We start from the raw sequence: 57,923 nt of genomic DNA, 5'->3' as shown, positions 1-57,923 counted from the left end.
GTATGTGGGTGGGGGCACGATTTTGTTTCCCACTTTGAAGCTTAATAACTTCCGTGCCTTTTATCGATAACTTCTGAAATATGGCATGGTGGCTAGTGTATAAGGGATGTCGTTGCTGTTAAATTTTGGTGGTTAAAGGTCGAGGGGGTGGGGAGATGGAGGGAGTTGTGTGTTGTATCTCGAATGGGAACGGACTTAATGAAGATTTTATTCATTATTGGGATGCAATTTGAACAAATTGTCGACCTATAAATTTCCACTGTCGTCCGTCCGTCTGTCCTTCCTTAATCTCAAGAACGGTGTTAGATAGATGAAAGTCGAGACCGGATATAAACCTAAACTGAATTACATAAATGACCGGAGTGACTCTTGTTATCAGGAGAAGTATGATGCACAAGAGTAAGACACCGGTAATTTGAGGAGGAGATGCTGGGCTGCAATTTTTAACCATATTTTTAATTTATTTAATTTAAAATATATGTTCTCCACCTGAAATTAGTAGTGGCTTGCCCCTGTACATCATACTTTTCCTTTAACAATAGAGTCGTGCAGGTCATCTTTCTAACTCCTCTCGAGGGGAGGATTTTTGAATTAAAATAACGTGACTTTCAGTTTATATCGGACGTTTCTATATAGTTAATTGGGGTCTTCTGTCTCTAAGGTTTCCATATCTAGTTTCATATTTTATCTATCTAACTCCGTTCTCGAGATTAAGGAAAGACAGACTGGCGGACGGATGACAGTGAGAATTATGTCTACAATTTTTTCAAATTGCAGCCCGAAAAATATGTTTACAATTTTTGCATATTTTAAAAATATACACACGAATGCATTGTTTTACTATTTTAAGTTATTTACATAATAATTATAGCCTTATTTATCTTATCAATTCATTGCAGAATTACTCGCTCGTTATATTATTAACAATTCATTACAACTAAGCAAAATTACAAACATAAACAGATTAATAAATTCTGTCTATTAATTATTACTTTCTTTTATTCTTTGTTATTACGTATTACAGTTTTCAATTATACTAAAATGATATTTTATTTAATGTTATACTTCAATAATCCTAATAAATCTATGTTTTATGTTATTCTTTATATTAATTATCCTTACATTCTTCATGTATTTTTTGGACTGCAATTTGAAAAAATTGTAGACCTATAAATTCCCACTGTCGTTTGTCTGTCTGTCCTTCCTTAATCGCGAAAACAAAGTTAGATAGATAAAATTTGAGACAGGAGACCTGATTAATTATATATATAAACTTCAGATTTGCACTGGAAGTTACGTTATTTCACTTCAAAACTTCCCCCGAAAGGTGTTAGATAGATGACCGGCACGACTCTACTGTTAAAGAGAAAGTATGATATGAGGGTAAGCAAGGGGCAAGTCACTACTAACTTGAGATAGAAAGAATATATATTAAATTAAATAAATAAATAATGTCACAATAAGTAATTGCTTGTTACATTTAGCTTCTTATACAAGGCTTACCAGTGGCCGAGTGGATAAGACAACACTGAACACTATCTTATCTACTTATACCAGGATTCAGAGTTCAGTCGCGTGTTCATGCCCGATCCGTAGAGTTTTCCAGGTTTTCTTCACGTGTTTAACACCTAAACAGGAGCCAATTCCCTATCGAAAGTCCTCCTTGGAGTCTCCTCGCCTGGGTTGCCTTATCCCACAATCAAATCCATCCTTTGCAAAATGTTAAGAATTAGTAACTTATTAAGCAATATTTCCTTAAATATTTATATGATGTTGGTTCGTATCTTTCTTGGCGTAATATTTTATTGTAAAGTACAGTACATTATACGGTAATGATTTCCCTGTTTATCGAGATATTCTAGAAAGGGCAAAACGATGAAACATCGTTTCTTATCTGATAATTCTTTACACCATAATTTGCAATTTGTTGTAGCAGCTAATTCGATGTAATATACTTAATCGGTTATCTCTTAAGTAAGCAAGACTTAGTTGATGTTTGGTAGAAATATGTAAAACATAAATAAACATCAAGTTACACACACAAATAAGTTAGATAGCTTGTATAAATGCCCACCAGCTGCTTGATGGATTAAACTACTGTACTAATAAACACCGGTAGTTTGTGGTAGCTTAGTGCCTTGCAAACAGGCTGGTCACGTGGAGTTTTCCCGGTTTTATTCTCATTTGTAACACCTATATAAGACCAGTTTCTCATAGAAAGTCCACACGGTTCTCCCATTGAATTCATTCCTACTTTTACATGGACCAATAAGGCCATTGGGGATGGTATCTGATACAGAATCCCAAACTTCATTATATATATGAAAATTACGCCTATTTAAGTGTTAGACACGTGAAAACTCCATGTGACCACCCCATTGGCTCGAACCCACGATAAGTTATCACTTTTCATTGGTAGTTTGTCGTAGGTTCGAGCCAACATATTAAACATTTTAATTGAATTGACGTATTTTAATTTTAATAATAATAATAATAGTAATAAAATAAGAAGTCGAAATTTTTATGAATAAAATATAAAATAAAAATAAATAAACCCTGGTTTCGATTATAACAAGATTTATTTTTATAACAGCATTGAATCAATGAAGTCTTCTAAGAATTTTTGACATCAATCTTTAATTTATATAAATTTAATCTTAATTATAATTACGTTAATATAAATTAAACTCATTAAGAGATATTTTAAAAATATTCCATTTTTTCTCCGAAAATTTCGTCACTTTATCTCAAAGTTCGTCCCTGAAATGTATGATAATTATTTATTGAATCTCATCTACTTTGTCCAGGGCAATTATATAATATATCATTACAGATTAATTATTAATATAATTTTTTATCATTTTAAAATTCTGAAATTATTCATTGGTAATTTTATTATTACGTAAGACCTTACGAAATCTTAAAATTGCGAGGTTTCAGTTATTTAAGTTTATAATCTAAATCCCCGAGGTTAGATTTATACTTGTGTGAACGTAAGTTATAACTTATAACAGGCCCCTTTCTTCCACAAAATAATGATACATGTCAAAATGTGAGGTTCCCTAAGATGTAGATTCATAAAGCGAGGCCCTAAGGTGCAGCTTTGTTTAGTTTATGTGCAAATCCTAGGATTCTGCTTAGCACTGGACAGGATGAGTTTTAACAAGTAACATTCGTACATGTGTGAGGTCTCTAAAAGTGCGAGATCCTAGGCTGTTGCGTGTTTGAGGGTCTAAATATAAAAGACCCTGCTACGTCTGTACGTGTATGAGGCCTCTAAAAGTGAGAAATCCTAGGCTGTTGCGTGTTTGAGGGTCTAAATAAGAAAGACCTACTACGTCTGTACGTGTATGAGGCCTCTAAAAGTGCGAAATCCTAGGCTGTTGCGTGTTTGAGGGTCTAAATAAGAAAGACCTACTACGTCTGTACGTGTATGAGACCTACAAAAGCGCTATTGAATTTGTTATATTAATACAAATGGAAGCTTTATGTATTAATTTTTTAGATTGTCATTAACGCTTATTAATTATATTTTTTCTACATTTATTATTTCATTAAGCTGTATTAATAGCATAAAATTCAAATGATAATATAATATATATTTTTTCCAAATTTATATAGGCCTATGAAATGTTTCTGATATTTGGAAATAATATCAAATATTTGCAAGAATATATTAAGAAATTTCAAGAAATTACATAATAACCATTTCCTGTATTTATTAATACGTATTTAGTGATATAAATAGTAATTCCTTAATCCTTCCAGCAAGATCCAGCACTCCTAGAACCAAATTTACTTTAAAAAACCAAATTTAAAGGTAATTATTAATTTACTTTATTTTTGAAATTTTTAAAATAAATAATCATCTGGGATTTATTTTATTGAATTTATACTAGAATTTTGTATCTGCATTCTGAGGTTTCAGCCTTATCTCGCCCGAAGTAGCGCGTTATCCTATGGGCAAAAAGGGCAATTGCCTGGAGCCCCAAATCAATCTTTTATAAATTCATTAACTCATTACTGTAGTGAGAATATCGACATTTAACTTTGAGCCATATCTGGGGACCCTAGATTGCTTGTGTGGCACAGGCGGAGGGTGCAGTTGGCACATTGCAGAACTTAACGTGCTAAAGGTCACGATAAAAAACGAACAAGGATACATGGAGATTCCCCCAAAGTAAAATATTTGAATCAACACTGTACACAGGGACCCTAATTCAAATTTGTTGCCGGGCCCCCACGAAGCTATAACGTGCCATTGCTGTAAATGGTTGCTAATTTAAAAAAAAAGAAGAAGTAATGCAGATAAACAGTGGATAAATTAACATTTTAAAGTGATTGATGAAAGCCGATCACTTCACGATGATTATATAAATAGATAAAATATACTTTAATTGTGTGTGTACTTGTACAACAGGCGGTGGACATTGTAGTTTATAGAATTGATGGACTGTAAGATTATAATTATCTTTCAAACTTTTTCAAAATTTAATAATTTGTTTTGATTTCAAATTATTATCAATGTTATACTTCAACCTTCGAATCGTAAATTTGTTTTTGGAATGAGCCAATGTTTGAACCAAAGTCGACTAACAGAGATAAAGATCTTCCTGTATATTAATAGAAAGTGTAGATGATGTGACATTTAAATTCAAGAATTTCCCTCTTAAATTATGCATGGAGGTAAAAATAGGGATTTTTTTTGTTGCATTTTTATACCTTGTTTTGAATGGTTATGTATAATGTTGTAGTGTGATGTGATGTATGGTATGATGTAGTATGGAAGTAAAAAATAGGGCATGTTTATGCCAGTTTTAAATGGTTAGTATGAGTAACTGCTATATCTTTATTTTTATTAAGTAGTATGATGCAGACCGTTGTGAAATTTGATATAAATAATGTAAATTAGTTGAATCTTAAATCTTCACTAGACCCTCTTCAGCCTCAATTACATAAATACTGTATATAGATAAATATTGGCAATGTTTAACTTAATAGTTAAAGGTTACGTCGGTATACACTGCTAACCGTACATACATCCACCTGGTTAAGTTTTTATGAATCTAAACAGACAATTCCTCATGTAACACTATCCAGTGTCACGTGGGAAATTGTCTATTTGAACCCACATAACATAAGGTTTACGTGGGTTAAAGGTCGAGGGAGTTGGAAGATAATTTATGAAGTCGTGTGTATCTCCAGTAGGGTCGGACTTAATGACAATTTTTACTCGTTATTAGCATCTACCAAATTTGCAGAGAATCCATCGAACACTCCATAGATTCGCGTGTAAAATCTTCGAAAAAATCGAGAAATATCAAAAAATTTAAATAATTTTTGCATATATTTTGTAATTAATAATTTAATTTAAATTAAATTGTATTTATTATTCTTTAAAAAAGGGAGATAAATACAATTGAATACATTTATAGGTCTAGAATAAAATTTCAAATTGCAGCCCAATAATTCTTAATCTTAGTTCTGTTAAGATGATTTCTTTGGTTTCAATGGAGTAAGTTGATTCTGATCTACTGATTCTGTGTTAAAAAAGAGCCTGTTTAAAACGGAAACTTGCCAAAGCGGAGAAAGTATTCGGTACCATGCAAATCCGGCTTACGCAGGTTTTACTGTATAATACACTGTAATCAAACAGCAATTTTCTTCTGTCGTTTCCAAATGTTACTTGAAACGTTTTAACTTTCTTGATCGTTTCTTCATTTTTATTAATATTTCTAAAAGTAAATCCCAAAGTTCTGATAAATAAATACGTTGGGCTATACAATCTTATCTTCATTTTATCCAATATGAAGATAAGAATGTGTAACATTCAAGTCCAAAACTACTTTATGATCTTTTGACTAATAAATCACAATAGTTCATTGTCTCCGAAAGCCTCTCCAAATTACCAAAATTTTACGATAAAGGGCATTCGTATTATCATGGTAACAATATTCCAAACGTAGACGGAACAGCTTAATGAAGAGCAAGAAGAATTGTAGTAGGAAATTTCACAAACAACACGAGAAAGGGAGAAGTTTCACTGTTATGTATTTTTGGATTTGGATTAAGTGGGTATGAGGATGGCAAGAAGGGCAATTTACAGCATCATATAAAGGATGGAAAGTGGTTTAGAAAGTTATTTTTAAGGAAACGATTGACTGTTCAGTGTTTTTTTATTAAATAATAAATTGATTTGACAGCATTACTTAGTATTTAGAACGAGGGCCCTCCAATGGCTTGATCCGCCATTGTTACAGACCTCTCCTTATGCTTCATCGTCAAATTTTGATAATTTTTATGTAAATTAGCCTTTTTATTCTTATACAGACGATGGATCTAGTCTAAACCGTAATTTAGATCCAAGCTTTGTTTTTATAATTGGTCCTAGGTGTTTGGCACACAATATAAAGGCTATTAAAACTTACAATAAGAAGTTAATTATATATATTCTAAAGTAATTTAGGCCCAGTTAGTTCGTTAAATCGAGGGTCTATTGTACTAAGTTACGTCAGACCTAATTGCAGGCTGGTCCTAGCTCAATGGGGTCACTAAAATAGCTTAATTTCCGGTTATATTTGTAGAAAAACAAATGTAGTGGGGACGTCACGTGGTTCTATTTGTTTCAGTGAATGAATTCACTGAATGCGTTAGCATCACGTGATACTAACGCATTCGAGTTATTACTCGAAATTAAATATCTTGAATGGATGAAGAACAGAAAGGTCATCCTACTCGTGAAAAAACGTGTAATTTAAATATATATTTTGGCATATTATCAATAAATTAATTTCTTTACTTTTACAAACGTGGGCATTCGTAGAGGGAGACAAACGGGGCACTTCGGGATCGAGTAAAAAATTCCGTAAATTAGTAAAAGTGATTGAGATACGTAACCTTACACCCTGGACCATAGGGCGCATTCTACTTGTAAAAAAACCCCCAAAAAGTTAATTTATTGATGTTACTATACAGTAAAAAACCTGTTCAAAACGAAGAACTTAGTAAAACGGAGACCTGCCTGAAAGGGAGGAAAATTCTTCGAAACGCTGCGATTCTCTGTGTTAAAAAAAAGCCTGTTCAAAACGGAAAAAATATTCGGTACCGTGCGAGTCCGGTTTACACAGGTTTTACTGTAATTATTTGTCTCCATATCCCACCACCAATGTTGAGTGGATAAAATCACTCAACAGTAATTGGGTTCGGGCCTGGCACGTGGAGTTTTCCGTGATTTCTTCACATTAGTAACACCTAAATAGGGGCCAGTATCCCATAAAAGACTTCCCCCACTGTGTTGCCGTATACCAACAAAAAAAATCAAACCAAATTATTTGTCTGTAAGTTTTGCTCCCCAGAAAATTTTCTGTGGGCGTCCATGTTTACATAATTGCTGAATTAATTAATAGTAAAGTGCTTTCAAAAACAACATTAATCCTACATCAGGCAAACAAGATTTAAAAATTTTAATTGGGAGGTTTCTCTTACAGAAAAGCTAATCTAATCCCGAAAAAACAATGCAAAAACACAGTAAATTACTTAATTATTGGGACAGATACAAAAATATTAATTAATAAAGTAATTATTAAGTGCAATTTTCAGTACAGTAAAACCTGTCGCACGGTACCGAATATTTTTTCCGTTTTAAACAAGTTTTTTTTTAACACAGAAAATCTCTGCGTTTCGAAGAATTTTCCCCATTTAGACAGGTTTCCGCTTTGAACAGGTTTTACTGTATTTATAAATTTAATTGTTATGTAATTAGAATTATTTAGTGTAAAATGTACAAAAATATATACATAGTGATATACAGCAGGGGAGGCCAACTTTTGTGTACATAAGATCTACTTTTTATCTTAAAAATGTGTCGCGATCGACTTGTTGTCGTAGGCATAGTCTAAGTGGCGAGGGGGGTGTGAAATACATACTATGTTTATACACTGTGCTTCAGTACGAGGTACACTCCCGCGAGCTATGGGTAGATAAGGAAAATATATGTTCAAAACTATTTTTTATTTTTTAAATCACTTATTAAGTTTTCAAGATATAAGCTCATAAAGAAAATAAATTTCCAGACCCAACTTTTGATATTTGCAATTACGAGTTCATTCCGTACAGGCAGCACCTAAAATAAATCGATTTTTCGACACTTTCAAGATAGATTTTTATTAACTTAAAATATAATTTAATTTTTTTTATCAATTACAATGTATAAATTGCGGTACTATTTGTTCGTAAACTTGAAAAAGTTGTTATAAAACTGCACAGTACGGCTGATAATTTGATTATAAGATTTTACTTTCGCGATTTTTTTTGGGGGCGAGGAAAATTTATCATGGAAGAATGATATAAGATTTTTAGACTTATTTTTTGCTAATCTATCAATAGTTCGCGGGAGTACTCTTTGTACTGAAACACCCTGTATATCTACCTACGTAAAAAACAACGTAATTATTTAACGGGCCAAAAAACTCACGTCCAGGGGAATTAAAACAACATGAGTAATTATTAACAATGTTTATTAATTCAGATTAGCTACTGATAAAGACAGATTTGGAATTTATTTTATTACGTTACATTAATGGGAGGACTGAGTTTGCACGTCTCTTACCAAGGAAACATAATTAGGTGTATATCCTGACAAAGATAATAATAATGATTCTTCAGTATGGGAATCAGTCAGGACAGAATGTTTAGTCTTCGTTAAGTTTAAGTATGAAAATGCCAATTCACACAGGTATGTAGTTCCGAAACAAGAATAAATATATTTACTATATTTGGTGATACTGGGATATTTTTTTCAATTGACGTATTTCCAAAAATCCAAAAATATAGAGGTCTGTTGCCGAAAACACTCACTTATCAAGTAAATAGATAGGTAAGAAAAGCCATAATTTAATTTAAAACATAAAGAACAGGTACTTACATTTTAAACAAATGAAAAATTGAAACTCGACGTTGTCACCGTGGATAAATAATATTGATTAATAATAATAATATTGTTAATACTAAAGAAAAGAAGCTACCGCATGACGGTATCAAATATTCAAGCTAAATGGCTGTGTTTTCTACGAGTCCAGTCATAACTGCATGCATATTGTTGCTTTTGCGCGTTACGTTCACGCGTTGCGTTCAGTTACAAGTGTAACACATTAAGTCAAGACATCGCGAGCGATCGACCAAAATTGGCATCACGGTCGACCGGTCGATCGCGATCGACTTGTTGGCCACCCCTGATATACAGCATAACCTGTTCAGTACGGAACCTAATAAAACGGAAACCTGTCTAAACAGGATTTTCGGTGTTAAAAAAACCTGCCAAACTGGAAAAAATATTGTGAGTCCGGTTTACACAGGTTTTACTGTATATTAATGTATCTGTTTTATATACAGTAAGACCCCGCTTAACGCGGGGGATACGTTCCTAGACGACAAAGCGCTAAACGAAACGAGGTCATTTTAACGTAGAGTAAATAGGGAAAGGGGAACACGCGACCAAAAATAAAACAGATTTTTATATTAATTTGCATAATAATATATGTTAAATAACACATAAACATATTCATGTAGAAGTGTAAAGTTTATTTTTTGTGAGGGCTCTTCTGAAATTCTTTGGGTGCTTCCATTAGCGTAGTCAGGGTTTTGTTATGGGGTGCCTAGTAGAGTTTGTAATTTTCTGGGGAGGGGCACCAGATTAACTGGGGGCCCCGCTGTAATTTTCTGGGGAGGGGCACCAGGTTAACTGGGAGGCCGTGCCCACCCATGCCCCTTCCTGGCTACGCCCATGGGTGCTTCGTTTTCAGAATCACTGTACGAATTCCTTGTTCTGCCAATTCCTGAAGGTAAGATTCACCAGAAACATGCAGTAACTCCTCGATATCCTGCTCATCCACATCTAGTCCTGCTGTATTGATTAAGTTGACAATTTGGTCAACCTAACGATACAGCGATAGGCTCTTCTCGTTGAGAATTCTTGGATACCTCCAGCCATAACTTCTTCCACACTTTGTTCGTGCATTTATCAGTTAATTTTTGCCAGCGAAGTCGATATATTTCTTATAGCATCCATGATGTTATATTTTTCCAAAATTGCACAAAACAAACATAGATTTAAGGGGAGTATAGCACTACGACGAATTTCCGCCTTTTATTTGAATCGGTGTAAATTTTGAGCTTTCTTTTAGGCTTCGAGCAGACCGCGTTATATGTTAAGCGGGGTCTTACTGTATTTATATTTATCAGCATATTTATTATACATATTTTTATATACATCAGCATATAATTATATTTTTAATCATCTTTCACTTTATTTAATAAACTGCCGTATATTCATTCAATAATAATATTGAATTAAACATCAATATTATTATTGACATTAATGTCATGTAACATTAAACCGTGTTTGTACCTTGTTTACACGTATCCCATTTTACTGAGGTTAATCATTATATAATTTTATTATTATTCTTAAGCTCACTAACTAACTGTTAAAGAAAAAAAATTGATGTTTACAGTTCGTTCGCCTGTCTAACCGTATGATTTTTTTCGAAAAATAAGTCGAAATTATACTGACAAAATCGCATCCTTAATCACGCCAACCTCAACATCCTATCACTGTGACGACATAAATGATGTTTCGAATGCGTTATAAATGACGTCAATGACATCATACATTACGTCAGTGAACGCAAATTAGTCAAAAATATGTGCAATTTTGTATTTAAAAACAGTGATTTACTTTCCCAATTTCTTTCTCGTTTAAATAATTAAAAAACATTATGAAATGTTTTTTTTTTTAATTTCGGTTTAATTAAGCTTAAAACTTAAATAACCGCTACAACGTGTAATTTGAGATTTATGTAACTTACGTGTCACGTCTTACAAACATGGCGGACGGTTTCGAAACGAAAGACCGTGCTGTCGTTCGACCTTGCATTATTTTATAAGGTACATCGACCCGCCAAGAAACAAAATCGATGATGAATGTAAAGTTCATTGCTATCAAGAAGTTGTTTTCTCGTTTTGTTTTCTTCTTTTCTTTACTGTCGATCCGGTATTTTCATGACTTAAAGCTGCTGTAATGTTCATAAAGTGTAGCAGATCTGATGTCTCTCAGACATTTCTCTCAATGAATTTTTCAATTAGACTGAAGATCATAAGAAAAATCATAATCCCGTGTACAATTTTATCATTTATTCTTCTGTACGATGTAAGTAGTATATATACAGGCTCAATTTTGCTTTGTATTCATCAGTGGCTATGGGCAAAAAGAACGGCCCCTACGAATCGTTTTAAGAAAATATTTCCCCAAAACATTCTTCCGAAGAAATCTGTCTGAAGGCAATACTGTACGCGTGGCCCCCTAATTCAAATTCGCCTGGGCTTCATTAAGCTATAACGCGTCATTCGTTGTATTCGTTGATTTATATTACCCAAACCACGAGTATTCTAAGGCATGACAAATGAAAGAATGAAGGCATATCCGTCTCCAATAAAGATATGTCAGTCTTGCAGACAATTAACTGAATGGATAAGAGATTCTCATTTAGAAATCTCAATTCGAGAAGTGGAGAGTTATCCTATGGGCAAAAACGGCAATTTCTTGGGGCCTCCACCGACAGGGAACCCCAAACCAATTTTTTATAAGAAAATTTTCCCCTCAAAATATTCTCTCGAAGATAAATGTCTGAAGTCAACACTTTATATGGGAACCCCTAATTCAAATTTGCTTGGGCTCCACGAAGCTATAACGCGCCACTGAATTCGAGTTCAAATCCGATCTTCATATTCGTGCTTATTTATGCTAGTTTAAGGGCATATCTTTCACTCTTTATCTCAGAAACCCACACTTCTTGTCTACACTCATTGATTATATTAAAAGTGGATCAAATAAATGATCAAAGGAGCATCCATGCTGTTACTTCTGGAAGGTTATTTATTGATCCGCCCTTATACCTATTAATCTGTGATCAATTCTAATCAATTCTAACCCATTACTTGCCGATTTTAACCCGTTTCTGATCGATTACAATTCATGAAATTCTCTCTTATTAATGCTTGATCGATTCTAGCCCATTAATTCTTACTTCTTATCAATATTGAATGATACCAGCCTATTAAATTCCACTTATCATCCCTACTTATAGATTCAACCCGTTACTAATGTTGATAGTTTTTAACCTGTTTCCATTACATAAAGCTAGAACTATTTTACATTTAATAATGACAAATGCATATTAACATATTTTAAAGGGAAAAAAACATTAAAAAAGTAGATTTTTGCAGCATAAAAATGTCAAATAATTCTCAGTTGATATTGCTAAGCCCCTTAATTCTTTATCAGATTTTCGTCTCAATAATTGAATTAGAAATACAATAAGCAATAAATTTATATATAAAAAAATTAAAAATAAAATGCTCCAAGCAGCAGCCATTTGCTCTAATTTTTTGCATAACCTTTGCTTGCCATAGAATTTTAATGTAACAGAAAAAATTCTGAAGTTTTTAAACTCCCTCAAAAATTAGAAAAAACATATTAAAGACTTAAAAAATATTTTTTTTAGAGATTTAAAAAATAGCTTTTAAATAAAATTTTCTTAATCTATCTTGTGTCTGGCAGCGATATTTCTCAGGGACAGACATAAAAAATTGTTGTAAAAAGTTGAAATATTTTAAGTACAGTCACTTCAAATATCTACTTTTTGTTAATATTATTCTAATAAAGGGGCCTTTTTTCATATTTATCGCGGGTACCAGGCCTACCTACACTAGGGGTTCCAATAATTCCTAGGGGTTTTCGACCCCTCTGATCATCTAGAGAGGCGCCTTAACTGCTCCCGACTTGTTTATAATTATTTATTAACGTTTTAAATATTTAATAAAACTACAATTATACAAAAATTTATAGTTTATAATACAATTTTTATATTGAAACAATATTAAAGTTTTGTTTCAATCATCTTAATTGCTTTATAGCAATCCACATTTGAACTCCAATCTACCAAATGTTCGATTTTAATTCCAAATTCTGAAGGGTTTGAGAAATTTAAAAGAGAAAATTTCATTTTTAATATGTTAATTTACTAATATTATCGACAATTTTAATCAATTTAAGATATAATTATTCTTGAATTAATATAATTATTGACTCACGAGTCAGCCATTTTTAATAAAGAATAATGCGTTTCAAATAATTTTCCTTTCTAAGTAAAATAATGCTGCAATTTTTAACATTAATAATTTTTAATTAATATTAATTAATTTTTAACATTAGAATTAACTTTTTATATAGATTTAAGTGTTTTGTTTCCATTTAAATATATAAATAATTGAAAAGATACATTGGAAAACCATTAATGAATTCAGGATTAGTGAAGAATTTTAGCAAAATAGCTTAAAAATTTAAAATTTTAATTGATTTTTAATCTTTTAACATATATATTTACAATTTTTTTTTTTAGTATATATATTGTTAACCCTGATGTAGCGCCTTCCTAAATAATACCACCCTCATAAAGTGCCAAATGAATAGATTTTTCCATGAATTTTAAGTAGACATTGTTATCACCAAACTACGTGAACTTTCAAATTGTGTGTACACCTCATTATACAAGCCCACTAAACACTGTTAGTTGAGGTTTCGTGCCTCACAAACGAGCTGGCCACAGAGTTTTCAGGTGTCCAACACCTAAACAGAAGTCAGTTTCTTACAGAATGTTCTCTCGGCAGACATTCTTCCTTGACAGATCGTCCTTGAGATACTTCAGTTTAACGCCACCCTCGATTTAGCATCAGTTTCAGGGGTGAACTAGTAGTAGCACTAAATCGAAATTTGCTTCATTTCTAAAAATAATTCTTAATATGTTTCAGACGTAGTAATTAGCATCTACTTAATCATTTACAGACTATCTTATCTTACATTATATACTGTATTTATCCTCATTAACACATAAATTTTATTTTCTTTTATTTTATAGAATTTATTGCTTTACTTTATTACATAACTTTACAATAATTACACGCTATGCTATGTTATAAAAAAAAATAAAAAAATTAAATTTCACATATTCTAAGAAATAAATATAAATATTTTGTAAGTAAAATGTAAAGTGTATATAATTTTTAAACTAAAAAAAAAAGTTGGCAACGTTATTGCTGGACTTTCCCGACATTCTTTATTTGTTTTTATCCCTATATAACTGCTACCATTACCTTTAAGTCTTCAGATTGGCTCGGGAGATATTAAGGAGGTGGGGCCATATCTCCCGAACCAATGGTCAGATTTTTCTGAAAATTTCCAGAAAAATTCCTTCCTAATATCTAAATATACATGCAAAATTTCAGAAATTTTCGATAAAGAGCACGGGAGTTATTAAGTTTTAAAGTGGGTGGACAAAATCGTGCCCCCATACACACACATTAACTTTCATATAACCCTAAATTTTTTTTTCCATTTCTAGAAGTTTCAAGGTCTTCCGAGTCCAAAAAATGTAAAAATCTGGAAGGGGGGTCATTTTTTGACCGATTTCCATACTTTTCCTCTGTTATACTGTATATAACAGCCGGGAAAGTAATGTATAAAATTTAATTATTAATAAATATATTGAAGATATTTAACGATTTTTTTTCTATACTATTTTTTTTTCTTTCTGTAAATAACAATTATCTTTTCTATTTTATCACTTTATCTTGTTAACAGCGATAAATATTTTAAAAACTTTTATGATAATAATAAATAGGGCAATAACAATAGTAATTAAGTATACTGTACTTGATATTGTAGAATTTAATATTGCAAATATTTAATTATAAAAGATAATTGTACGAAAATAATTTTAAAATGAAATTTATTTGATCCTTGATCTCAAAAGAATTTATTTGTATGCAATGCCAATAACAAAATATAAATTTCAATCATTTGAAGCTTAAAGTATGAAGAAATGTTTTTTATATTTTAAATAAGGTTAAATGTTTGAACATTTATTTTTTCTTTTGTAATTAAAAATGATTGCAATAAAAAATTACAATATTTTTCGTATGAATTGAGACCTGTAACAAACTTGTAATTAAATTTTTCTGCCTTAGAATAATGCATTTGGAATTTCAAATAAATTTTCAAAATATGCAAATTAAAAAAAAAATTCAAAAATTTAAGTTAAAGCATTTTTTTCCTGATTTTTACAACGTTATTTGTTAGATATTACACGAGGAATTCCTGAATGCAAGCAGAAAAACCCCAAGAAAATTCTTGGCGTTTCCACTGATACGCCTTAGTATAGGTGTATTTAAATGTTAAAATGAGAAAAAGAATATCAGAAATGTAGAAATAATAACGCATAACGTTATCCTTGATCTTTATTATGTATAAATTATGCTTTATAATGGTTGCGTAATTTATGACAATCGTAAAAAACTGACCAAGACTGACCTTGAATTCAAAGAAGCATTTAGCTCCATTCAATGCTGTTGACAAGTTTTACAATTTTCTCTTTTTTTTTTCTACGAAAATAAGCGTTAGAAGCCCTTCTTAGAAAAGCAAGGTGAGTTTTCTTGTTGATATTTTTGAGAAGAAAGCAAAAAGAAATTCATTTAAATACATTTTTGCTTAACTACAATTCAAATATTGATAGGTAAAATGCAAATTTCCATTGCAGAAAAGCAGCAAAAGTGTTTACTATAATATAATTTTGAAAATGTAACTGTAAACATAAATATAAAAATAAATAAATAAATAATCTTCCATTATTTATTTACTTCTAAAAATAAAAGTATTATTACCATACTTTTCTAATTAAAAATTAATGTTTCTGAATGAAAATCCAGTAGAAAATATAATTTTAATTATCTTATAAGCTTCATATATGCAGCTAAAAACAGTTTATCTTAAGCTTTAATGCAGAATATTTCATAACAGTTTGCAATTAGAACTGGTTCTGAAACAGATATTAAATTAAATCTACCTCTAGATATATATAATTAATGAATTTATTCACAACTTAAGGTAATTTCAATATATTTTAGAATATTTAATGTAAAACATCAATATAATTCTATCTGACATGTAATTTATCCAGTTACAAAATTTAAAATACTGTAAATATGCCATGAAAAATTAAATTTTATATAACAAAAAAACAGTTTCTTAATCACGATATATGTCTTTGAATAACTCTTAAAAGCTAACCTTATTTTATTTTTTTCTATATAGATTATGTAAGGGGGAAAAATATAACAAGTTTGATTTATTCAATAAATAATTTTAATTAAAAATTTATTTAAAACATAAATTCTACTTTTAAAAATTAAAAAAAAAAAAAAATAAATAAAGATATTTTAAGAAAATGTCCTGTCATTGCTGAATACAAGATGACATTTCAACATAAAGATTTTTTTTTTTTAACTGATTGCTAGAAATAAATAAATAAATATTTAGAAAATAATAATAAATTTCCTTTTTATAATTAAAAATTAAATAATACATCAATAAATATATTTAATAATTAATAATGTTTAGATTAATGTAAGTATTTCTGAGATTTGAACTTTATTTAATAATTGAACATGACCTATCCTCTAACAACTTCTCTGTAACAGAAATAAATTTATAAGTAAAATAATTAATTATTTCTTTATCGAATAAACTTATGATTTTCTTTCATTTATAAACTTTTTAAAGAATATATCAAGCTAATATAATGTTGTAATATTATTTTAGTGGAATTATCTGCTTAATCTATTCCACTAACTTTATGTTTATAGTAATAAAATTTAATTTTGATAAGAGACAAATCTCTGATTAAGTTTAAACATGGATTTAGCTTTTAAAAACAAATTGTTTTCACGTTGAAAAAAAAACTTCAGTATTTGAATAATTTCAAATAATTGATAAATAAATAAATTTATAAATTTATTTTAAATTTTAATTAATTAAATTGTAAAAAAATATTTGTATACGTTAAAAATGTATTTTTATATTTATTTTAAAATTTTTCGACGTTTAATTTTTATAAACAGTTAAATTATTATTTCAAAATTTTGAATTCAAATTCAAAACTCCAACGGTCAACCGTCAAAACTTTTTTTTTTTCCTTTTTAGAAAATTAGTAAAAGTAAATAAATTAATAATATGAATAAACTTAAAAAATGAATTTTTGTAGTATTTAAATATAAAATAAACTTGTTTTTAAGTATTTTCCCCCTTTTGAATATATATAAAGTAGCACCTGTTAGAGGATATATTCCATATGAGATGTTGGAGGTCGAGAGTTTAGTATATAGTCTCGTGACTAATGAGTCTATGATGTCAGAAGACGAGAGCTGAAAAGTTCGTCTGCCAGTTAACAAATTTTCGTCTGCATTCGACGATCGGTGCAATTTTTTTATCAAAAAAACGAGGTCAGTTACGTAAATTTAACTTATAAATCTATTTAAAATGTTTTAATTTTAAGAAACGAAATTACAAAGGCGAGATTCGTAGACGTTTTAGCGGGTTCAAAGTCCAAAATACATTTTAAAGTAGGTAATAACTTCTATATTTATATTTACTACGATCTGTTGACCCTTTTTATAAATAAAATATTCAATTTAATTTAAACAAATTCAAATTTTCATGCTTGTAATATGGTGTGCCATTATTTTCTAGGTTTTTTTTTTCTTTTTGCTGTACTGATGATGGAAACTTCTAGAGTAAATTACTTTGAATTGGAAGTTTAGACCAAGAAATTGCATATTTAGAATTGCGCTACAAGGAAGAAACTGGAAATAAAGCACTTTTTCATGCTTGTATTTCTATGCTTTAATGATAAACATTCAAAGTGTCAAGCTTGATGAATAAGAAGGGCAAGCCATTTTGGTAAGTTTTTTGTTTTTTGTTTTTTTAAAGCTGTAAATAATGAAATATGCTAATAAATTCGAAAATATATAATCTTATCCATTTATATGTTCTCTCGTAGTAATGCATATGAAGTAACCCTTCATATGCATTACTAAAAGAGTTAGTTACTTCATAAATAGAATTTAGAACTAATTTTATGCTTAACTAAGTAACTTGCACAATCATATATACCTACCATGGGCGTCTGCAGAGGGAGACAAACGGGATCGAATAAAAAAAATTCTACATATAATCATTATAGCCTCGTAGGGTCTTGGAAAATTTGAATTATGTGCCCTATGTACAGTGCTAATTTTGGACAGTTTTTTCTTATAAAGAATTGGTTTGGGGATCCAATTGGTGGTAACCCCAGGCAATTTCTCTTTTTTGTCCATAGAATAACGTGCCACTGCCTTACATTCTCGACCAAGGACGCTTTCTGTGTTTTTGTATTGAAACAATACCGTATACTCCAATCTAATTGTGAAAAAACCTCCTCCAAAAATTAAATAATCAAATAAAAATTTATTGATGTAATTATTAGTCTCCAAGTTTTCTCCTCTGGATCAATTTTCTGCTGATGACCATGATACCTGCCATTCATAACTCCAGAATTTAAGTAGCATTTGACAAGTTCTTTAAGTATAAATTTCTGAAAAATAAATATTTAAATTATTATATATTAGAAAACAAATTGTTATAGATCAAGCGTTAAATGTAAACTTACACTTTAGCGATTTATAGTTCTTTTACAATAAAATTTGACTTTAAGCGATGTATTTTGAAGGAAAAAAACATATATACAAAATTTGCAAATGATATTCTGAAAATTCCAATAGAATGGCTATCTATTAAGTAATTTATGCTTAATAGATATGCTTTAATCACTAGTACAGAATATATTAATGTTATTGATGAATATTCTCACTTTATTATTAATTTTATCCACCAATAATTATTTTATTAACATCAATTATATAGAATTACTGTATATAAAATGTATTTACTTCTGTATTTTTTTAATCATAAACGATAAAAATAAATAAAAAATTAAGTTATTTTCAAAGTATCAATTTTGACTCCGTTAATGTCTTAATATATTATTAAATTTCGAAATAAAACGCAATAATTTTTTAAAATTTTATATTATGTCAATGTTAAACATCTTTTCTTCTAATTAAAAATAACAAAAATGTGTAATAATTTTTTTATTGATTTTAATTACAGTTTAGCGTACTTTTATTTTGCGTATAATTTTTCCTATCACATGACTAATTACTATTGTTTTTATACATACGAAAACATAAAATATAGTTGCAAGTATAGGAAAATTATACAACTCACCGTTAAAGTTCAATCATAAAGCTATATGTACGAGCAAGTTTAAATACTTTCCGCGTCTAAATGTGTATTTATTATAAAATATAGTTTCTATTTAGGAATTTAATAGTTTGTAGTCTCACCAGTAGCGGGAATGATTACAAACATTGTGATTATTTCATGCAGAATGGTTAAGATATCTAGTATAAAAAAAAAAAAAAAAAAAAAAAAAATAGTTTCGAAAACTTTCTAGCAACAGGATGATACTGACGATACAAAATTCCTTGAATTAAAACGATCACTCCTATTTTCCTTGCAAGTTAGATACGTAACGTAAATCGAAATTATTACTTTGTTCTATGTTAAAAATAAATAAATGAACAAAAATCTACAACACTTAAATATTCTTTTTATTTAAAAATTACTCTTGAATCATTCAGAGCGAGAAAATGATATTTTGATTTTTTTGTTTTGCTTCAACGCTACGTAAACTATTTTGGCTCCATTTATTTTTTTACGCTTCACTGAATGAGATATATAGAATTCTGCACTCACTCATATTCCTATTGTTTTTTTTTTTACATATATTCACCTAGTTTCAGAATTCATACATATATAAGCATTATTCTTAAAACTGCATAGAAAATGTTTCCTCTTTCAAGTTAATTACGTAATTTTTTTTGTCAGCTTCTGTCAGGAAATAAGATTTTTTTTATTCGTTTATTTAAATTCGTTTCATCCGGTTTATAAGTCAAATTTAGTAAATTAACATGTATACGTTTATCTAACATATAATTATCTGTATATTAAGCTCATTGTATAACGCTTATCCGTAAATTTAAGCTTTATTGCATAACCCTGACTTTTAGATGTAAAACTGGATTTTCTACTTTTCTTTTTCTTGCTTAACGCAATTAAAAATTCCTTTGAAATTTCTACCAGTTTTGATTTATGGCCTACATATTCTTTTTTTAGAAATTTTAGAGAAATATGCAAATAAATTCCATACATTTATTACAGTGTATAAAATGGAAAATGAATTTTTAAATTTATTTGTTGTCATTAAAATACATTTATTTTTTTTGTATATTAACTTATCTACATTTATATATTATCTCATAGTCATATAATTCAGCGCGGGCGTTTATTACGAAACAATTTTCTTATATCATTGTTAAGTCTGTAATAAAGATTAACAATGACATAAGAACTATAATGCATTAAACTTTTTAAATTTTACTGTCAACATTATTTAAACATATATTTTAAAATTTAATTTTTTATCTCAAACATCTGTTTTTTTAATTTTTGAAAAGAAAAATATAAATATAATTAAACATTAGAATATTTAAACAGGTTTTTAAATTTAAGTTTAAGACCCCAATTTAGAGAAAGCGGAAATATTCCGTTACGTAAAAAAAAAAAGTTTAAAGGAGTCATATTTTTACTAACTGGTTATACGTTGATATTCTAGTCACAGTGCTGTAGGACAATAGTTAATGTTTTTCCTTCTAAATGAATCTTTTATTAATTGAAAATTTAATTATGTATTAGAAACCTAAGTTTTATAATTCATTTTTTGATAAAATACAAAAAATTATAATATATACGCCGAAACAATTTCTAATATTTCTTATCTCTTGGTAATTATTGAAATAAGTCGGATAAATTTTTGGTTATTGCGGTTTCGTGTCTAGCAAACAGGATAAGCTTGCATTTTATTTGCGTAAGGCACGATCTAGTTGTTTAAATAACTAAAATTTATTACAAAAGCTACTAGATTCACCATTGCGAAATGTAAGTCCTTATTATCACGGTTGGTTGATTTTCTGAATATTAGATCCTATAGAACTCGTTTTTAAAAAAGTTTCGTTTTCGAGCAATTCTTTGAAACATGGTACTGTACATTGTTAGTTTCATCTATAAGTTACCTTGTACTATTTCTTTTAATAACGGATTTTCCAATTTTCTACGTAATATTATAAATTTCTAAATTGTTGCGAAATAAACTTCTAAGCTACTGTATTTATTTTTCTTTAAATTAAAAAAAAGGTCAGATATTTATAAAGATGAGGATATTTTAAACCCGTTTCTTTTTAGCAGGGTTTTTTTTATTTTATAAATTAGATTTTATGCTTATCGGATTTATATGGAAACATCCATAATTATTTTTCGTTCTGACACTTTATAATGACAACTAGATCTATTTTATTTTCCTTTGTTAACAGCATGGCATTTTTAATGAGGCGTAATGAGGAAAAAAGACAGTTCGTTTGTCTTGTATTTTTTTTAAATTTAAATAATTATCTAATTGTTTTAAAATGTTATTTAATGCTGTATAATTATAAATCTAATTGTATATTATTTTACATATTAATGTTATTGCGTTAATTATTAAAAAAGTACTATTATCATTTCATCATTATTTAAACACTATATGACTGAGTAAAGTGAACTCATACATTTCGTATTTATGTTTAATTCTTATTTTAAAAGCTTTCAAAAATTTAAAAGTATTAGTCTTCGATAGTTTCTAATCGATTATAATTTCAGTTAAAATTGGCCAAACTATAAATTTTATAAAGATTATATTGAGTTTAAATCATACAATGGATATGCATGACACTGATAATCATGTGAAACCATTTAAGTTGTTTAAATATATAAAAAATCTTATTTGAGAAATTATTATAATTTCATATGAAAGCTGAATGTTGTTCAATAAACATACGCATTACACTCTTTTCTGAATGCATATGTACTGTACTGTAGGCTACATATATATAAAATTTTAACTGAACTTTTTAAACTGGCGATTTCATTGTAAATATAATACTGTACAATACTTTCTTTACTGTTAAGCAGTTAAGGAAAACAGGAGTTTTTAAATAGATGTTACTCAGCCTTTGCATGATACTTTCCATAAATTGCATTACGTAAACACGTTTAACTATATAATATAGTAAGTCGTGTCACACGCTGTATAATCAATAAAACTAATTTCTATTTCCTGTTGCTGGAAATTAATGGATGCCATGACATGACGTATCAAAATCTTTTGATATTATCACAGCTGTTTTTGAAATATCATATCTTTATAATTGTCATACACCGAAACGTTTTGTCTAGAAAATCAAGCGGAAACGGTTTCGAAGATGGATGCCATTATAAATAAATATTTTTTCCTTGATTATTTAGATAATTTTTTTTTAAGTATTTATTTGAAATTGGCCTAATAATATAATGGATTATCAAATGTCAAATTTGTAAGTAAAAATAGAAGAATGCAATTATCTTTCATCTTAGCAATTGTTTCTGTATATTAAGTGATATGAAAGGAATATTATATTAAATGTCTGACCTTTCAGTTTCTTTTCTTGGAATATATAATTTTTACATTTTTTTAAAAATTTTAATTGAAATTATAAACATTTTATAAAAAGTATACCGGTATTAAATTTTAAAATCAATCAGAATATTTTATAAAATGTATGCCATTAGTGAGAAAACGTGTATGATATTTAATAGGGAAAAAATTATACTGAAATATCTCATAAAGTGGAATTGATGTAGGCTATTTCATCAATCTATCGTAAATTTTTACGGTGATGCTTCGCAATTCCTATAACTTGTATGACAATCAAACTTGCATTATTTTTAGGCATGGTCATAATCAGTTTTATGTAATTTTGAATATTGTTGTATTGTCTCGTCATCCACAAAATAAGTTTTGATACTTAGTAAAAAGAAAAATGCAGATATTATATCAAAATACTGAAATTTTATTCAAATATTGGTATCAACACTAGCTTTTTCATTAAAAAGAAATGTTTCCCTTAGTAAAATATATAATAGTAAAATAAAAAATGAAAACAAGTATTTAAACTTTTATATATATACATATATAAAATTATTCTCCCAATTTTATTATTATTTTTTCAAATGAAACTGTGTCAATAATAATTGTTGAGAATTAAAAAAATTAATTAAATTCTACAATTTAAATCAAAATCATACTTAACAAAAACAAGAGAAATTCTTTCAATAGACGCTTTAGAAATGAAATGCATTGTAAGGCTAAACACATATCGAAGCGAGATCAAAGCAGCAAAAAATAAACAAATGTATACGTGTTAGAACATGCGTAGTGAGGTGTGCCTCACCCATACAGTAGCAGTGTTTATAGTAGAGCAAAGCCAAGCATTCAAACAATTTTGATTTCTCTGATTCTATGGTGGTTCACACGTACAGATAAAAATGGATATCGATGAATAAATTAGATAAACGGTGGAATGATATATTTTGTTCAAAATATAAATGTTGAAATACCGTATTTTACGGACTATAAGACGCACCTTAATTTTTAAGCAATTTTTTAAAAAAAATACCTATAAGACACTACGGACTATAAGACGCATCTGAATTTTGGAGGCAATTTTTCGAAGAAAAAAGTGCGTCTTATCGTCCGTAAAATACGGTACTCGTTTGAGAGCAGTGACGGATTATCCTATGGGCAAAAAAAATAATTACCTGGGCCTTTACCAACAAGAGACCCAAACCAATCTTTTATAAACTAATTACTGTACAAACAGATGGCCCATATAAAATTTCGATAATCTGGGAACCCTAGATTGTCGGTGTGGTGAAAGCGCAGGGTGCACTGGCACAGAGCAGATGTCGCGTTAAAAAACGAACGATATCGGGAGGAATTTCCCAAAATTCCCCGAACAAAAGTGCTTGAAGTCAATACTGCACAAGGGGCCCCCAATTCAATTTGCCTGGGCGCCCCCATGAATCTATAACGCGCCACTATTTGAGAGTATGAATGGAAGTTGTCAGGATGTTCACGTAGTTCAGAAATGAAATTAGCCATGTATATGTCTATTTTAATTTGTTGCATGAGCATTACAACTTTCACTTTTACTTATTTTAATAAATACTAAATTTCTAAAGACGAATTATCTAAATTAAGGCTGCTTGTAATCTCTTTGCTTATTCACGCGATCTCCAGCAGATGGCGTTAAAAAAATTAATGCTTTTTCTATGGGAATGTTTTTTTTTTCCTCAAAAATTCTCCAAAATGGAGGTAAATAGAACCTAAATAGGATTCTAACACAAGAAACCTTTAAGTTTTCTATTAACGTAAAATTCAGAATTTTGAAAATCGAATTTGTTTTTAATCGATTTTAAAAATTCGCAAAAAAATTTTCCCTTAGAAAAAGCATTTAAATTTTTAACGCCATCTGCTGGAAATCTCGTGCATAACCCAAAGAGAGCCTTAATATTAATAGCAATCCATGTTTTTGGATGTTTCGGAATTGATTTGTTTTGCAGTCACCTACAGAACGAATCAATTCGGATAATGGAAAATTCGGACCATAATATTGGGTTGTTCGGAAAATACTTTCGTTTTTTTATTACTAGAGGAATTAGATGTATTTTTACCAGCCAATTTTATTTTAAACCACATTTTCATTATGTACTTCGACAGCTGACATTTTAAGGCTTATTTGTAAAAAATTTTGTTTGATTCTGTACAATTGTTTTTTTTTCGGTGACCCATCAAATATGAAAAATCGAAAGCATCATTTTCGGCATATTTTGCTTTTTTATAACTAAAAAGCCAAAATGCTGTTCAAACAAGAAAAAAATTTGGTACATGTTTGGAGAAGATGTGCTGAGACTGTGCCAAAACTGGTTTACAAAATTGCGTTCTGGCAATTTTAATATCAAAGACACACCGCATTCTGGATGGCCATTTGAATCCAATGAAAACAAAATAAAGGTACTGATTGAAGCAATCTGCCGTATAACAAGACGTGAAATCACTAAGAGATTAAATTTGTTAAATTGAACCGTTTATTATTACTTAAAACGAATTGGTTTCGTTTCAAAGCTAGATATATGGGTTCCACATGTTATTAACGAGAGATTCTCTCTATGGTTGGATTTTAAAGAAATTTGTTTTTGAGCTTTTACCAGACAATTTAACAATTGATTCGAAAGTGTACTGCCATCGAGTAAACAAATTGAGTAATGTCATCAAACAGAAAAGGCCAGAATTGATCAACAAACAAAATGTAGTGTTTTACCATGATAATGCCAAATTTCACACAAGTTTGGTAACTCGTTGGAAACTGTTATAGCTTAGATGGGATGTGTTATCACACCAACCATATTCGCCAGATCGGGCACACTCAGATTATTACTTGTTCCCGTCTATACATTTTTTTTTTAACTGTAAGACATTTACTTGAAATGACAATGTCAAAAATCACTTGGATCAGTTTTTTGTAAACAACGATCAAAATTTTTATGAATGTGAAATCATGCTACTACCAGAAACAATGACAACAGGTATTTGACCAAAATGGTCAATATATAATTCAATAAAATATTTATTTATTATAAGACTATTGCGTTTATTTTTCTATGGAAAAAACGAAATTACTTTTCGAATAACCCAATAAATGAAATTACAGGGTGGCAGCACGGAACACGTACAGTACACGTATTGTATTTATTTATTCATTCATTCATCAATGTGCAAGTAGCATCCTGTTGATAATTTGGATCTGTCACAGCAAATAGGCGTTACTGAACATGCAGTCGTATGACGTATGAGAATTGCGATATGACGTCAGTGAGAGAGAGAGAAAGGAGAACACATGGTAGTTCGGATAACTGGAAATTCGGTTAATCGGCGTTCTACTGTACTTTTTCTCTATTTAAAATTCCTTAATATGCGACTCTACGAGGGCTATTTTTTAAATAAGGTCCGTTTGTGAATGAAAGTGAGAATAATGCGCAATCTCGGCAGTATGCATACGCTTCTGCTCCGAGCAAGCTTGGCGCGCGTTTCGTATTATCCCGTAGAAATTGTTTCGCCGCTTCAGTGTGTTTAGTCTGAAATAAATAAATTTTTATTTTAGGGAAATTGAAGTCTGAATCTTTTATTAGATTAAATTATATTCATCTTGCGATGCTTAATATATATACAGGACATTTTGTAACTTATTATATCTTATTTGAAACCGTTGATATATGAATATTTAACTTTTGCGTAAATTATAATTATCGCGATTAATTATAAAAATAGTCTAGTATTGTATACTGTCTCCTTATAATATACAGTTCCTTATTGATGTTATCAATAAATACATTAAATAAAAATTTAGCAAATTTCTGTGTCTTGACAGTCGTGATTCTGTAACATCTAAGGGCGGGCAATCACGGCAAAAAAAAAAAAAAAAAATTCAGCAACGATTTACGTAGTTTTCCTGGCGAAAAAGTTAAAACTGTGTGTGGCACTATCTGTTAAATTTTATTTTAAAAAATTTATATATTATTAATTAAATTTTGTTTGCTATTTTATAATATGACGATAGAAATGAATTTTATTTTTTTTTTAAAAAAAAGAAAAATTGTAAATGCAAATAACGAGTAAAATTTTCATTAAGTCTGACCTCATTCGAGATACGACACGTGACACTATCCTCCATCCCTCGACCTTTAACTACCAAAATTTAATAACTGATGAAAACATCAATGTCCCTCCCTGAAAAATTTCAGAAATTTTCGACAAAACGCAGAGGAGTTATTAAGCTTCAAATTGGGTGAACAAAATCTTGTCCCCCACACACTAATATCCATACATACAGAAAAAAATTCCCAAATTGTTTTTCATCTCTCGACGTTTCAAGGTCCCCCGAGTTCAAAAATGTATAAATATTGAGAGGCGGGGTCATTTTTGACCGATCGTCCTCTTTTATGTATGACAGCCGGAAAAGTAAAAATTGCATGTGAATTATAAAATTTATTTTTAATCTGGACATATTTACACAATATAATCTTCATTATTTAATTTCATCTGTTTAGACATTCCTGTAATTCAAATACTTAAGGAAAAAATAATTAATACTAGTGTTAAAAAAAAGATTGACATTAAATAAATTAAAAGTTTTTCGTTTTGAAATTATCAATACACATTTAATTACTTTGTCTTGTTTCCATGGATATTTCAGTTGTTTTATGGCATAATAATTTTAAAAAATTACAGGTATGTATATTATGTACAGTACCTTATGAATTTATACTTTGATTTTATAATATTAACTTATAATGTAGCAATAATCCAACGATAACATTTGAAAATTGATTTTATGTACGATAAAAATCAAAAATAATTAACTTTTTCGTAATTAAGAAATATACATAAAGACAAAATCCGTAAAGTTGCAATAAATTGTATAGAAATAACCAATCAAGAAGCAATACAATCATCACAATACTTTTGCAATGGAAATTTCTCACACTCTTTCAACTTCCTGCTTTCATATCTCTGAATGAAAATAAATATTAGGAAATAAAATAACTTTTCTGAATAATAACAATATTAATAATAACAAAATATTTTAAAATTATTATTATCATCATCTATATTTTATTTTTTAAATAATCGCAATATTTTAAGAAAAATAAAACTTAAAATGGAATAACATTTTTTTCTAAACATTAATTACTTGATATGATGTAAAGAAGCATATCAAGTAAATCTTATATTTAAAAACAATGTTATTGCTCTTTAAATAGTGTAGCAGATATCTGAATATATGATACTGACTGATCTATTTTGGGTGAATCAGTTTTATCAGAGATTCCAGTAAATGATTCAATCAAATATATCTAAATACTTGGATAATAAATTTCTTTATCAAACGAATTCCATAGAAAGAAAAATCAGGAAGGAGAAAGTAACTCGTCTAATTTTTCAAAGGTATGCATTTTAGAAATTTTATAAGTTCCACGTAATTTTTACTTTTCATCTGTTATACATAACAGAGGGAATCGGTCGATGTATGGCGATCGGTCAAGAAAATGATCCACCGCCCAAAATGTTATATTTTCGGACTCTGGAACCTTGAAACGTCGAGAAATGCAAAACAGTTGGGAGTTTTTCTGTAGTGTGTGTATGGGGGCACGATTTTGTTCACCCACTTTGAAGCTTAATAACTCCTGTGCCTTTTGTCGAAAATTTTTAAAATTTTGCAGGGAGATTCGTGTATTAGTGGGATTGATTCTATTAAAGTTTGATGGTTAAAAGTCGAAGGGATGGGCGATAGAGGGAGAGTCACGTGTCGTACCTCCAGTGACGTCGGATTTAATGAAGATTTTATTCATTATTAGCATTTACAATTTTAAAAAATATAACTCGACTCTACCCACAAAATTAAGCTTTTTACCTCTTTAAAAAAATTTAATTATTATTATAAAGTAAAATGTCATAGCAGATGGCGCCACGAGCAATTTTAACTCTTGCCGGAAAAGTTACGCAGCTCGCTGCTAGAAATTTTTTACAAGTGTCTTATGTTAAATTTTAAAATATATATTCTGATTTTGATAACTTAGGACGATTTATAAAATCTACATTTCAATTTTTTTGCTTATTCATTAATTAAAAAGCTAATTATGTTAGAATAATATGGAAACCTTGAACTATTTCGAAATTTGATAAGGTACTGACGATGTTTATTTTAAAAGTTATTTCGTAGATCTGCCTGTTTAATTACTGGGTTTTTTCAGTTTGTTTTAGGTTTTGTTTAAACAAAGTGAATATAATTATTGTTGTTTCTATTTGTTAAATTTCTAACATGTCTTCGTTCTCAATCAGTTTACATTTATTCTAAAATTAGAATTTAAATATATTTACACATTCATAAAGATAATTTGTTGAACATTTTTTTATCTTGGATACTAAAATATGGATTATTACTGCAAAAAAAGCCGTGAAAACTTAGTACATTTAAAATTCTAATTAATACTTCTTCAAAATTATGAATTTATTTAAAAATTTTGAAGCTACTGAGAGGGATTCAAGTTACATTTCTAACTAAAAAAGAAAAAAAAAATCACTTTAATTTTGAATATTAAATAATTACTTAGGAATTGCGTATTTTATAAAGTCAGGATATACATTATGAAGGACGTAATTATTTATAAAAGGATGCACTGATTAAATTTGGGATTATGGAGGTTAATTTAATTTTCATTTATTAAATCATGAACGAATAATAGACGGATTTAGATTTATGATAATTTTTTCACATCAAAAGTAATTGCAATAAACATTCACGTCTTTTATAGTGCTATTCGCAATATTTAATTCATTTATATTATGTATAATCAAGTCGACTTCAATAATAACGAAAAAAAATTCTATTCATTTTACTGCAAGGTCATATAATATATTCAAAATAATTAAAAATAATAAAGTACGTAAGCTATTGTTCTCTTCAATAAAATTGTTAAATAAATTATGCAATACTTATCAATAAGTTAATGTTTGAAATTTACAAAACTTTTAATTAAATACAAGAAAGCTAATTCAATTTATTAAATTGTAATTAGTGACTATTGTAAACTGTAATAATAATAATAATAATAATTATTATTATTATAATTATTATTTTTTATGTAAATTTAATTTTTAATTGCTATTTTTTTTTGTCTATTTATTCAACTTGTAATTTCTCACATCTAAAATTTTTACATTACTATTTTAAATTTAATGTGATATGTGTAAATTTAATATGACTTACCTATTTGTAATTCAAATATTTAAATATTTAAGTTACGTGCAATTTGATTAGATTATTTTTTATGTTCTCCAGAACAGGTCAGTATAGGCCTTCGTATATAAAACTGTTTTAAAAGCTCGAAATCAAGATTTTGAATGACCTATTTTTAAATATATCCCGAATACTAAATGATCATGAAATATTTTTGACTGATATTCTTACATAGGCGACAACCATGGTCGTCAGCAGGAGGGGGAAAACGGACACTTGCCCATCCCCGGGATCAAGTAAATAATTCCACAAATTATAATCGTAAGTGATTTAAGATATGTAACCTTACACCTTCGACCATGGGACGCTTTATCTGTCTTAAAATTTCTTGTCTATCTTAAACCTCCCCCCAAAATTAGGTAATTAAATAAAAATTTGTTGATGTGATCATTTGTCTCCAAGCTTTGCCCCCTCTGAAAAATTTTCTAGGGACACTCATGGTGACAACTGTTATAAGCTTTAACTCAAGAAATACACTACCAAGCCATTGTATTTATTATTATTTTTTAAATTAAAAAGGTCAGATATCTATAGAAAAGAAATTCTAAAACCTGTTTCTTATAATATGACTTACTTATTTACTATTTTTTTTTTTTAAATTAGATTTTATCCTTGTTAGATTTAGATAGAAACATTGGCAAATATTTTTTTATTTTTAATTTTTATTCTTATTAATGATAATTGGATCTATTATTTTACTTTTCTTTATTGCTAACATGCCACTTTTAATGAGGAACAATGAAAATAAAATATTTCTTTTAATTTAAATGACTGTCTAATTGTTTAAATTGCCATATAATGCTGTATAATTGTAAGTTTAATTCACGTGTGATCGAATATAAATAAACATATATTATACAGCATTATATACGTAAATACATACGTATATACGTGATAATATTAATGCAATAAGTAAAGCTTACTTATTGCATGGTATTATATGGTATGCACATGTATTGTTATTTGAAATTATTAAAATTTTTGTTTTACTTGAACAGATTTTTATCAAATGTTAGGAAACACCGTTTCGATATGATTTACTATCATTTACTTGAAAAATGGCATTCTGCCAATAGCTTCTTTTTACATCAGTTTTGAATTTTTTATGTAATGTATGCATTACATGCACATGGTATTATATGCCATGCACATGTATGCATGGTATTATGATCATGCACATGGTATTATATGCCATGCACATGTATGCATGGTATTATGATCATGCATACGTATCTATTTGCATCACATTCTATCCATATTTTCATTAGATCAAATCATGTTTTCAGATGCACAATGTTTACAGTAAATTGTTTTCGAATAATAGACACAAGTTAATGGTATCTTAAGTTTGTTTATTTTAATATAGTAACATTTTTATGTTGAAATACAAAAATATAAGTAACGTACAATGCGGAAACGTGTTGTTTTTTTATATTTTTATCAGTTTTTTTACAATTGCTTTTTAGTTGCAGAACAGAAAGCAATTCCTAGAAATGCGTGTATTGAAAACAATGTAAAAATGATGATAAAATGTCGAGTGTTTAAATTTAACAGAATTTTTTCTCCTTGAATGATTAAATACGTTTGCACTGTTTCACGAATTTAAATAGCTGAAAATTTATTAGAAACATTATTCTTTCTCTGCTGCTGTTAATATAAATTAATTTTATGGTCAAAATCATGAATTTGTTCTATTTACTGCGCTTCTAAAAAATTTTTAACACATATTGGATCAAAATTTTTAATTAGCAATTAAGTACAAGTTTATGAAGTGAATTATGTTATTTATTTTATTGCTTGTTTGGAGAAAATTTTTACTATAAGATTTCTTGTATTGCATCAATTAATTTATCCATTACACAAATATATATATTCAAATTGAGACCACTGCTAGTTCGGATTAACGGGGTATAATAGGATATGATGCTTACGCTTTGAAATAATTGTTTTACTGTTGTAAGATACTTAACAACAATTCTAACCTCTATTTGCTGCTGTAAAGTAAAACGGGGTCACAGAAAGAATGAACAGCAACGTAACTTAGGTTTATTTTACACGTGAGCTACAAATGTGCAGTTGACAAATCTGTTATTATAGTTAGGGAAATGATAGCTGTTTGGATTACAAAGGTTCAGATTAGCGCGATCGTAGTGTGATCTCTAATGTTTCATTATTAATCCAGAGAGATCCAATTTCTTGTAAACTGTGTCGATGTAATTAATTTACTAATTTAACTGCTGAAGACTGCAGAAATGAATATACCCTTTACTAAATTTCTGTATCATTAAAACATGACCGATTTCATCTTTTACATGCAATATTACTTACCAGAGCCATGGAATTTTCAAATTAAATATTAGTATTAGCTTTGTCTCTCATGATATCGCAACATAATATTGATTATCCATAAATGAATAATAGTTAATGAAAATATAAGGCTAAAATATAATCGTTTGTGGTAAAAATAAGGTAAAATTAAACTTTGCTGCCTTGAATGTCAACAAAATATTTCAGAAGTTTACTGAAAAATTGAAATGAATTGCTTCAAAAATTTGAATGGCTTATAACTGATATTTTCATTGCTTCAAGGTATCTGTTACTTTAGCCAAACTACAAATTAAATATTTTAAAATATGTTTAAAGAAATTGTTTTAAATAGCGTCACAAAACAACGAATACTATTGACTAAAGTATATTATATTGAGATCTAAAGAAATAATCCGCTTGTATGAATCTTTCTTAACGAACCAGTTCTTTTAAATGAACTAAAATATCTATCAAAGTTGAAGTCTTGAGTGACTGATCATCCATTACGACCGTTCGATTGGTTTAATTAAACATAGGACTTTATTAGATTCCAAAAACTTGAATTGAATAAAATTAGTGTGAAATCTATGAAGTATGTACGATGAAGAAAGAGTAACTTTATGAAGTAGAAAGTGGGCATGCGAATATTTGTCGTGTATTCATACATCTAACAAATATAAAAATGTATACTGTAAATTAGTACTGTTCGTTTTTTATTTACTCCCTTACTGTATACGGGTCTCCCGTTATCCCACTTCGTCCAAGTCTCCGTAACTCCCCCCTCGGACGTCCAACAAAACTCTCCCCTTAAAACCTTTACCACTTTATGAATGATGGATACCACAAGTAGAAACATACCAAAAAAATTTGAAATAAATGTAATAAAATTCATAAAATTTAACGAATAGAATTTAATAAACAGACGTCCACTGAAGTTCAACTCCTGCCCTCCTCTTCGTCCGACTTTGTCACAACCTCCTTCCTCCTAGTGTGGAGATCATTTATGAACAACCCCGTAGGCATTAAGAGGGTCGCCATCACCGCGATTACTCATCCTCTCGAATGGTGGTCCATTTAACAACAGCAACATGTCATGTAGTACCACCCTTACAACATACACGTTCTTTCACGAATAATTCTGACTAAGCATCCCGGTGGAAGCGCGATTTGCTTTGACCTCACCATTCATATAACTGCAAATTACTATCATTAAAAACAAATTAAATATAAAAAACACTTCTAAAAAGTCTATAATAAGTCCTTCTTCCTTTTTAGTATCTAAATGGCCGTCTCTACATCAATGATGCCATTATATAGAAATTATGACGTACACTTAAAAATTTTACTTCGAATTATTCTATAACGAATATATTTACAGAAATCAAAGTGTTAATAGATTCTAGCTGATACACACAATGTATTACACCATAATACTCACGGTACAAAGTAGAACACATTCTGTTGGTTAACCCGACCAGAAATTAGTCATACGAATTTAATATTACAGAGAAATATTCAGAAAATCTGACTGACCAACCTTAAAATATTTGTTACAAACATATCCCAATTACAAAAACTTACAAAATAATAACTATTGCACCACTTTTTGATAAGTTTTTTCCCAATCGAATCTCTTCGTTTCGTATATTTTAACGATTACAAGTCTTTTAATTTATCTTACAAGTTTGATAATTAAATCGATGCGGTTTCTAGGTCGAGTAATTTCGCATTGTTTCTAAATGCAAATCGAATTACATTTTTTTTTTTAACTGAATTTTCGGGTTTAATTCGGCTGTGAAAAACAATATCCTGCGAAAATTCGATTATTTATTTTATCTGATCGTTCTTGACCTAAAAAACAAAGTTAAATTTTAAATATTTACGAATATATTTTTTTTTCTTTAATTTACTGCTCACGAATTAACTTAATAATAATCATTTTGCCCGAAACTGTAATACTTCACTAGAATTTTACACTATACAATTTAGGGATGAAAAATACCAAAGTCCGAATTCATAATCAAAGTGAATCCTGAATTTGTTACAGTACTGTTTATATTTCGATTATTAACACTGATTTTCTATTTCGATGGCACGGATTAAATAAAAACAGTTTTTTTAAAATAATATCAACACTATGATTAGCCAATACTCGCGTAACCATACCTAAAATTTTTAATGTAGAAAAAGACGTATCGGCTGTTTTAGCCTTTGTAAATTGTAAAAAAAAAAAAAAAATATACAGTATAACCTCCAAATAGCGGACACCACCGAGACTTAGGATCTCTAAATAACGGATAAACTATTTGAATGGTCTGGGAATTGTAAACATGTCTGCTGTTCGGGAGTGTCCGTTAATTGAGGTTTTACTGTATATTCGAAATGTTAAAATGTTATACAATATTTCTCATACAATTTTAAATGAATGTATATAATTCGTACATCGATACTGGAATTGCAGTTCGAACTAATTTTTTAAATCTAAAGAGTTTTTTTTTTGAATAAAACCGGAATTTCTATACAGTAAAACCTTAATAAAACGGAAACCTGCTAAACAGGAAAAATATTCGGTACCGTGCGGGTCCGGTTTACGCAGGTTTTACCGTATTTAAAATTTGAGTTTATAAAGATTTCGAATGGTAGAAATTTCGTCACAGTTGAACTAAATATTGTAAATATTATAACAGATTATTATAAGTTATTAAAATTATATTATTTTACTAGTTAAAAAAAGGCTTATTGATTTTTATTAAGGTCAATTTTTTGATTCTGTAAAAACTGATCTAGGTTAAATTAGTATTAGAAAAAAAATTGTGTTGATCTTGTATTAAAATATTTAGATCATATAAGTTAGAATATATTTTGTTTGATTTTTTAGAAATTTTTTAGTATCCTTCAAATTTAATAAAAACAAAATTTATACAAATATTATGCAGAAAAACAGATTACTGATATTGAAGAAACATTCTTAATTTCGTTTCCAAGAGATAGATTTCATCATGATTGATCTCTATTCACAGCTTGTAAGGTTTTGTCATTTCTTTATGTCTAACTAACAAGAAAATTGTGATCAATTTAACTCGTACTCAATGTATAATCTGTATAAATTGTGTTCCTAGGACTTTCACAAGTCCTAGTCGCCATGATATAATCCAGTTCATCAGAATTTGTAAACAGTTTGTGTCTTTTTGTATTGTAATATAATTGATGCCATTTTGACACATCCCATAATAAAAATTTCTATTTGTTAATTTTATATAGTTTTTCTTGCTTAACTATAACAAATTTAACATATTTTTTGTTTAATTTAATTAGCATTTAATCCCTTTATGTTTATTATATTATATTTTTTACAAATACATAATACATTGAACATTTTTTTTGTATAAAAGTTATTTATATGTAAAGGAACAATATTTAATAGAAATATTCTTTTTAAGCACAATTTATTTCTGCTGATTTATCACGAAGTTATATATATATTTATATTAATTATACGTACAAAACGTTTTTGATATATTTATACATCGTGATTCTCTGTTTTTCTTAATAATCTAACTTTTGTTGGGAAGTATTTAACCAAGTAATCATAAAATTCTTAAGATACTATTTAGTACTGTAGAATGCAATGTTTCCCCCAAGTTTTGAGTTGAAAAATTGTATTCCAGTATAAAATAAAAATATAGATCACTGAATAATAAATATTCTTTATCAATGTTTTTAAATGTTACATTACATATAAATAATTTCTAAAAAAAAGTGATGATGATGGTGATGCAGAATATGATGACATGGTAATGAATATTAGCCTATCTAGAGGTGAAAACTCGAAAATTGTTTTCGGTTAGTTTATACAAATGGATATTAAGGTTATTAAATTTATTATATAAAATCAGTAATTTTTTTTTTTTTTTTTTTTTTGCATAATTGTACAACTAGAATAATAAATTACAATAATACAGTTAGTAATTAGGAAACATATAGAGCTAAAGTTCATAACTTGTGTAGATCTATTGTAAATTATTAAACGTGCATATCAAACAAGATTATTAATCACTTAGTTACGAATCTTTCCAATTACATAAATCACTAATTTAAATCTAAATTAATTATAAATTAAACTCATTAAACTTTAGAATCAGACTTTTTGACGTGATGAATATGTAATAAAGAATTATGAAGGGTCTAGTTTAAAAGTACTGTATACAATCCTAACATTTTCTAGAAATCTAGACAAGTATTTATTAAAAAAAAGTACACTGGAAATTGCTTTCAAATATTATAAAATTCGATTGCATTTTAACGAATAAAATTCAATTATTTTCTTCACAATAAATTCTTTTAAATCTCGATATATTTATTATTTTGAAAGAAGGACATTTATATTGCCAGTAGAAGCTAAATCTCTATATTGACAGTAGCCGCAAGTTGTTGTCACGTCTGATATATCACGACTGATCTAGATTAGTAATGTCAAGACTGTCATGTAAATCTATCAAGGCACGTATTTTGTGTGTTAAAATAAAAAGTCTGCAAAAAATAGAAAGGGATAATGTCACGAAAGTATTGATGTAGGTGGCGAAACTTGCTTAGAGTCGAAAAAGTCAATTTCTAGAAGTGTGGAGGCAGATTTTGAAGTCAATTTTTTTTTTTTTACTTTAATCATTTTAAGAACTTAGACTTTTTGAATTTCTTTCCTTATAATAATGAATTAAAAGTGACAAGACAAAGAAAGGATAGAAAATTGTACACATTTGAAGATAATCGAGTAGTGAAGGTTACTTAAACTTGTAATTTTAATATGACGAACAATTATCAATTTTACAAATACGTTTAATAAGCAGAAGTGTAGTTTCTTTAATTATACTTTACAAAACTTCCTGTAAAATAAATAATCACAACTTAGTTTCAAAATCACACTTGCCATTTTTATAATATAACATCTCCCAGATTTTTTTTTTTTCGTAAAGTAAGTAAATTGATTTTGTTACACACGAACAGTTATTTAATCAATTTTGTATAAAAAAAAACAGAATAAAAAGTGTATTATTTTTGTAAATCATTAAAAATCAATGACATAAACCCCAGATCTTGCATAAAATTCATTCAGATAGGAAGAGATATCGTTTTTCTATATTATAAAATATACTTAAAGCCAGACTGTTAAGAACATTTTAAATACTTTTTACTATAAGATGAATCGTCTAGCTTTAAAACATGCTGCAAGATATTGTACGGTGCTTGCACAAATTGTTTGTGTTAAGCTTGTTTTTATTTATGATTCTCATTAGGGAGAGTTATCAATCTAAAAAATTTACGATTGTTTACTCTTAAAGATAATCAGTACTTTTTTTAATGGCAAAGAAAATAGCTTAGATATAATAATTGAAACTGTTACGTTGTTACTTTTTTTGTATATTGTAAGATGTTATCAGAAAGTGTTCTACATTCTAACTGGTTAAATAGAACAATAGAGTAAGAATTAGGCTTTTTAGATTATTTTTTAAAATATAAACAATATTTAATTTCAAAAAATTAACGTTCATTACGAATTTTCAATTTTTTTAATACTAACGATTGAGAATTCATTCTAATAAAGCTTACTGTTTGTCTACTAAATGAAGAATTAGCTCATAGTCGATAAGATAATTCCTTTCCAGGCAAAGAGTCGCTCCCATAAGAACTATGACTAATAGTTATGGGAATACCTAGTTGGATACTTATTCTCTTTAAGTATAGATTATCCTGTATCTTGTATAGCTTATATAACAGGTAAGTCGAGAATTTCTCGTATTAATAATATATAAAAACTTCTTACACGCTCTTAATATAATAATTTCTGTCTTCAATTCCAGTAGTGAAACATTTCGTATAATTGCGATTACACGTAATCTACTTATACGAAATGTTTCAAATAATTTTTTTAGATCATCCTTGGATGGTAACTTGAATTTATAGAAGAATCTTGGTCATCTTACACATTATTCTGTTAATTGTAACCGCTAAAAACCTCTAATGTCAACAACAAAAATAATTCGAGATTTACGTTGTTTACATTTAAAATCAAAGCTACATGTTTAAAGTTATACTTAATGATTCGAAGTGTCATTTATATATATATTTATAGCTTTCGTGTTTCATAGAATTTAGATGTTTCGCTAATCCATTGTTCATGATCAGCTTATATAGATTTTCATTCATAAAATAACTAAGATGAAGCTATTTAAATGATTTTCTTGCTTTTATTTCAAAATTTATACGTAAAGAAATCAAATATATCGATATCACGATATGGTATTTTTATATTTGATTATATAGTTCAACATAATTTTGTTTAAAATAACTTCATTTGAACTTAGTACACGTATTAAGATCAATTGAACTTATAACAACGAAATTAGTATAATTGTTCCATAAAAAAATGAATTTAATTGTATATTTTTATAGTATAAAGTAATTAAAAATCTAATAAAGAAGTATTATTTTTTAAAATAATGATTCACAAATTATGTGCGGCATTGAAAGTTGATGTAAGGTTGTTTCTCGAAACAATAACGTGAAAGAATTGTTCATTGTCGCGTTGTGTATGTGTCAGACATATATCTTTAAATGTATTTTTATTATATTGAAAATACTTTTTACAGTTTTTTCCCCCTCTATAAAGCTGAGTTTAATCACAATGTTATCGACTGGAATTTTACTTCGACATTAATAGATTGGAAGCTACATATATTATTACGGATAACATTTTGTACGTTTATAAAATGAATTAGATGAATTATTAGTGTAAACATTACACAAACATCGATATAAGTGTTTGTCGTTTATACGTACAGTTATGTATATATATATATATATATTTAAATTACATAACAAATATGTTTGTTTATTTGTTGCGTGGAATTAAAATATTAACTTTCCATTGCATATAGTTATAACTAAAATCTGTTTTATAAAATAAAACATAAAAATCATCCATAGAATATGGAAAACTTCATTACTACTTTTAAGTACTTTATCTTTGTTGTATTCTGCATCTATTTCGAAATATTTTTTTTCCTAAAATTTGTTGTAAAACATGATTTTCAAAATGTCAACACCCAAAATTCTTCTTTAGAGATTATCTTAGCAAAATTTCAATAACGTAAAAAGTAAACAAATTAGAATTTGTGCCTTTCAGAAGCAAAATTACAGTATATTTATCTTAAAATAGATCGCTCCTTGTGATTTCGACTTCAACAAATATATCACAAGTAAAACCAAACAGACACTGAAAATATTATAACTATTAACTCTTGTATCTTGAGTCAACGAAAATATGTTTATAAATATCATTTACGTCGATTGAATTAAATATATCATCCTCGAACCTATAATTAGCTTATTTATTATATAAAACTCTACAGATTCATTCATCAAAGATAAATTAATTCATCTTTAATCAATGAAAATTCGTTAAAGATAAATCAGTTTATCAATTCAGTTGAAATAAATATAGATTCTTGTTGACAAATATTCATAATTCAATAGTTAAAAATTATGTTTATGACTGCAAATCCACCATCTTTAGCTTCAAGATATAATTAACAGACTTAAACTGAAACCCTAAAAACACGCGATTTGTTCGAAATGCCAAATTTAACATGTTTAATAGTTATATTAAGCCAAGTAAAATAATTTTGGAAGTCCAACTCTTCATCAATTAGCGAGGTTGAGGCCGAAGTTTTAAACGCGAAAACGTGTACGTCGTACGTTCAGCGCCGCTTTCCTGTAAGCCTAGAAGTTTGACAATGGCGTTTGGAACGTCACTGAATCATGCTCGACATTCCAAACGCCATTGTCAAATTTCTAGGCTTACAGGAAAGCAGCGCCAAACGTCCGACGTACAGGTTTTCGCGTTTAAAACTTCGGCCTCAACCTCGCTATTATCGGGTCCCTGATACTCCTGCCATATATAGGATATATTTTTTCTTTTTTACATAAAATTCACGTTCCAAAGGGGTGTCAGACGAATCATAAAGGAGGTAGCCAAACGTAAGAGCACCACAATGATCTTCAAAAGAGCCCCTAACTTATATACTAAGGAATGTCAAAGACAAATTACTCCTCGTCTGGATTAGAAGTGTTTACTCTACTTAAAGGTAAAGGCGGAGAAAATTTCGATTATTTTACATCATTATTATTGTACAAACAAATAAATATAACGATAAAATACTTAAAAAGTACTGAATAAATGATAAGGATATTCAAAGAATGAACGGTTCTGCATCTGAAAGAAAAAAAAAATCAATTTATCCACTTACAAAAGACTAATTTTCATGAAAATTAATGGTACGAGAAACTAATCAGAGGGAAATTTATGGTAATTACACGAGCAATCTTTAGTGAGAAATGAAACAAATAAATAATTTCCTAGAAAATCAACAGGTGATCGACAGAATTCCGTGCTATCCGGAAACAGTGTCGTGTGTTCTGATACATGTATATTACTTGTTTAGGAAAAAATATTTTAAAATGTTTAATTATTTGTTTTGCTTCTTAAAATAAGTTTCAACTTATTTTGTTTTGTTGGATATTAATAACGACAAAACACAAGATTCTCCCACCGACTGTAAGTAATCCTAGAATTTAATTATTTATATTAATGATATTTCGTTTTGTTGTTTTATTTAATGTAGTTTCAATATATATTAATCTATCGGAGATTTCCCTTAATGCAATTTATTTATATTCCGATATTAAAATTGCTGTTTTATCTGTTTATACAGAAACACATTCGCAGAAATGTATTTTAAGAGATAAAACTCTTGAAGTATTTATAAAATTTCTAACGATTTATCTATAAAATTGCAGACGTTAGAGTAATTAAATCTTTATATCAGAGAATAAAGTAAAATTAAATTTATATTATTAATAATTATACTTAGAGTATATATCAGTTTATTACAGTAAAACCTGTGTTAACCAGACTCGCACGATACCGAATATTTTTCCGTTTTGAACAGGTTTTACTGTGCTTTATACATTTGATTCAGTAGTCAAGCACCCATTTTTATCCTGTATTAGACGAGTCTGTTGAATTCAATACATCTGTTCCACATCAGATAGCGCTAACTGTCGGAGGTCTTCTTTCCACTTTGTTTATTTGACTCCCACCTGTTACAGCGAATCCCATGTTGATTTATATATTAAAGTTTGTTATATTTTGTCTGGCCGTTACTATTATTTATAAATTACATAAATACAAGCAAAAAATTAAAAAAATATTTAATTTTCTACGAAACAATTTTTAAATTACACTTAACATCGAGAAGTATTGTTAACGGTAATTTCCATTTGTATCAACGAAATTGGAAGAAGAAATTATTATTTTTTTCAATTGTTTATTTCGAGATATTTTACGTAATAAAAGTTATTATATTAATTGACGTTTTAAATATAACTTACTCACGCCTGCTATAAATAGAATGTGTATTAATTGATACTATAAGCGCGCGTACATGACGTAAGTATTCAATTTTTATCAATGGCGTTGAAGACAGACGACCTCGATCGATCGAATATATCAGTTTTAAACAGCGAGATTCGGTTTGTTTACGTGTTGCTAATTAGCCAGATTAAACAGTGCATCGACTTTACGAAATAGCTTCTAATAATAAATGTCAAGAATGAGTTTTCATTCGAGATAACGGCATTTCAACCGAAAGAATGGTTAACTGTTCAATTACGAAGAGTTGAATTTTTAAATTTATTCTTTAAAACGGGGGATTGATGCTGTTAAATTTTGGTGATTAAAGGCCGAGGGGGTGGAGAGATAGGGGCCACCTGTCGTGTCTTGAGTGGGGTTGGACTTAATGAAGATTCTTCTCGTTATTAGATTAATATATATCATAAAACTCGTCGTCTACCCTGATAATTAAGCTTTCTGCTATTATATAATAATTAATAATATAAGATTTTATTTAAAAACTTATTAACTGATAGAGCCACACAACTTTAACTTTTTTTGGTCGGAAAAGTTACGCAACTCGCTGCTGGATTTATTAACATAATTTATAGTAAGTAGCTTTAGGGATATCAAAATATTTTAGTCACTGCAGAAACACACACATTCTGTTGAAAAGTAAGTTCGCTTTAAGCAAAACGAAAAATTATCATTAAAAAAATTAAAAAGAAAAAAGATAGCCTGAATTCTTATTTCTCGTTTTTATGGTTCCTGCTTGTGATAAGCGTTTACAAAACTGTGAACGACTTTCAGGTAGGATTGAGAATATCTAAAAACACGAGGAAAGAATTCTCTATCTGTATTTATTTTGAATAAAAAATTAGAAATCAAGTAGTTAAACATCCAAAAGAAAAATCTGCGTCAATTTGCAAACAGTTTGATTAAGCATTTTATTTAAATTTAATTATATTTTGCATCAACACAGTATAAGTTAGTGTGATAAATGTTATACTGAGACACTAACTTAAAAGAAATATATGCCATATATAGAAATATTCCTAAGCAAGGGCTTTTTTATCAATTGGAAAAAGTCAACATTTCTATTATGTGTGCACATTGCAAGTGTAAGGTATCTTCTTCCTATTATTATCAACTCGAAACCCATGAACTATTTTAAATATTAGACAATTTAAACATTAAATATTTTAAATTTCTACGTGAACCTTCGAGCGTTATCTCAATTTGATCCACTGTAGTGAACTCTACTGTTATAGATGAGAATGAGAAACTTCATTCATTTTAGATCATTAAAAATTTATACTTAATGAATAATTTTAGAATATTGAATATGTCTTTGAGCTGCTTATCAACGGGCTCTGATCGAGTTCTTTCTGCTTTCGAGTCTAACGATACTTCTGATCTCGAGTGAATTCTATAAATATCCTACATTTTTCTTCTCTGACCGTATTTCCTACGGACAATAACTAAAGATATTAATTTTCCCTAAATATCTTTCATCGTGTTAAATCTTCTTTATTTGTTTCATTGAAAACAATAGGGTCGATGCACTTGGAAATATGTCTTCACCTATTAATTTTCCCTTTTCTTTTTACGCACGAGAGTTCGATCCTCCAGTTTTTTTTATTCAGTATTATGGACTTCTATGAAAACAGTTTTCCATTAAGGAACAAAGAATTTTTTTTCCTTTTGATCCTTCGTTCCTTTCCACGTTTTTACACATTGATCTATTGATAGACGTGACTAAACACTTGTCATTTCTTTGGGCCGCACTTTATTTTTTATTTTTAAAAAATTGTTTTTCCTTAGGGAAAGATGAAGCTCCAACATTGATTGCTGGAGCTTCACCTTTCCCTCTGTTATATATAACAGAAAAGTAAAAATACTTCATTCATTATAGTACCCCTTCACATCGAAACGATACGTCCTGGTTGGCTTAGAGTAATTTGAAATGGCTACGATTCATTTGCATATTTTTCTCATCGATCGCGTTTTTAGAGCTTAAATTATACGTCTTTTTTAAGTTGGAAAATGTAATTATTCGGAATGTAATTTACTATTTTTCATACCTTCCTGAACTTCCTGATCTGTATCACTTTCGGTGTCGTCAGCCTACTCGAAGGAGAATTAATCATTTTAATTTGGGAATTTCATCACATCGAAGCTTGTGGAGTGGCTTGGGTCATTCTTTATATAGTATCTTGTTAATAAGAACCACTTTTATGATGTTTTGGCGCCTCCACTTTGTCTTTTCCACCATGTTGATAAATTTTAACCTTTTTTAGTTTTTTTTTTTCCTAATAATTTTTAACACTTTTCTATCCCAAAATAGATCTTTAATAATGTTAAATTATTTTTGATGAATTACCATTATTTTATACATCATTAGGCAAGCCGGCTGAGAGTTTGAATCGAAGTATTATTCAACTTATTGATAAAACATATTTATTTTTTAAGTTTAATTATAGAAAATAAATTTATTTGTTTATAGCAAGAGTAGATATAGATATATATACTGTGATTGATTATACACAACTCAGAATTCGATATTTTAAAAATAATATTTAGTTTTAAGAATTATCTTAACGTAGAATTGATTTTTTGAAAAGTTGTTTTTATTAAAAGATTTATCAAAACTCAATTATAAAATATTAAAATTATCAATTTTTAAAATTCATATAAGTTCTATTATGTTTGCATAGGGAGAAACAGCATTTCCGTTCTGTTCACTTAGAGAAATTACTTTTTGTTTAGCAGTGATTCCGCTATTTGTCCTTGGCATATTATTTTTGTATTAGCTTCTTCACTAAATCTATTTTTTCCTCTCTTATCAAGTTGTTAATGACTATTTTCTAAGATATGTTTTTTTAATTTTTAAAGTCATTTCATATATCTCTTCAAATTTGTTTCCGTTCTCATTTTACTATGAAATGAGAACGGAAATGCATAATGAAATACAGCTATTTCAGATATATTCGAGTATTTTTTTTTCTGTATCTGTAGTGCTTAATTTGTGGTATTTATACAAATTTTAAGTAGCCTAAATTTTAAAAAATCTATATTAATAATTAGTATAATTATTATCGAGAAGTAAATTTTATATAAATAATTTAATTTACAGGTGAATTACGGTTTTTTTGAAGCTATTTCGTACGAAGAATCGTCGTTTACATAATAAAAGTCGAGCCTATGGAAATTAAAATCGTAATATATATTTATATTAAACATAATAAACTAAGACAATTTACAGTTTCCGAATAATAAATGCAAAGCAGGTATGTAAATTTGAGCATTTTTAAATCGCTAAATAGAGTAAATCCACTTTCTTAAAATTAAAATTTTAAATCTCAATGAATTATAACTAAACAGCTTCGTTTTAATTTAAAATTTCTACAAAAAAAGTTACTTTTTTATGCATTTTATTCATGCGAATGTGAATAATACGCATAAGAAAGTGACTGCAATTCATTTTAACTACGAGTATTCCATTAAACTTTGGCAGATCCGTAGTTCTTAATCAAATGCATCGCAATTTATATGATTTAATTGTAAAAATAGGCCAAACTAAGTAAATAAAATCAGTTTAACTCTTAATCCAAAACATAAAAGGTAATTTTTATAAGTACAGTATCAAACATTGGCTTAAATAAGTAACAGGTTCAGTAATATTTTTAAAAATTTAATTATTAGACAAATGATTTATTTGTGATCGATACTAATTATTCTAACATCGTCAAGTGATTTCAGGATATTGCACTTTATTCAATTAATTCCCTTTAATTCATTATTACAGCTCAAGCTCCGATTAATCAAAAATATTTTATTAGAGAGAGGCAGAGGTCATTCACCCCATTTACTACGAATTTAATGGATTATAAAACGCTATAAATATTCTTAAAATTTTTATTTGATTAACTTAAAGGATTAAACAGATTTTATCTGCTTACTTTCGCTCTATATTTAGCAGTTAATTGAATTCATTCTAATTTACATGACTGGAGATTAGAATTTGTTTATCTTTCCATAAATTAATTTAACCGAAGTTCAAAAATTTTAAACAGATTCTTGGTTACGTAATAAGCATTATTTGACAATCAGATTAACTGTAACAGCCTACGAATGAATACAAAGCCATTTCACTTTCGAAAAAAAAAAACATTTTATTTTTTCTTATTTGCATGTTTCACATCATCTGATGCTTAAAAGTTCAGTGAACGAATTTATATACGTAATTATCCTTTTCAAATGAATTTAAAAGCGTATTGATATGTTGTTTATAGGCAAAAATTATTATAATACTAAAAGTTAAGCTAACATTTTACAAACTTAATTCATGTTCCAAATACAAAAATTATTTTTCTAATACTTATAAAAGTATGAAGGCATAACGAAGTTTATTAAAATCAATTAATTATTACACATTTGACACCTCACACGTTAATTTTACATTATGAGATATTTTCTTTGTGATTTCCTACGATTCTTTCCTCCTAAAATTGCATGAGACCCTAGCAACAACATGACCTCCACACTTGTTTGTTACTGTATATCCTCTTTTACTTTACAAGAAAACTTTTTATGCTTTATAATCTTTGTTGTTTTTAATTTTATCTATAAAATTGATAAAGAAATAGAAGGGGGAAATGCTTGTACTACTCCACAGATAACGATAATTATTCAATATTTAATTATTTATTTATGAGCCAAACTTTTCAGCTATTCAGTCAAAATTAACTTTATAAAATTAAAGCATTTTCTGTTAATATAACTGTATTGGCATTGAAAAGTTGTCCCCGGCCTGTCTTATAAGAATATTTCTATTGTGATTTGGGCTTTAAAATATGCATAAATTTATATTATCGTTTTCCTCTAATTGTATTTAATTTAAATTTCCTGTATTGAAAATCGAAGAATTATAAGATTAAGATCAAATTTGCATGCAAATGTTTACCAAGTTTCACAATTTGTTTGACAAAAAACAAACAAACAAACAATAGAACGGACACATCGAAAATTATTCGATTTTTAAGCACAAATTTTAAAAAGAAATGAAATTTCTATCGTCAACCTTAATGCATATATTAAATTCTATTAATATAAAAACCAGTTTTACATAATTAAAGCCGCTGTAGGATATGTATTAACATTCTTTTAACCTTTAATATTATTCTTCAGTGTTTATCGATAACCCTTCGGAAGATATATATTATGTACATATTTAATTATATAAATATACAATAAACGTTTCGAATATTTTAAAAATACTAGAAAGAGTCAAGGTTAATCATCATTTTTCCACGTTAGAAACACTTCCTGTTGTCATAATCACGTGCTCAGTTCGTCGTCCTATTGGCTGTAGAGGATAGCCGAATGTGATGCAATTCGTCCTTGTGTATGTTTTATGAACAGGGAGAAGTGTATCGAATCGGCCAGAACAGCTGATCGCTAACTACACCGCACTCCACAGGTGAGTCTCTTATAAATCTTATTGACTAATTGTAATTTAGTTACAACAGTGTGTCTGCACTGGTGTATTTCATTTAAAAGGAAACTCACAATCGTATGACGCGGATGTTTTTCCTTTCCGTAGAACGAATGCTTAAAAATATATTAAAACTTTTCTTTGTTTCCTTCCCAAATAGTGCCATATATGCACTACAAGGGGACAGTTTATGAATGAAAGGTGCATTTAAAATGCAGGATTGTTTTGTTTAGACGAATTTTTTGGGGGAATTTTTCCCACATTCTTTTGTTTTGTATTTGGAAAAGCTTCGATTCGACAAGAAACATTACACTTGGCGATAAGCTATGAAGAAGCTCGTTTGACCTCTAGGGTTATCTACTAAATTTACAGCCTTACTGAGTTTTGTATAGAGAAAAAGCGTTAGGGATACACAAAATAGAATCGGATGTTCAAAAAAAAAAAAAATCCATTTTTATTTCTATAAAATCACGCCTGTTTTTCGTTTTGCTCAATCGCCTTACTCGTTTACGTATGTACAACTTAAGGCATGACATTTAAAATAATTAATTCATAGATCAGATATGCTGACAAGCTTCTATTTAATTGTGCCGCATTTACTTTCATTTCGAAAATTCGTTAAAAATTTGAAATGCGAAAGATTTGTTGCGCCATCTGTTGATTAAAAATCGCATTATTTGTTTTTTTTATTGTTACTTTGATAGCCGAATTTGTAAGATCGGTTTATCTTACAAGCATTCCGGTTTATACAAAACGGATGGATGGTTAATTTATTTCATGGCAGATTCTATAAAATAATCTAAACGATGCAAAACATTTTCAACACGATAACGTGCAATAGATCTAAATAAAATTGTGCTTACACAATATTAATTTTGGACAAAAGAATTTAATATATAGCGTAACAGATTTTGAGTTTGTTAAGTGGATTTAGTTAAAATAAAGGCGTTGCTTAAATCATCAAAATATCGAAATACAGTAATACAAATGCTAAGCTAATGACTGTAATATATTGCGAAAAATTAACCTAAAAAACAGAATACATGAAAAATACACTTTTGATAAATTGCTTTTAAATTGAACTTTTATGTTATTTAATTACTTCGAAAGTATGAAAACAAAAAAAAAAAAAATTGTTCCACACATACAAAAAATCTGTTATATTTAATTTATTTGGACATTTCAGTTGAGTCTAGTTTTTCTGTTATTCTTTTAACCCCGTTTTATAACAATTGGACAAAGAATTTTCAATACTTACATACTTACTTTCGAAGTTTTGGAGTGGCATTTATCAATATTTGATGGGAAAATGCCATTTATCCTCTTTTCAAAAGGGTATAAACTTTACGAAGATTTCGTAAAAGACCGTTAACACGAGAAATACGAATTGGAACGTCTGAAAATACTTTAATTTAATTCGACAATCCTGTTGATACGTAATAAAACATTTTGAAAGGTAAATGACATTGCATTTAGGATAACTTCATTTTATAACACCAGTTACAGTGTTCTGTAGTGTTTATTTTTATGGATAATTGTGAACTCTTCATTAACTGAAAGCATCGCAGAGCAATGCTTCGGTGCTATTTGGCCTTACAAAAATTATAAAAGAATGAAAACTGGATAAGTGAAGATTAGAATTTAATTTAAAAAGGGGGATTGTATCATTTGTAAAATTACTTAAAAGATGTTTCTTTTCTCCAGGCTGTAATGTGAAGCGATTAGAGATTTCTGTATGGGACCAGCAATGAAGTATCTGGAAATGGATAACAGCACTGCTTGGCAGGAACTGTTGCCCAACAATAATTACATGGGACGAGAAAACGAAGGGGACACATCCCCGACCATTACGTCTACGGAAAGTGGGACCATAACCAAAAACTCTACCTTTAACCATAATTTATCGCTGAGTGGTTACTCGAAATGCGCGGAAGATAATTTAACCCCAATTTTTAACAAATATCGACATTCCAGAATCATCCCGGGCCGATTAAGGAAGAGGGTGGTATTGAAAAATGGTGTCGTTAATTTATCAAAAGAAAGAGTATCGAAGAGGGGGCAAAGATATCTTCAGGACATATTTACGACTATGGTGGATATCAAATGGAGATGGAATCTGTTAGTGTTTGCGCTCGGATTTATTCTCAGTTGGCTGGGATTTGCTGTGATCTGGTGGCTTATAGCCATGGCCCACGGGGATTTCGATCACATCAACGAAGATTCGTGGACCCCTTGTGTAATGAATCTGCGCAGTTTCACTTCGGCATTCCTATTTTCTATCGAGAGTCAACACACCATAGGTTACGGTTTTCGATACACTACGGAAGAATGCCCGGAAGGTATTTTTATCATGTGCATGCAGTCGGTAACGGGGGTCATGATTCAATGTTTGATGGCAGGTATTGTTTTCGCCAAACTCTCCAGACCCAAGAAAAGATCGCAGACTTTAATGTTCAGTAGAAATGCAACCGTCTGTCTCAGAGACGGTAAGTTGTGTTTGATGTTTCGTGTAGGTGACATGAGGAAGTCTCATATTATCAGTGCTCAAATCAGCGCTCAATTAATTCGCCGAAAATTGACATTAGAGGGAGAAGTTCTCCCTTATTATCACACGCCATTGGACGTGCGATTCGACGACGGAGGTGATAGCGTTTTCCTCATTTGGCCCGCCACTATAGTTCACGTCATAGACGATACTAGTCCATTCTACGAAATGAGTGCCGAAGATATATTAAAGGACAGTTACGAGTTAGTGGTGATACTCGAAGGTACCATCGAATCGACGGGCCAATCCATTCAAGCCAGATCCTCCTACATTCCAAACGAAATACTTTGGGGTCATAGATTCGAACAGGTAGTCCGTTTCAGAAGGGAGACGGGAGAATATTTAGTAGATTATAGCAAGTTTAACACTACCTACGAAGTAGAAACGCCATTGTGTAGTGCTAAAGACTATTATTCGTACACGAGATTGCTAACTGTGTCTTCCAGAGCCACCAGTTTTGTGGAACATCCTCAAGAAAGGATCAGTCTCAGCTCCTTAAGAAGAAGTGTATCTGCGGTAGAGAAACATTCCTCAAATCCTCACTTTCAACAAATAGAAGAATCTCTGAATAGGAAACAATAAAGAAGAATATAAATTAAGCCATTTTTAAAAATTGCGAGCATTTCAATAAGAAATTAAGGAACATTTCATACGCAAACTACTTACACGAATATAAATAATTTGCGACTACTGTTTTATAGAGGAACAGATAAGTACAATCTGTGAAAAATTATCCACAATTAGCTATCTGATAAACGTCTAATTGGACTTTAAGGTTCACAATAAACATGATACACTAGAGATTTCCGATTATAGAATGTTACCCTTTCTAATGATCCTTTAAAAAAAAGTCATTAAATGCTGTAATTGAAGAAGGGCAACGTTTTTTATATTCACTCGAAGTAATATTCTACGAATTAGTGAATCAAAAGATTTAATTATATTGACTGTCTGCTTGTTATATGTGATGATAATGTATATATTTTTTAATTTTCAAGAATATTTTACAATTTGACTATTTATAAATATTTATAACACTATCAAATTTGTTAATTATAATTAAGAAAAATTGTCAAAAATCTTCATAAAAATGCTTAAGAATTGATTTTATAGCAGCTGAATGGAATGTTGTATAGAAAAATCTGTATTTTAAGTGTTGTAACATATCAAGATACATATACATGCGCATGTTTTTAGGAATAATTCAGAAACAATATTGATATGTTGCTTCAATTAATCTTTTAAAGAAGAAATTTTCACTTTTAAATGGGTTTCTTTTTGTAAATATACTCTTATATCACGCCTAATTGCTCAATTAGGAATGTCTGGATGGAACCTGGAATTTTGGGCTTAATTTATACCGATTTATTCAAATTTTAGTTGTTTTTAACCCAAAAAAATAGGTAATTAAAATTCAAAATTTATGAAGTAGATCAAGAAAAATGGATTCAGTTCTTGTTTCTTGTAAAAAAAAAATTTTTTTTCCTCCATCCAAAGTCAACTGACAGGTCTGTCACTAAACAATATATTCAGTAGCAGAATGTAGTTTGGTTTTATATTTAAAATTTTTGAATGGCAGGTTTCATCACTCGAAGAATTTCAATTAAACATTGCTAATATCTTAATAAAAACAACGAGATATTTTTTTGCTATTAAAATCATTCCAGTTTATATTTATCCAAAGATTTTCATTCAATGTACCTTTATAAATATTGTATATAATGTGTAAGAATCGATGATATACATGATATATTTTATAATAAAATTATTTTATATCAGTCCTGTTTATTTTTTACTAAACTACAACACACGTTTTTTTTTTTTAAAAAATTAAAAGTGTACAAATGACACCAACTATCTTGAACGAAGATTTCGAAATTATGCATCTAAACTTGGATAAATCAGAACTTTTTTTCAACCAGAGGATCGCGATCGCTTCGAATTTACAGGATGTTTGTAATTAAAAGTAGGGTTATTAAATTAATTAAAATATTATTTAAAATATTTACAAAGCACCTTCCTGTTGAGGTTTTCACCTTACGCTATTAAACTTTGTAATTAACGAATTTCAAAGAGAGTGAGTGATCATTATACTCAAGAAAGTGAAATTCACGAAAGATAAAATGAGTAGAAGTGAGATAGAAAACATTTTATTCAAGAGATAGGCCTATATAACATTCTGAAATAATTTTTAAATGAAACTAAACCAGTTATTATGTTATCTCATGTTAATTGGAATTAAGCCAAAACGAATTTTATTGTTTTTAAAATATTCGTGACAACGATATCACTCGTTAGCATGTTAACTAGCTACAGAATAGCCTAGTTATTATTCCATATATTTAAAAATATTCAAGATTTTCGACGAATTTCGTACCAGTAAGTAGCAGCACAGAGAATACTTTTGTTGCAGACAAAAAAATATATTAAAGATCATCAATTCTGAGCAGAAAAATTCTATAGAAAGGCAAAATATAATCTCCAAGAAAATGCTACACGTTAATTAAATGGATATTGAAGAATGTCGTATCATCTGTTTACAGTCTGTTACGCCCTGTTTTATAATATGTACGTATTTCTAATAAAACTTTTCAATCGAATCATCATTATTCATCAAGAAAATGCTACACTAAATTGTTACAGGAGAGTTATCTACAATAAAAAAACGAATAATAGGGAAATTTATGACAAAACTAAAGAAGGATGCTATTATTAATTAATGGATCAAAAATTCAGCTTCTGTTTTCGGAGAAAGAATCAAGTATAAACTATGCGTAAAACAGAAAAAAAAACCTCCTTATTTATATAAATGCTTCCTAATCTGAATGAAATCATAAATTTAAATAATAGTTTCAACGTTTGTGGTAAATTTTATGTTATAAAATTAATGCTGCAAGGTAGAAGTAACTTTCCATTAATTTAGTCTTATCGGTAGATTTGCATAATTAATGAAGAAATAAAGCGATAGAAAATAATTGGCAGATTTTTTCGTCAGCACTCAACTTTAAAAAAAAAATCCTTCAGCACTTATTAGATTATAAGTGGAGTAACCATTGATAGGGGGTGAGATTTTAAACATAATTGCTTAGGAGAAAACGAAAAATAATTTTCTAAGAAGAAATTATTATATTTAATAAATTTGTAAGAAGGAATACGAGATTTTGAAGGTTATGGTGATGGAAAAGTGATTCGGATTTAATAAAATAAACTGAAGCAGGATCTCAGGAGTAAGATTAGAACCGGACATCTCGCCTCTCAGATTTAAAAGTTATAAGTTTAGAGATCATCTCGCCCCGTAAAACCATAAAAATATATGAATAAAATCGACAAAACAGATAAAAAATCTGGTTTATTTAATATCAGTTTCCTTTAATTTTTACATAAACGGGCCCCAAAATTTTGTTTTGTGTCAAGGCCCGAATCAAATGACTCTTCAGGCCCGCTCTTGTTCTAAGATTGTAAGAAAAAATTAAACAAATTTAAAATGTCTGCTGGAAACTAGGGGAAGTTTGGAGCTGAAACAACGAAAAATATATTCGAAATATATCTTACAAAGTTAACACTATAAACGAGAATTTTTAAAGAAAGAAAAATTATTTTGAAACACTTTTATCTTTTGAAAAATTCAATTTTTAAACAATTAAATTTAAAAAAATTATTAATTATACCAAACGATCTGTCAGATTTTTATCGGGTTATTTAATGCTAATTAATTAGTCATAAATACTTAGCTAATGTTAACTTAATAAGTAATATACTAAAAAAAATAGGCATAATTCTTATTTACTCATAATTTTAAAATGATTTCAGTAACCAATAATGACCGCCAGTGGATAAAAACCACTTGACGTTGGCACTTAACACTTAGTCGTGGATTCTCACCTCAGCAACGGGCTGGCCACGTGAGTTTTCACGGTTTTATTCACGTGTCTATAGGGGTCGGTAATCTACAGAAAGTCATTATTTATGATTATTAAATTTCCATCCTTCCCGGATACGTCAGGTTCCGTCCCTTACCCAACCTCCTAGTTACAGACCTGACCGAACCCGCAAAAAATGCAATATGAATGCTTTATAGAAAGCTCATTCAATAGATAAAGGTTAATTGTTTTATTTAAATTAAAATTCCGGAGTTTATGAAAATACTGTATCAAAACCCCATTCCAGTTAACCGGTTTGATTTAACATGTTAATCCCTAGACTAAAGAAAATGTATTCGCGTTATCCTGGTTCGAGTTAACCAGGTTCCACTGCATATTCATATTTACCTAAAATTGCCGATATATTCTTAAATTAATATTGTAAATAAAATATTAATTATATAATAGTGACAAAAAAATTCTTAAACGTTTTTATGATTCAAATTTTGCACCTCATTCGTATTCGCACCTTTAATTTCTGAATGATTAATCGTTCGATCGATAAACGTGTTTAAACACGCACGAAATTAGCAAAGAAATTGTTTAACAACTAGTAGCCCGGGACACCCCCTAGTGGGCGTTCTAGCAGCATTACAAATTCCTACGAGGCACGTTTGATGCACTTAATATATGAAAGTTTTATGCGCTTAATTTTTAAAAGTGATGCACTTAATATATATAAATGTATACAATTCTTCATCTTAAAAACTAAACTTAAAAAATCAATACATAAAGAGCAAACAGTATTTCTATATTAGAAAGTGAAGATATTATTTATTCAAAATAGTTCAAATAAATAGAATTAATATATAATTTTCAAAACTCCGTTTTTTCGTTATTCGCCCCTAGTGCACGTTACAGGCATTCCGTGACAATAATAAATTCCTATTACAAATATACTAAATTATTTATATTGTTATTGGCCAAATTAATAATTTATTTGTCTGCCCTTGTTAGTTAATAATTTATATTGTTAATTTAAATGTTTGAAATATGACACACGATAGAGGCGCCTCTAGTGCCCGTTTTTGGCATAACGTGACGCGGACGGACAGGCACGCGTTCAATGGGTTATATATATAGATATATAAGAATAGATACCAGTGACATAGGCCGATACGTATGAAACGGAGTAAACCATTGATTTACTTAGTTTACTATCTACAAGCACACTTGATTTTTTTCATACTGTATGTTTCGAGGTTCTGGTATCCTATTCGGAAGTGTTCCAGGATCTCGCTTAAAGCATTCATATTGTATTTTTAGTTATTTGGTTTCGCTAATTAGCCGATACCCATCTAGAGAATGAAGTCGAATGGGCTAAAATTAAAACCCCACTTACTTTATCTAGAAGTATATGACACGAAAGCATTTCTAGATAAATAAGAAAATGGAACATTTTCTTTATCTTCTAAAGTATAAACCACTTTCTGGTGAAAAAATCTGTAGATTAAGGTGCATAAAAGTTATCTGCCCTTAACATTTTCGATAAGATTATTTGCTCTTTTAGGTGTATAAAAACTTTAAGCGGATTACGTGATCGCATAGCCAGTTAAGCGATGTAATTATTTGTGGCTATCGAGAAATGATGACTGACCTACTAGCATTGTTGTTACGCGAAGAAAACTCGTCCGTCTATTGGCCTGACCAAATATTTCTAAAGTATTCGTATTTGTTTATATCGTTACTTTAAAAGAATAAATATTAATAATACAGGATGTGCACAAGAGGCGGCAAACCAGGACCCCCACTACGGGATTACCTAAGTGGACATCTGTGATAGATTGGTCGTGCAGCAGCCGAAGACTTCTGCACACGACCTCATAGTGTGGGGATTCGTCAAGGGTAATGTTTACGTTCCGCCACTTCCAACGATACTGACAGAAACACCACCGTCAAGAACGTCACTAGATTGGCCGAAATGGGAGTAACACCTGGACGTCTGCCGTGTCGCACACGGAGCGCATATCGAATGCATTTAAAGTCAGTACGATTGGTTTTATTCGATATGCCAAGGTAAGAATGCCTCTCGGGCGATTTTTGTGGGAAACTGGCCCTTATTTCGGTGTTACTGATGTAAAAAAAAAACCCGAAAAACCCCACGCGATCGGCCCGTTGGCCAGGTGCGAACCCAAGATCAGTGGTAGAAATCTGGCAATCCTAAACAACACTGTCGAATGTTATTTAGCGGGAAAAATTTTCCTTGTTTCAATCACGCCTTTCGATTTTTAAAAAACAAAGCGTTTCATACATTTAAATAAATTTTAAAAGAAAATTTCCTTTACAATAATAAAAGAATTTAACGAATGAGGCCAAAAAAATTATTTTCGTACAAATTCTTCAAATCTAAAATGTTAAATACCTATCAGACATATATCTAATACACGTTAGTATCTATCTGCGATCAAATTCAACGAAATATAAAGAAATTTGGACAATTCAAACTAAATAAACCAGCAACGAGTTGCTCAACTTTCCCGGCAACATTTAAAATTTTGGTGGCGCCATCTATTATATTAAAAAACATATTTTTAACTGTTATAAAATGGCAAAAAGCTTAATTTTCAGGGAAGGGATGGGTTCTATAAAAAAAATTGTAAATGCTAATAACGCATAAAATCGTCATTAAGTCCGACCCACGCGAACCGCACTATCTCCCCACCCCCTCGACCTTTAACCACGAAAATTTAATAGCATCGATCCCTCTAGTAAACAAACTTCCATGCAAAATTTCAGAAATTTTCGACAAAAAGAACAGGAGTTATTAAGCTTCAAACAAGGTGAACAAAATCACAAACTATCATCCATACATACAGAAATTACCCTCGAATTTTTGTGCATTTCTCGACGTTTCAAGGTGTCCCGAGTCCAAAAATGCAAAAATCTGTGTGTGTGTAGGGGGGGGTCATTTTTTGCCGGATCGCCATACTTTTCCTCTATTATAACAGCCGGAAAAGTAAAAATTAGAGACGTAGGACGCGGTTAATAGCTGAATGATAGGAATAAATACCAAACGGATCTCTTCCAACCAGTGCCGTAACTAGGGTAATGCCAGCGGTGCTCAGGCACAGGGCGTACCCTGGGGGGACGGCGCAGAAATGACCTGGGCCAAGTTTTGGGGCGTAGTTATAGATGCTCGCACAGGGTGCATAAAAGGCTAGTTACGGCGCTGCTTCTAACTATACTAGGACACGGCCTTCATTTTTATATCTAATTGATAAATTAAAAATGAAGATTCGACGATATTTAAAATCAGGACAGATATCTTTTTCCATTTCCTTTCCTACTCGGAATTCCCCCCCCCTTGGTTTCCGATTTTGTCATTCTAACGGAATTTCCGAGTATTGCATTCTTTCCTGTCTTTTCCACGTTAATTTCATTTTCCGGTCTTATTGTTGTTACCAAATTTCACTAATAAAAAGTATTACGAGAAAGAATTTTTGTTAGAAATAATGGTAAAAAATGAAAATGACTACACCTAATGCAAACTTTACCTCTGTCGCCACATCTTTGCTCTGGAAATTTCAAATCCATGAAGATATAGGATGAGGAATTGTCATCCTGTTTAATATTTCTAACCTAACAATTATTAATAACCTGTATTTAGGATAGGCCTATTAATACACAGATACCCTATTTGTTAAAGGAAAGCAACAGTTTATCCTGTATGTGTTAGGTGCAAGAATTTATCTTTTATGGAATGAAAACATTTAATAAAAGACAAATTCTTTCACAATAATTTGTTCATAAATTTATATATAACTGGGGAACTAATAAGCGTCAAACGTCATCATTCGGTATGCTTACAGTGACCATATTTTCTGGGGGAAAATAAAGGACATATCGAAGAAAATAAAAAAATAACTTATAAAATTCTTAAGTTTATAACATTTATTACGAAAATAGTAGCATACAACATTGCATACATTAAAATTTTAAACAATCTTAATTATTACACATACACACACATTGTAAAAATTTAAACAACATTAATTTTGATACTTTTCAGTAGAATTAATTTTTTTCAATAGCACCGGTTCATACTAGACTCTTAACAACCTTTATGTCACCAGTAAAATATTTAATTATAAACAAACGTTTTCGACCGTAAAACTTCCGGTCTTCATCAGGTTAAAAGTTCTGAGATTCGAATAACCGTTGTATTGTGTAACCAGGAACACAACGGTGATTCGAATCTCAGAACTTTTAAAAAACTTTTTTTTTAAACTTTGCGTCGACTTTACAAAATAAAGGACAAAATGCCTATTTTAGAGGACAGAGCAGTGAAATAAAGGACTGTCCTCTTAAATAAAGGACGTATGGTAACTGTAGGTATGCTGGCTTCACACGCTGAAATCATCAAATTACACGTGTGTATCTTAAGTTTTG

The 57,923-nt window shown here is 29.3% G+C and overlaps 1 protein-coding gene across 3 annotated transcripts; it reads left to right on the top strand.

The window, feature by feature from the left end:
* Positions 1 to 15,287: 15,287 nt before the first annotated feature.
* LOC136978878 (G protein-activated inward rectifier potassium channel 3-like) lies at positions 15,288 to 51,392 on the top strand. Of its 3 annotated transcripts, none has more exons than XM_067274714.1 (5): positions 15,288 to 15,536; positions 17,217 to 17,852; positions 44,709 to 44,862; positions 46,892 to 47,054; positions 48,774 to 51,392. In XM_067274714.1, the coding sequence occupies exon 5, from the start codon at positions 48,805 to 48,807 to the stop codon at positions 50,194 to 50,196; it is 1,392 nt and encodes a 463-aa protein (XP_067130815.1). In that variant the 5' UTR covers positions 15,288 to 15,536; positions 17,217 to 17,852; positions 44,709 to 44,862; positions 46,892 to 47,054; positions 48,774 to 48,804; the 3' UTR covers positions 50,197 to 51,392. The 3 variants fall into 3 exon arrangements, with proteins under 3 accessions (XP_067130815.1, XP_067130814.1, XP_067130813.1); XM_067274713.1 differs by having other exon boundaries at positions 17,214 to 17,848; XM_067274712.1 differs by having other exon boundaries at positions 17,214 to 17,852.
* Positions 51,393 to 57,923: the final 6,531 nt, after the last annotated feature.

Source organism: Centruroides vittatus, unplaced genomic scaffold, assembly GCF_030686945.1.
Source record: "Centruroides vittatus isolate TY-2023 unplaced genomic scaffold, ASM3068694v2 contig_559, whole genome shotgun sequence".
Classification (NCBI taxonomy): domain Eukaryota; kingdom Metazoa; phylum Arthropoda; class Arachnida; order Scorpiones; family Buthidae; genus Centruroides; species Centruroides vittatus.
This window is presented reverse-complemented; position numbering and strand designations above follow the sequence as displayed.

Excerpts from the sequence above, each read along its gene's own strand:
- LOC136978878 (XM_067274714.1), top strand. The coding sequence starts at position 48,805 with ATGGGACCAGCAATGAAGTATCTGGAAATGGATAACAGCACTGCTTGG.